The sequence below is a fragment of the Anolis carolinensis genome, chromosome 4, assembly GCF_035594765.1.
Source record: "Anolis carolinensis isolate JA03-04 chromosome 4, rAnoCar3.1.pri, whole genome shotgun sequence".
Lineage (NCBI taxonomy): Eukaryota > Metazoa > Chordata > Lepidosauria > Squamata > Dactyloidae > Anolis > Anolis carolinensis.
The window spans coordinates 205139513-205211601 of NC_085844.1; the positions used below are offsets into that span (position 1 = coordinate 205139513).

A 72089-nucleotide genomic window follows, 5' to 3' on the forward strand; every position below is an offset into this window, starting at 1 on the left:
CTCTCTCTCAGCCTTAAAGAAGGGCAACTGCAAACCTCATCTAAATAAATTCTGCCAAGAAACCCTCTGACAAGCTGGAGTCTATTTGACAGTAAATAATAAATAGACTGAGGCCTCACATCAAATCTACACTGAAAACCATACAGTCCAATTTGCTGGTAATCGGTGTAAGACCCTTATCTACAAAAAGGTACCTTTTGCATAGGGGTTCTGTAGGCGGCTTTTCAAGATTTAAATAGCCAGTCTAAAGCAGGTTAAACAAGAGTGAATAATAGAACATATAATTTTTCCCCAAGTTAAGGAAGATGGAAAAACACAAACTCCTAAACTGCATACACACGCCCAGCCCCCCAACTTAAATGATGATCATCCAAGTTCTCCTTAAAATGCTTCCTGTGAAATATAGCCCACTACTGCCCACAAGGTGTTGTCACTTAAACACCTCTTTCCAGTGTATACCTTGATGCAGAGGAATTTACACCAGTGTCAACATGTCCTGCATTTAGATAACAAGGCAATATTAATATGTTAGTTTTACCCTATGAATGCACTAAATGCTTTAAAAATATGCTTGGTGAGATGCTAAGGAGTCTTATTTTTTTATTAAGATGCGAAAACTGAGTGATAAAATGGTGCTACAAGGTAACCAGAGCCAAAGAACAGGATTTTAATGCCTTCAAAATGGGAAAAACAGTTGCAATGTTAGTCATGGAAAATCTAGCATAATCTTGCAAAAACCTAGGTCAGAAAGCATCCACAAATATTAACAGGACGGAGTTGCTTTCCCACCAGGTCACTCTGTGCTCCAACAAGTATATGTATGTTTAAAATCACCCTAACCACTAATCATTAGTTCTTGCTAACACTTTGCCTGGGAATGCCAATGACCCTTGCAACGTATCTAAAATGTGACATTTTAGGATGGGCTGCACAGAGGTGCAACAACTTCAGATAATCTGAAGCATCACAACTCTGTGAAGTGATAATACGCAAAAGTTGTCCTTGTGAAAGGATTCAAAGCAGGCATAACTAAGACAAGACACTGTCAAATAAAACCAACCATTTCAAAATTAGAAGAGATTTATTTAAAAACAAAAACAAAACAGAAACTGCCTCGCTCTCATTTGTATGTAGTCATCACTTATTTCATATATTACAAAGGTCCTGGAGTAGTGCTTGCTTCAAACTAGCAAGGACAATTTTTTTCTTCCTTTCTTCAGAAGATCACAGACAGGGGGAAAACCCCTCCTTCAATAGGTCTCCTGATAAAATCCCATTATAAAACCACAACATGTCACCATCAGCATGCACACAATATACCTAATACTCCTTCATGGATCCTGGGAGTGAATACAGTGAACAAAAAATGGAAATACATACAATAACAAACTAGACTACAAGTCCAGAAAACTGCTGTGGACACTACCAATACTTTGGATTTTACACAGCAATTACACCAATCTACAAACACCTAAGTTTCAAATTCCCTATGTCCTTGAAGGTCTAATGGCCACATATTTAGGAAAATGGCTTCTTAATCAGTCATCTCTGCTGTAACCCTGATGGTGATGGTGCACAAAACTTACACTTAGCTTCTGCAAGCAGGCCTGTAGGATTTGAAAACCACTGAGCTGTTCAACTCATTCTCCTCAAATTTTGTATGTTTTTATTTGAATGCATTCTTCAATCTAAATGGAGAGATCAAAGTGAGGCTTTAAAATAGATTAACTCTTTGTTTACCCCATTTCCAAGCCAGTGAGCCTTATTTCCAAAATCTGCAAAGTCCCCTTCAGAATTGGTGGGAAAATTAAGGGCCATCTTAAAAACAAACAAAAAAAACAGTTGCAGCTTCTCACTTTCTTCGGACAGGAACAACCTGTCATCCACATGCTATACTCGTAAGTCAGCAAAATGAAGCACATTTGTGCATCCAGACTTGTAAAAGGGTGAAGAGTACAACACAGCTTCACAAAATGACCTCACCTGAACTAGGATGATAAGAATCAAAACATAATGCATACATGGGTTGTACTAGAATACAATTTGAAGGGAGGAGCTAATTCTTTGTATCCTCGCAGAACCCATTTTGAAGGGAGGAGTTACTTCTTTGTATCAGAGTACTAGGATACAAGGAATTAGCATGCCCCCCCCACAAAAAAAAATGAATTTGCACCCATCTTTCTCCTGAAACAGCAGGTCTCCAAACATCACAAATTCCTTTTACATTGCTAAAGTCCTAGGGAGTTGAAGAAGATGTAATGTTCAAGAAACACAATTCCAAGGGCACACATAAAATTAGCTGAGCAATTATCTGGTATATCACCAGTAGGTTCTAGCTTTCCATGATGGAAACACTGAAGAAGAAAAAAGCAGCATTACAGGAGATGAGTGTCTTCTGTTGCATACTAGGCATTTCCCTGATAATATATAAAAATCAAACCTACAGTACCACACCTAAGCCCCATGTATTTGACAAGGACTAATGTGTCAAGACTTTTCCTTCTTGTAGATCACAATTATTTGCACCACAAAGACTGCATTTGTAAGGCAGGACAGTTTAGACTAAATAAATATCCTAAACAGGGATGGAAAAGGTGAGTCTCATGAACCTCCAGGGATAAAAGAAAATTCTTTAAACAAAAAAAAATGTCCAAAATTCCAATCTTCTTAGCAATGTTCATTTACTCTTTTGGCTAAATTACTTATGTCTCTTAAGTCATTAATGTAATTCTGGTTGGAAAAAAATTGCAGAAATTACTGTAAGCTCTTCTTCTACTTTATCTTTTTAACATTCTCCTCTATAACTTTGGAGTTTCTAGAAAGTGTAACACATCTAAAACTAAAATAAAGGATATTCTCTTCCAATTCACATTATTGTTAAATCCTGTTAACCGGGGAATCTAACTGGCTGAAAGTGGTTCCTCTAACATGAAATTGCTACTGGACCCTTGTTCACAGCAAAGGCCACATCCAACCTCAGGACTCAAGAACAAACGGATGCTATGCAGGGAGAAGAATTCAAAACAGAACATATAAAGTTATGCAGTTATGTTGTTGTTTTTGCCAGAATGGTGGTTATTCTGTGTTGGAACAGTGTGATGTAGAACTTGATGGTCCCATCCGACTGTTGTCAGTGAGCTTTTGTTCAATGGTGACCATGATAGGCCTTTCACAAAGTCTCGGTGGGAGCGGTTTCTAAAGCTGGAAAGATAAGGACACCGTCTTAACCAGTGATGTGGTTACTTGCAGATTATTAAAAACAAAAGGAGTCAATGCATAATTACATTAGAATAGTATTCTCAAACTTAGTATGCTTGAGTTGTTCTGGACTATAGTTGCTATCATGTCCATGCAGCATTGCAATGATTGATAACCCACAGTGGTGCGACACAAAAATACAATTATGACTGATGTGCAGAAAATGAATATGCTTTAAAGCAGTGGTTCTCAGCCTGGGGTCCCCTGATATTTTTGGCTTTCAGCTCCCAGAAATCCTAACAGCTGGTAAACTGGCTGGGATTTCTGGGAGTTGTAGGCCAAAAACATCTGGGAACCCCAGGTTGAGAAACACTGCGTTAGCAGTTCTGGCTCCATCTTACAGTATCTTGGGAAACGCAGTTTATTGAGATACTAAGAAAGCTCAATAGCAATCAACTCAAAACTTCTCCAAAATACAAATTTCAGGTCATTAAATTTCTGTAATTTTTTAGTATAGATACCACATCAATTATTAAATCAAATGAAAGATAATGAGATTCAGAACAGAAAAAGTACTTCACACACAATGCAAACATACAGTGGGCCCTTGATATCCACTGGGTTTCCATTCTAGGACTATCCCATGGATACCAAATTCTGTTATACACAGCAATGTAGTAAACTACATTTGAAATGGCAAAATCAAACTTTGCTTTTTGGGATTTTTTAAATTAACTGTGGATTGTTGAATTTGTGGGTAAATAAACTGTGGATATGGAGGGCCAACTGTACCACGTCATTCAGTACCACAACCTGAAACAACAGCTCACAATTCCATCAGCTTTAAAACAGGATGAGAGAAATTTGGGAAAGAGGCTACAATAAACAAGAATGGCTCAAAATACTAACCCATCCCTAAATATGTCCAGGATAATGTATGTCCAACAATAATGGCAAACACCCTTAACACTGTCCAGGAAACAACTGAGAACTCAGCATAGGAATTGAATAAAATGTTTTGTACTCACATTTCTGAAAAGCTAGAGTCAAGGACAACTACTGAGCAGTCTTCACTGATGGAAGCCAAAAGAGGTGAACTAAAGGGGAAAGAAAAATATAATTTAACTCATATTGATTTGTTTAGCTTCTATAGTCCATGAAACCACACCAATACAACCATACAAGAAACTTTGACATTTCTCCTGACTCTCGTGTTTCTTTCTTTTATTATCTAGTGCTTTAAGGGGAAGTTTAAGCCAAAAAGGGGATGGCAAATTGTAGCGAGGCTTAGAATTCAAATTTTGGAACTAGGGAAAACAAGCAAGGATAAATGTACGCAGCAGCAAGGACTAAGCGATTAGAATGAGAAAATTCCTCTTAGTTTCTTCCCTTCCTCTTCTCTCGCTCCTTTCCCACCTTGAAACTGTTACATCTCTGCCTTCCTTTGAGGTCCCCTTAGGATTGAACATGTTTTTACAGCAGCTGGGAAAGCAGCATGAATCATTCTCCTTGTCCTCCTCCTCTCCATCTCTGCCCTGTTGCAAATATAACTTGCACTTAGGAGGAGTTTACAGACTGATGGAAGTTCAGCAGAAATGGCCTCAGAGTGAGGCAGAGGTATTGTGGCACCAAGATGGAACAGCCAGAGCTGTGAGTGAAATGGAATATTTAATGTACATGTTTGTGGGCAAAGTTTAAGATAAGCAAGAAGATGACCTACTGGCATGGGATGGGCTGCACCTCACAGGAGTAGGAAAAAATGTTTTTGTTCAGAGACTGGCAATCCTGAACAAACTTTAAACTAGGTCATGTGGGGGAGGATGACATTATCCTTGGAAGCAGTAGTTGATCAAGGCCCAGAATGAACAGACAATAGGCTAAAGAGAGAGTTGGACAAACACAGCAAATATCAAGCAAATATCAAGCAATAATTTCAAATAAACAGCTAAGGGGAATGTCCCATGGGCTTAGATGTCTTTACACTAATGCCCAGAACATGGAAAATAAACAAGATGAACTGGAACTTCTAGCACAACAAAACAGTTACGATGTAATAGGCATAACAGAAACCAAGTGGGACGGGTCCTATAACTGGAATGTAACAACGGAGGGGTATACAGGGTTCCCTCACTTATCGCGGGGGTTACGTTCCAGGACCACCCGCAATAAGTGAAAATCCGCAAAGTAGGGACACTATATTTATTCTATGTGTGAAGGAGAGCAAACCACAGACCACTTACTACAATGCAGTCTATACTTTATTTTAGCAGTTACAATATACAGTACACCGGCAGAGAAGAATGGAAGCTAAATAACCCTTTTTTATTTCCAACCCTTCCCTATCCCCCCCTTTCCCTTTATTTCTCCCTTTCCCTCCCTTCCAAAACCCTTTGCACACCACAAAAAAACCATGAAACAGCGAAAATACCATGATAAATGTGTACATTAATCTCAATTGAAAATCTGCGAAATAGCGAGGGAGCGAAAAGTGAACTGCGAAGTAGCGAGGGAACACAGTAACCTATTTCAGAGAAATAGACCAAACAGGAGAAGGGGGGGGGGGGGGAGAGCAGCATTAAATGCCAAAAATATTTACATCTGTGAAAAGATGGAAGACTTCAACCCTGGAAACCAGGTTGAAAGCCAGGTAAATGACCTTGGAGGGCCACATCTGGCCCCCGGGACTTAGTTTGGGGACCCCTGGCCTAGGGGATTAAAGCCTCGTGACTTGAAGGTTGGGTTGCTGACCTGAAGGCTGCCAGGTTCGAATCCCACCCAGGGAGAGCACGGATAAGCTCCCTCTGTCAGCTCCAGCTCCATGCGGGGACATGAGAGAAGCCTCCCACAGGATGGTAAAAACATCAGAACATCCGGGCGTCCCCTGGGCAACGTCCTTGCAGACGGCCAATTCTCTCACTCCAGAAGCAACTCAAGTTGTTCCTGACACGAAAAAAAAACTACTTAGATATACTGCCAAAAATACAAAGTCCATTAAATTTCTCACTTGCCTTGCAGACAATTTTACTGAAAAGGCAGAGCTGCTCAACACCTTTGTTTCAATCTTCTCTGAGCAACTTGCTCTGTAGCGGACGAGGTAATAGGGGAAATGCAACTCGAAATAAGTAAAGAAGTAGTCCAGGAATACCTGGCTATTCCAAATGAATTTAATATCCAGGGCCAGATGAACTACATTCAAGAGTATTGAAGGAACTAGCAGAACCACTGGCAATAATCTTTGAGAATTCTTGGAGAACAGGAGAAGTTCCAGCAGACTGACGGAGGGAAAAGATTGTCCTATCTTCAAGTAGGGGAAAAAGGAAGACCCAAACAATTACCATCCAGTCAGCCTGGCATCAATACCAGGAAAGATTATGAAGCAGATTGTTAACGAGGCAGTCCAAAATCACTTTGAAAGGAATGCTCTGATTAAGTCAACATGGATTTCTCAAAAGCAAGCCAGACCAGACTAATTTTATCTCTTTTTTTGATAGAGTTACACACTTGGTAGATGCAGGGAATGCTGTGAATGCAGCATATCTTGATTTCAGTAAGGCCTTCGACAAAGTCCCCCATGACCTTCTTGCAAGCAAACTAATCAAATGTGGGCTAGGCAATGTTACTATTAAGTAGATCTGTAACTGGTTAAGTGACTGAACCCAAAGGGTGCTCACCAATGTTTCCTCTTCACTGTGGAAAGAAGTCATTAGTGGAGTGCTGCAGGGATTGGTTCTGGACCCAGTACTGTCAACATCTTTATTAATGACTTGGATGAAGGTTTAGAGGGCATACTTATCACGTTTGCAGATGACATCAAATTAGGAGGGATAACTAATACTCCAGAGGACAGGATCAGAATTCAAAATGACCTTAACAGATTAGAGAGCTGGGCCAAAACCAACAAATGAATTTCAAAAAGGACAAGTGTAAGATACTACACTTAGGCAGAAAAAATGAAATGCAAAGATACAGAATGGGTGGTGCCTGGCTCGACAACAGTCCATATGAGAAAGATCTTGGGAGTCTTCGTGGACAACAACTTGAACATGAGCCAACGGTGTGATGCAGCAGCTAAAAAACAATGGGATTTTGGAATGCATCAAAATGAGCATAGTGTCTAGATTGAGGGAGGTCATGGCGCCTTTGTATTCTGCTTTGGTTAGACCTCACTTGGAATAGTGTCCAATTCTGGTCACCACAATTCAAAAGAGATATTGACAAGCTGGAATGTGTCCAGAGGCAGGCGACTAAAATGATCAAAGGTCTCATCTTAAAGAGCTGGGTATGTTTAGCCTGCAGAAGAGAAGGTTGAGAGAAGACATGATAGCCATGTATAAATATGTGAAAGGGTGTCATAAGGAAGAAGGAGCAAACTTGTGTCTGCTGCCCTTGAAACTAGAACTAGCAGCAATGGGTTCAAATTACAGGAAAGGAGATTCCACCTGAACATTAGGAAGAACTTCTTGATCCTACAAGCTGTTCAACAGTGGAACTCTCTGCCTTGGAGTGTGGTGGAAGCCTTAAACAGAGGCTGCGTGGCCATCTGTCAGGGATACTTTAATTGTGCTTTCCCGGCATGGCAGGGAGTTGGACTAGATGGCCCATGTGGTCTCTTCCAACTCTATTATTCTATGATTCTATTTTATGATTGTGATAAGCTTTTCCACTTTTGAAGGGATCCCAGGCTACTATTCCTGGGAAAATTGGTTTATTTTATTTATACCTTTCTCCCTGTGGGGATGCAAGGCAGCTAACAATCCCACCCTTTGGCACCAATTTAAAACAGTGTGGGCCGCCTCAACAACAATGCATAACAGTGCATACAAAACATAGACAGGCCAACTCATAATGATGCTATCAAGCATACCTATGTGCAGAAAAAGCAAATGCCGTGACACCTCGAGAGTGCACAGGTGAGCTAAGGACAGGATCCGCATTTTTCGTATCCACAAGAGCAACTGTTCCACTTTCATCACCTTCAAAATAACAAGGGGAAACAGTGTTATTGGAAGAACAGAAGCATTTCTTTACAATGTTTAGACAACAAGAATTAAGATAACCCTTACCCAATACAAATGAGTCACTTCGATGTGGATGCCACATCAGTGAGGTAGGGAGGTTGCTAAAGGCACTGCAGGCTGTCAAGGGAGAAATAAAAACATTAGTCAGGATCAAATGTCTGTTTTATTTCCCAGGCAGAAAATTGCAACTGACTGTCAGCTAATATTTAAAAGAAAAACTCGTATACAAACAGTCTTAAAAGCTACAGCTCAAAACATTAGCCATCAAAATATTTACAAATAGAAGAGCTCTGAATCCTGTGTTTAATACAAGTTCCTTTTGGTTATGCCTGCTCATAAGGAAGCAACCAAGAGGGAAAGAAGGCCGATGTATTGGATCTATATTCAGATCTTTTCTGACTTGTTAAAGCTTCAGTTTGATATCAAAAGTATCGCCCTAGTTCTTATGCCAGGTTTGGGTTTTTACACAAAATAACCTTTTTGTTATCACAGAATGCTTCATTTCAAGAGTAAGCAAAGTGTGGCTCAACTGCACCCTGTAAAGCTTCTATCTGGTAAAAGAATCCATAGATCATTTACTTCTCATCCACATCCATGAGGCAAACTGTAATTTCAGCTGGAAACAAATTCCTTTTTCCTTCCAAATCCTATTCTACTTAAGACACAGAAAATATGAAAAAATAATCTGGGGTTAAAAAATGTACCTATCCGGGTTGCTGGTTTTGGCAGTCTTGTATCCCAGAGTAAAATCTTGCCATCCTAAAAGAAATTTCAAAGTGTTAATGAAAAGTTAACAACGATTTTAAACATCAGTACAGTATGACTCCCATACTGGTACCATGGTTTAACCCAGGGGTCCCCAAACTAAGGCCCGGGGGCCACATGCGACCCATCAAAGCCATTTATGACATCGAAGCCCCACGGCAGCAGCTCCCTCCTCCTCCAACGAGGAAAGCACTTGTGGCGTGAAGGAGGAGAGAAAGGAGCATGCCTTTGTCACTTCCTCCCTCGCCTGGTATGCGCCTTCCAAAGCTTTGCTTCTTTATAATGGTATTTTAATTATTATTTAATTAATTATTAATTATTAAGGGGTGCTTTGCTAGTGCTTTAGGTGCACAAAGGCAGAAGGGGGTTGGACTAAATGGCCCAAGGGGTCTCTTCCAATCCTCCTTATTATTTTTATGATGATGATTATTATTATCATTATTATTAACATTGAGGCCAGGTGGCCATCTGTCAGGGGTGCTTTGCTTGTGCTTTTGGTGCACAAAGGTAGAAGGGGGTTGGACTAAATGGCCCAAGGGGTCTCTTCCCTTTTTATTATGCTTATGATTATTATTAACATTGTGGCTGTGTTTGTTCCCATTTTTTTTTACTTCAAAATAAGATATGTGCAGTGTGCATGGGAATTTGTTCATAGTTCATTTGTTCATATAGTCCGGCCCTCCAACGGTCTGAGGGACCGTGAACTTGCCCCCTGTTTAAAAAGTTTGAAGACCCCTGGTTTAACCTATGTCTTCTTTAGAGCAGGGCTTCTTAAACTTTTCCACTTGCGACCCCCTTCAACCAGAGAAATGTTTACATGACCCCAGGTATATAAAACAGGATAAACATCAAACATTTACAAAAACTAAATAAGCATTTGCAAAGCTTCCTAAACAGGCTGATTTTCCGTTTTGTGGAGTTCAGCTGAAGCATTTTCTGTAGGGTCCATGATAAACACTCCATGTTGCTGATAATAAATTTGTGTAAATAGGTGTCATTTAGAAATCTTTTGCTGTTGCCAAACTTTTTACTACTCCAACATTGCACTAAGGGGATCCCATTTGGAGTCAGGACCCACAGTTTAAAATAAAAAGCAGTGCTTTAGAGTATGCTTCTGCCAGATGTTATCAGAAAGTTGCACTGGATACCTCTCTAGGAATTTCCTAGATTCTTCAAGGTGACTACATGGTCATTGCCAGAGAATGTCAATAATTCATTTCAACATGGTTTGTTATTATCCACCATTTTCTGTTTCTACGGTAAATTCAAAAACATATTTCCCATGGATACAGAAGACATACTGCATCACCATAAAAATTGGTAACTACACACAATGAAACCAACTGTGAAATTTCACATCTTATGTCATATTTTTCATTTCTTTGATATCATGATAATATAACAATATTACACTTGCGCTTATAATGACAAACATAGTTACCCAAATGGCCCTGTTTTCAAAATGCAAAAACTATAAATGGCCCTGTTTTCAAAATGCAAAAATTATAAATCTGAACCCATAAGAATCTGGTTTTACCTCAGCGCAGGATAGAAAGACTGTATCCTTCCCAGCACAGGAGGCCACACATGTCACCTGACCAGTATGGGCTACATAAAATTAAATAAAAAGCACAAAAATTCTGTTAATACAATTTGCTTAGAAGGTGAATGCAAAACATGGGGGTTTTTTTCCTGGGCAGAACATCACTGTATGGATACAGGAGTCCTTTAATGCATAGACAGCATTTTCAAATTAACATCTTTCCTTTTTTAAAAAAAAATGGAAGTGGGGATATCAGGAGCAGCAATTAGGGTCTCTTGTGGTATTTGATCATTATGAATTCAGATACAAATGGATCTGATCCACATTTCATAGACCTACAGGAAACAACAACAATGAATTTTCCTAGATTACCACTGGTAAGTGACTCTTTCTCTTCATGATCACTTCCTTTTATAAGATTCATATGAGGATAAGATCAGAGGAGGAAAGGTCATATAGAAACTATACCACACCAACCTACCTGAGAACAACATAATAAGGCAATTTTAAGCAAGAAATAAAGTAAGCTTTGCACTCACCTCTGTAGGTGTTGAGCACTGTTTGCTGTGGGATGTCCCAGATCTTCACACTAGACATAAAATCCAGATTAAATTTAAGAATAACGGACAATTTTAAATTAAAGTAGGAAAACAGGACAAAAGCGTTCACCTGAAGTCTTTGCTTCCGCTGATGGCTTGTGTGTTGTTGGGGAGGACACTCACTGTCGTCACGATGTTGTCATGTTCGTACTTACAAAATTTGTTCACTATCAAGGTCTCATTTTCATCAAGCTCCCAAAGTTCCAAAGCGCCTGGATGAGATGACAAAACAAATAGGACTCTTAGCCATCTATTCCATTATTTCAGGTTTTTGTATACTGTACATTAAGAGCTGTTCTCTGAGTCTTGAACAAGATCACATACAGATCCCAATTTCAGTGTCCTTAAAAATATATCAGTTTGTACTGAATGGGATTGGATCCAGAAGAGGATTTTGCTCATGAAAGGAGTGGTGGGGAGAGTGAATGTTGATCTCTCCTCTTTTCACATGTTACACAGTGCTGGCCATGAATATGTATGCATGCATGTAAACATTTACGAAACAAACGGACTGCCTGGTATGAATCCCTGCAGATGAACAGAAAAGACAAAGATTTCTATAAATATGACTGAACTATTTTCTTGACAGGTTTTCCACACCTCCTTGCACCCTCATCGTTAAATGTCACAACTGGAAACAGAAAATTCCCAAACCATTCCCATCTCCAGCCTGCTTATTTGCAATATATTGCCTAGATATGTCCCAAAAATCCACTGAAATTCAGGGAGAGGTAGGTAATGATGAAAGGATGTGACGTCAAATAGCTAGAATGGGACAAAACATACATATGAACATTTTAAAAAGTGTGACCTTATCAATGGTGTCTCCTTGGCTGCTGAACTACCTCCCTAATTCGGGATTAGAATTTGGGTCCTTCCCTCTTGTCATTTCGCAAACAAGTGAAAACCTGGCTTTGGGGGCAAGCATTTGGCTCAGCATAATTACCTGTGCAAAATAGTTGGAATGGCCTTTGGACTGATTGATATGATTATCTGGCTTTGGATCTATGCACAATAGTCATATAATGTTTATATAAGTTGTTTTAAATTGTTGATTAATTGCTTTTAATTGCTGTTGTTGTTTGGGCATGAAATAACGCCACCCATGTAAGCCGCCTGAGACCCCTTTGGGGTGAGAAGGACGGGATATAAATGTTGTAAGTAAATAAATAAATATTATTGACAGTTTGACAGAATCACACAAGAACAGACAACAAATGTAAGACAAAACAAAAGTACTTTTCAATTTCAAATTAAGTAGTTTATTTGGAGTTGGAAGCAGAAGAAAGGAAAGGTACAGAAGTATATATATGCTAGGTCCCTTTCCACACTGATGTATAAAATCCCACATTCTCTGCTTTCAACTGGGTTATATGGCAGTGTGGACACAGATAACCCAGTTCAAAGCAGATATTGAGGATTATCTGCCTTGATATTCTGTATTATATAGCTGTGTGGAAAGCCGTATCTTCCCCTATAAACTGGTGTGGGCTCTCAGATCTGTTGGGGAGGCCTTCCCCGAGCTCCCTCTTGGTGGTGGCACCGCCGGCTCTGAAACTCCCTCCCCAGGGAGATTAGGCTAGCCCACACTCTGTCCACCTTCTACCAGGACTTGAAAACCAGCGGCTCATTTGAATGACGTTTCAGTCCCTGATCATGATTGCCCAGCCCTAATTTACTGATAAGGTTTATTCAGCACTTTGCTCCTAGCCCCGGCCCTATATTCAACGTTATGGACAAGTCCCTGCCCTCTCTAATGTGATCACACCCACTATATTCCTGGTTACTGATTGTTGAGTTGGTTTGATAAATTTTGATGTTGTTTTAATATTCTGCTGGTTTTAACTGTTTTAATTGGATTGTTTACGTTATGTGTTATTACTGTATATACTCGAGTATAAGTCTAGTTTTTCAGTCCTCTTTTTAAGATTGAAAAAGCCCCCCTTGGCTTATACTCGGGTCAGGGTCCTGGTTGGCTTATATTTGGGTCAGCTTATACTTGAGAATATACAGTAAATTTATTATTTTTCTCTATTATTATTGGTGTTATTACATTTATTATTTTTCTCTATTATTGTTGCTACTATTACATTTATTTTACTCTATTTTTATTATTATTAATACATTTATTATTTCACTCTGATCTTATTATTATTATTGCATTTATTATTTTACTCTATTTATTATTACATGTATTATTTTCCTGTATTTATTATTATTATTATTATTACATGTATTATTTTCCTGTATTTATTATTATTATTACATGTATTATTTTACTCTATTATTATTTAAATGATACGTAAGCACATTTACATTGAAAAAGATGAGAATGATTTGATCAGAGTTGGACAGTCTTATCTTAAATCTGAGCTTTACGTAAATATTCAAAAACATTTCACCTACTGATGCCTCAATTAATGTAATTTTATTGGTATCTAATTTTATGTCTGAAATTTACCACCCTTGGCTTATACTGGAATCAATGTTTTCCCAGGGGTTTTTTTGTTGCTAAAATTAGGTGCCTCGGCTTAAATTTGGGTCGGCTTATACTCAAGTATATACGGTATGTTTTAATTGTATATTAGCATCGAAATTTGGTTTATGCTGGACTTGGTCCCCATGTGAGCTGCCCCAAGCCCCTTCGGGGAGATGGTGGCGGGATATTAAATATATATATTATTATTTAAGATCCACAGGATCCGGGACATTAGCAACAAACCATAAAACGTTTAACATCTGAAGATTCCCGAATACTCACCTGAGTCTGAAGCTACCAAGATGCCTTTATCCGCAACCCATTTCAGATCTGCGATTCCGGCTTCCGTCTGGACTCCGGCCGAGCAAAAGCCTTCGTTGGGAGCTTTGGAGGAGTCCTTGAAGACCCAAATTGAGCCCACCCAACAGCGCCCACTCAAGCTGGAGGCTCCCAGGAGCAGAGAACCATCTGCGAAGGAGAATGGCAAAGAGTGAAGGGCACATTTCGTTGTCAGGGGGCTTCTGTATCTACACCAAGCCATGGGTAAACTTGGGCCTCCCCTCCAGGTGTTTTGGACTTCAACTCCCGCCATTCCTCACAGCCTCAGGTCCCTTCCTTTTGCCCCTCAGCCGCTTAAGCGGCTGAGGGGCAAAAGGAAAGGGCCTGAGGCCGTGAGGAATGGTGGGAGTTGAAGTCCAAAACACCTGGAGGGGAGGCCCACGTTTGCCCATGGCTCAGAGTAGATGCCCGCTCTTCCCTCCCTGCCAGGGATGCATACCTACCTGCCCGGTAGTGGGCCCCATCCAGGTGGCGCTCCATGCAGGCGGGCGCGTGCGGCGGGATGCTCCAATCGGAGCCGGGCTCTCCTTCGCCGCGCGCCTCGGGCGCTTCCTGCTTCAGCTGCACGCGCTGCCCCTCGCTCTCCTGCTTCTCCTCCTCCTCCGGAGAAAGCGCCTTCGGGTCTTCCATGCCTCCAGCGGCGCGAGGCAGCAGAGGATCCAGCACGGAGCGCGCGCGAGGCCCACGTGCTTCCCTCCCCGGGCAGCCCTCTCGCGGCTCCGCCCGCCCCGCCGCCACTTCTCGCGAGAGGGGCCCCAAAGCTTCACTCATTGATTTCCCAAGGTCGAAGTCTTGCTTGCCAGGCGGTTTCGGACTTCAGTTCCCAGAATTCCTAATCATTGACCATAGCAAGCTAAGCCTTCTGGGACCTGAAGTCCTAAAAAAAAAGGACTAAAGTATGGAAATAACTGCACTGGGAGTAATTCAAGCCGGGTGCCGCCTTTTCTCGCGATACTTTTTTTCCCGACAGAGTTGGGTTTTGTCAGGCTGTAGACATTCAGCTACTTGTGGTTTATTGGTGCTGTTCTGAGTTCAAATTTTTTGTTTTATATGTGTTGTCGAAGGCATTCATGGCCGGAATCACTGGGTTGTGCATTTTCCGGGCTGTATGGCCATGTTCTCGAAGCATTCCCTCCTGACGTTTTGCCCACTTCTATGGCAGGCATCCTAAGAGGTGGGCGAAACGTCAGGAGAGAATGCTTTTGGAACATGACTGTACAGCCTGGAAAATGCACAACAACCCACTGTTGTTTTATATACTAGTGGTTTCATTTTGTATTGTAGGTAAAGGTAAAGGTTTCCCCTGACGTTAAGTCCAGTCGTGTCCGACTCTGGGGGGTTGGTGCTCATCTCCATTTCTAAGCCGAAGAGCCGGCGTTGTCCGTAGACTCCTCCAAGGTCATGTGGCCGGCATGACTGCATGGAACGCCGTCACCTTCCTGCCGGAGTGGTACTTATTGATCTACTCACATTGGCATGTTTTCGAACTGCTAGGTTGGCAGGAGCTGGAGCTAACAGCGGGCGCTCACTCCGCTCCCCGGATTTGAACCTGGGACCTTTCGGTCTGCAAGTTCAGCAGCTCAGTGCTTTAACATACTGAGCCAGCGGAGGCTCCTCCTTGTATTGTACTGTGTGTTTATTTGGTGCAATTATTTAGGCACCTTGTGCCATATGTTTTTTATTATTATTATTATTATTATTATTATTATTATTATTATTATTATTATTATTATTATTGTGTTGTCGAAGGCTTCCATTGCCAGAATCACTCGGTTCCTGTGTGTTTTCCGCGCTGCATGGCCATGTTCCAGAAGCTTTCTCTCTTGACGTTTGGCCTGCATCTGTGGCAGGCATCCTCAGAGGTTGTGAGGTCTGTTAGAAACTTAGCAACTTGGGTTTATATATCTGTGGAAAGTCCAGGTTCGGATAAATAACTCTTGTGAGAATGCTGCAATTGATCACCTTGATTAAAACTAAATGGCCTTGCAGATTCAAAGGGTGGCTGCTTCCTGCCTGGGGGAATCCTTTGCTGGAAGGTGTTAGCTGGCCCTGATAGTTTCATGTCTGGAATTCCTCTGTTTTTTGAGTTTTGTTCTTTATTTACTGTCCTGATTTTAGAGGGTTTTTTTTTAAATACTGGTAGCCAGATTTGGTTCATTTTCATGGTTTCCTCCATTCAGTTTAAATTCTCCACATGCTTGTGGATTACAATGCTTTCTCTGTGTAGTCTGACGTGGTAGTTGTTAGAGTGGTCCAGCATTTCTGCGTTCTCAAATAATATGCTGTGTCCAGGTTGGTTCATCAAGTATCATGAAAATGAACAAAATCGGGCAGTATTTTTAAAAAAAACCTCTAAAATCAGAGCTGTAAATAAACAACACTCAGAAAACTGAGGAATTCCAGACATGAATCAATCAGGGCCAGTTAACACCTCCCAACAAAGGATTTCCCCCAGGCAGGAAGCAGCCAGGCTTTGAAGGTGCAAGGTCATTCAATGCTAATTAGGGCGATCATGGCCATATAGCCCGGAAAACTTACAGCAACCCTGTAGATAAAGACATTCAGCTGCTTCTTCAAAAATTCTACTTGTCGTAACTCTGTATTCCCACCGCCTCCCTCTCGCGCCCTCCGATTGGCCTCCGAGGTCATGAAGTGACGCGCGAGGAAGTTCGCGGTCTCGCGAGACTTTTTTTCGTGGAGGCGGCCATCTTAGCGCTTCTGCCGGGGGTCACTGGGACGGAGGAGAGGGCAGTCCGTGCAGCTGGAGACGCGATGCTGTCCCGTTTGGCCCTCCGCAGCCTCGGTAAGCGGCGGTTGTCAGGCCAAAAGGTGGTCAGGTAAATGAATATGTCGGGGTTTTTTTTGGCCTTGCTTTGACTCGGATGTCTTGCTTCCTTCCTGCAGCCCCGGCCGGCCTGAAGAGCTTGGCGCCCTCCTTATCCGCGGGGTGAGTACAAGTGGGAAAGAAAGCCTGGGCCCTCCTGTGAAGCAAAGCAGCCAAGACTATATTCTGCTCAGACGTGTGCTGCTGGTTCCTCTCTCTTCGTTGCTGCAATCATGCCATAGAATCATAGGATTCTGCAGTTAGAATGGGCCCCAAGGGTCACCCAGTCCAGCCCCCCGGTCAGGCAGGAAAACCACAATCAAAGCACCCCTGACAGATGGCCATCCACCCTCTGTTTAAAAGCTGAGGAGACTCTACTACGTGCCGAGCCACCATGTGTCATGACTGGGTAGCTCTTATTGTCAGAAGGTGCTTCTTAATGTTCAGGTGGTTTCTGGGCTAAGCTTATTGTTGCACAATATAATAAGAAGTCAACCTGGTGACCCTCTCTGTTCTTCCATCTCTCATGGAGCAGCATTTGGATGTAGAAAGCCCCAGGAGCCAAAATAAATGTCCTATTCACCCCCAAAGCCCAGCAAGAGCCCTTCCACACAACACAATTATGGCAAAATAATTACACTTTAACTTCTATGGCAACCTACTATAGCATTCTGAGATATGCAGTTTAGGGAGATGTCTTTCTGATTCTTAGCCAGAGAGCTCTACTGTATCGCTAATCTACAAAGCCTTGGATTCCAATTGGAAGGTGTCCTGATAGTTAAAGTGCAATGAGAGCACTATAACCGTAATATAAAATGACCTCAAGAAACTAGGGAATGTGGCTTCTCTGACCAAAAGTTACCAAAACAAATGGGGGACATTTTATATGTGCTAAACATATGGAAAAGATTTTTTTAAGGTTTGGATTTAAACAATACTTTAATAAGGTGATTTTGAGTTAAATTAGACCAGTGTTTTTTAAAGGGGGGGGGGGGGGACTGATGGATGAACACAGATTGTAGAGTTGTAAGACCTCATGTACCATGCAGTCCAACTCCCCCCCCCCACCATACAGGAAAAGCACAATCAAAGCACCCCCAACAGATGGCCATCCAGACTGCTTAACAGCCTCCAAAGAAGAAGCCTCCACCACACTTTGAGGGAGAGAGTTCCATTGCTGAACAGCTCTTACAGTCAGCTCTTCCTAATGTTCAGGCGGAATCTCCTTTCCTGTAATTTGAATCCATTGCTCCAAGTCCTAGTCTCCAGGGCAGCCTCTGCCTTATGACACCCTTTCACATATTTATCATGTCTCCCTTTGACCTTCTCTTCTGCAGGCTAAACATCCCCAGTTCTTTAAGATGCTCCTCATAGGAATTCATTGTCTCCAAACTTTTGATCATTTCAGTCATTCTCTGGACACCTTCCAGCTTATCAGTATCTTTCCTGAAATGGGGTGCCCACAACTGGACACTGTTATTCCAGGTGAGGTCTGACCAAAGCAGAATAGTGGGGCACCATTGCTTCCCTCAATCTAGACATCTTCTGATGCAGCCCAAATGTGTAATATCTATGTTGCCATTTTGCTCCTATTGATGCAGCTAGAATTGCATTTTAGAATACTTGCATTTGCATATACAGTGATACCTTGGCTTAAGAGTTTAATTCATTCCATGACTGAGCTCTTAACTCAAAATACTCTTATTCCAAAGTGAATTTTTCAATTGAAATGGTATTAATCTGTTCCGGCCCCCAACCCCCCCCCCCCTTTTGTTACATGTATTTGAATAAAAATATACTTTATAAATAACAAATAATATATAAATGCACATTCACATGGAACAATAAAGGAAGAAAGATCAACTTTAAAATAGTAGAAACACAAAGCGAAAAGGCAGAAGTAACGTTTTCTTCATACTGTGCTCATTCCAACCTCCCTCCATCTCATGCTCTCCCTCCCTCTTTCTCTTCATGAAGCCAAACATTCCAGGAATAAAAAAAATACACAAAATAAAGTAACACAAAGTTCTTCAAAATGAACAAGAGCAAAGGGGGCAGCAATCTCCCAAAGCAGACCTGAGCACAAGGCACGGAGGCTGCTCCCTTAAAGCCCTAAAGCCCTGTATTCTGGCATTAGCACTCCCTCTGGCGCGAACGCTCAACTCAAAAAACCGTTCTTACGTCAAAGCAAAACCTGGGTCGAGCAACAGCTCTTAATTCAAAATACTCTTGAGTTGGAATGCTCTTAAGTAGAAGTTCCGCGGCATGTACTTAATAACAATATCTTGGAGATGGGATCCAAGTCTCTAAACGCAATTTTTCAAGTGCACCTTATATACACATAGCTTCAGGATATTTATATAGAATCATTTTGTGGATGGAGCCCCTGGTGGCACAGTGGGTTAAACTCTTGTGCTGGCAAGACTGCTGACCAACAGGTTGGAAGTTCGAATATGGGAAGAGTGGATGAGCTCCCTCTATCGGCTTCCCGTGCAGGGACATGAGAGAAGGCTCCCACAAGGATGGTAAAACATCAAACATCTGGGCATCCCCTGGGCTACGTCCTTGCAGACAGCCAATTCTCTCACACCAGAAACAACTTGCAGTTTCTCAAATTGCTCATGTCACAAAAAAATGTGGGTGAAACATTTGTAAACACTGAACCATCAGAAAGCAAAGACATCACTGTATCAGCCACCCATGTGGACACTTTTGGAATCTGGAATATTTCAGACTTCAGAATATTAAATAAGAGGATGCTCTACTTATATTTCATCTGGAGGGTAGAATGTGCGTGTTGTGTTTTTCATTGTCCTTTCAAAAACTGGAGTGTTAGCTCTGTACTAATAAAAAGGAATTGGTATTAAGTCTTTGAAGCCTAAATCCAGAAGGCACCAGATATGGTTTTGGAAGCTAACAGGATTAAGTCTTGTACATACTTGGATGGGAGACTTTCAAAGAATACCAAGAGCTGCAGGTTAGAATCAGAGGAAGTTACAGGCTAACTCCTCTTGAGTACCTCTTCCCTAAGAAAACTCTGTGTTATTCATAGTCGCCATAAGTCAACAGATGACATGAAGGCACATATATGTAGCTATTCTTTGTGGAAGGATGTATGTTTATAATGCAAAGTAGGTTGAAGGAAGAGATCTGATTAATCTGTTTTATCTCAGCAGCTGCTTATCTGAGCAATGACTAATCTCTTTAGGGTTGAAAGCATGCCTTCCCTCTGCAAAGATCACCTTGCAGTTTTGGAAGCCCTTTAGGCTTATATGCCAAAGAGGTCTCATGTCTCATTGAACTATAACTCCCAGGATTCCATTGCATTGATCCATGATAGTTAAAGTGGTGTCAAGTTGCATTAATTCTACAATGTACATGCACCCCTGCTTTTTATGGGGAAAAAGCTTGAAATCTGGTCCTGATGTGTGGCTTGCTAGGATATAAGTCAGACCTGGAATATTACAGTTCTATTCTTGAGTTCCCCGGTGGCACAGTGTGTTAAAGCGCTGAGCTGCTGAACTTGCAGACCGAAAGGTCACAGGTTCAAATCCGGGGAGCGGAGTGAGCGCCCGCTGTTAGCTCCAGCTTCTGCCAGCCTAGCAGTTTGAAAACATGCAAATGTGAGTAGATCAATAGATACCACTTCAGCGGGAAGGTAACGGCGCTCCATGCAGTCACGCCGGCCACATGACCTTGGAGGCGTCTACAGACAACGCTGGTTCTTCGGCTTAGAAATGGAGATGAGCACCAACCCCCCAGAGTTGGACACGAATGGACTTAACGTCAGGAGAAGCCTTTACCTATTCTTGAGTGCTTCAATGCTGACTCTTGCAAAGGAAAGGGGGGGGGGTATACTCTCCTCTAAAGTAGGGGAAGGGCATCTCTTTCTTGCAGTTTTTTTGTTGTTAAAAGCAATGATGAGGCCATAGACTAAAAATACTCTTTTCACTTATGTGTAAGTCTAGAAATTTTACTCAAAAATCAACCGCAGGAACCTGGATTGACTTATCCCTAAGGCTTTATGAGCATTGTACCATAACACTTATGAAAAAAGAAACCACCCTTTCTCTGAGAAGAGTGGCAAAAGGCAAGAGGTTACACAGTCCAGGGAAAACCAAAAAGAAGCACTGGCCCTCTACTTTCTCCACTTTGGCTCTATTTTTGGACCTTTTGAATGTCTGGGTGGAGAAATTGTAGTGGCAGCCATGGGAGGATGGCCCCCTAAGTCGTCATTCGTGTTTCCGCTCTCCGGGGACTGACTCTTGACTTATCCACGGGTCGAATCAAATTAAAATCCATAATTGTGTTCCTACATTCTTCCCATAACACATATTACATCAACTTATTTATCTATATATATATAAAAGAGTGATGGCATCGGGGCAGCGGACAAAACAACAAAACTACAGGCCCCCCAACCTCGAAATTTGACAACACAACCCATAATTCATGGCTTTAGGTTGATACAACAAAAAGAAAAGAAAAATAAAGTCCTAATTACAGGGAGAGGAATAATAGTTTTTATCCAATTGCTGCCATTTAGAAGGCTAAGCTCCGCCCACTTGGTCTTCTAGCAACCTACTCAGCCCAGGGGAAAGGCACAGTTAGGCCTCACTTAGGCCTCTTCCACAGATTATCAGATTTTAACTGGATTATATGGCAGTGTAGACTCAAGGCCCTTCCACACAGCTATATAACCCATTTAGAATCTTATATTATCTGCTTTGAACTGGATTATCTTGACTCCACACTGCCATATAATCCACTTCAGTGTGCATACTAAACATAAGAACTACCATACAACAGACATTCAATACCACCACTACCTCAACAATTTCTCACCAACGCCACCAGACAACGCCACAGCAACGCGTAGCTGGGCACAGCTAGTTAACATATATAATACTCTTCCCTGGGTGATAATGGTGGAAATGTAAAGGTGTTTACCAAAAGTCAAAAGAATTTTCAGGAGTTTACAGTGTTGTTGTCATGCTGTTTCATAAATTACTTTTCACCTCTGAAAAGCTTTGAATCAAATTACCTTTAAAAAATCCTTGTCTACAGAGAAGCATTTGACTTGATACCAATGCTGTTCCATGTTAAAAATCATTTCAATGTGAGACCATGTTAGTTTTTATAATTATGTTTATTTTCTCCTTTGTGCTATGAATGCTTTTCCAGAAGTTATATTTTCCTTGAAAAAGAGCAAATATGAGACCTGCTTTCTATTATCTGTCAACAAAGATATGTTGGGCTGTAGGTTTCTAAAAATCATGTAACTTTTACAGACTAATTTACAGATCTGCAGATCGATACCTTTACAGATCTGTGACTATAGCCATAATATTCTCTGAAGAGGGCTATATGCCCGTCAGTGCCAATAGTAAATCTAGCTCCGTAAGTAAGACTTCGTTGAAACTGAAATGAATTTTTTTTCCTTTATTGTCGCTATTCTGATAGTTTACATCTTTTTGCTATTTCGTTTCAGTCGCCATAGTAGCAGTAAAGCAGCAAAGAATACATGTTGATAAAATGGAGAACAAATGCATTGAATGCTCTCATGATATTAATTTCAACTTGCACTTATTTTGAATTACTTAGGATTTAGCATCACTAAACCACTTTTCTTGATTTCAGAGTTCTACAGGTATCGAGACCACTTCACACAAGCCAGCCACACTTGGCTCCTGTGCCTCCTCTTCCAGAAACAGGAGGAAAAGTCCGTCATGGAATAGTCCCTGAAGAATTTTTCCAGTTCCTATATCCTAAAACAGGAGTCACGGGTTAGTAATGTGTTCTTTGTAAAAGCTAATAAAAGTAAATTTGTACTTTTTTGGTTTCTGAGGTATAAATCCCCAAAATATTTGATATGATTGAGGATTTCATAATGGGAATCTTTTAAAGCTGGAGGACCAATAGAATCTGTTGAGCAAAGACAAGAAGTGCCAAATGAAACGTGTATGACAAAAAGTGTTCTATTTTTAAGTTCTTACTATCAGTGAGTGAATCTTAGGAGAGACATTTCAACCTTTTACCATGTGAGAAAAACTACACAGGAGCTAAGAAACAACTAGATGATGATGTCCTGTGCATGGGAATGTGGAACCTCAGGCAAACTGGTTCCGAGAGCAGGCCTATAATTTTCTGCTACATTGTATGCTGTGTTGAATTATGATTTGGGAAGATACATATCTTTACAGATTATTACTACATTTTATATTTCATCTAAACAGCCTATGACATGTGATTAGTATTGGCTATTTGTGTTTACTGGTATTTTGAGGAATGAACATAGTCTCTGGTTAAAATTCATTCTTACAAAGAATGTGAGTGCAATTTGAGAAGACTGCAGTACATACACAACTCCCCCCCCCCCCCCCCCGTGCCTTTCTCCAATAGTTCAAAAGCAAACAAGGTTTTTGATAAAAAATAGTGTTTATGCAGTAGGGTATTTTTTTCCAACCAAGTCTCATTATGCTGAATATTTCTGTTTTTAACTGTATTCTCATTTTCTTACTTTTAGGTCCCTATATGTTTGGAACTGGGCTTCTGCTCTATCTCCTCTCTAAGGAGATTTACATAATTAACCATGAAACAATAGCTGGTATTTGTATTGTGGGAATTATCATTTATGTGGTTAAGAAGTATGGTGCTGATGTTGCAGCGTTTGCTGACAAACTCAATGAGGTGAGACAGTACCTTTGTTGCAATTTGCTACCAAAATACTTCCTTGGGTGTTAATATAAAGATTGTATAGTATGAGAGATTGTTCCAAAGGGTGTTCTAAGGATGATATACCAGCTTAACATGCCACTTAGGTTCTATTTACCATTTAATGCAGTTTCACATCAGTATTGAAAGTGGTTTTGCTGTGTACATGATTCTATAGGAAATCCTGGAACCAGTTTGAGACCCAGAAGGCGATTAAACGAACTACAGAACACTGATGTACATTTAGGGCTTGTTTTTGCGTGCTTTTGCAGGAATTTGTTGTCTGACTGCCACATTTTGAACCTAGCTTTGAACTACATTAAAAGGTCAGTGTAGATGTGGCCCTAATATACCTCACACCTCTTATCAGACTATGTCATGTATGTTGTTCTTGGAAGTAATAGGATCTACTAATGACAAACTCCAATTTTAGCATAATCATCTCTTGCAGGTAGGCAGGTTAGTTAATGGTTACTAGTAAATACAATCCTTGGCATGTTCATATAGAAGTGTCGTTGACTTCATTGGAGGTTTGGTACACTTCAGCAATCTTCCCTTATCCTATAACTGCAGTTGATGTGCTGAGTCAAGGAGGAAGATGGTGATGTGTTTCATCATTATCACAGAATTTCCTAAGTACTCAAGAAGTAGTTTTTTTATACTTTTATTTAGAATTTCTGTCCTAATAATAATTTTGCATTTCAAACTTGGAGCTTGAAATACAGAATTAACCAAATTACAGTGGTGATAAGTATTTAAAAACCTTACTCAATGTACTATTTCTCTATCCAGATAGACAAGAAGGTATAATATAGTTGAAATTATTTGCCTTGTAGACAACACACATTGATTTCTAACATGAAGTTAGATAAGAACCTGTAGATTTGACTCTGAAACTGGATTTTTCTCTGAATGGGTCTATTTTCCTCTGATTTCAGGAAAAAATTGCTTTGGCAACTGCTGTGAAGAATGATTCGATTGCCAGCCTTCAGAAGGCAATTGAAGATGAAAAGAAAGAACAGTGGAGGATTGAAGGTCGTCACTATCTCTTTGATGCCAAGCGGGTAGAGTATTGAAATAGGCACTGTCATTGCAGAATGAATTACTCCAGAGTAATCTCTTGTGTTGTATGCTTTGTACCTATTTGTTGCAGTGAAAGGGAGGAGTGACACCTAGAGGTGCAGTAAATATACCCTCCACATACATTTCCAATTCCAAGTGCATGTTGGGGCAATGGGTAGATTTTGAATCTTGTTGACATAAGCATTCCCTCAACCTGCTTATGGTGGTTTCTTCTCTTTGACCTCTAACAATACTGGAGCACCAAAGGACATGAAAAATGTTATGGGGACTTGAAATCATTTTGTCTAAGGCCTGAACAGGAGAGCTTTGAAACATACTTTAATCTGTGACACTTTTGGTTCCCTGGCCCAGTGACCTCACCTTGAGACTTTTGGCTGAAGTTCAGTCCTAGGAATGACTCAAAGTCTACTTCCAGTTTTATAGCTGATTGTGGCTGATTTGGGTTTCTGAGAAGTGAATAATGCCACTAGGGAGTGTTTGGTGGCACTTTTTAGCCTGATTTTTTTTAAAGGGGGGTTGGACATTCATGGGGGGAAAACTGAAAGGCACTGTTCCTGCAGGTTGCAATTTTCCCACTCGTGATAGACATCTTGACAGATCTTTTAGACATCATAGGCTCACAGTGTTAGTAAATCATGGTGGGCTTACTCTTTTTTATAATAGTGAATATGATTACAGTAAAACCTTGGTAAACTGAGCCCTGGTGAACCGAGTCCCTGGATTATCCGAGAGGCTGCCACCCCCTCTTCTCCCCCTCCCAAAGGAGCCCTCACCCCTTGGAAGGAGCCCACGAGCGCCGCTGCCTAGCAGCGCTTGTGGGCTGCTTCCCAAGGGGCGACGGCTCAGCCCAGGGAAGTAGGCCACAAGCGCTACTACAGCAGCAATCGCAGGCCGCTTCCTCCGGCCTCTCCCTTCTCGCAAGAAGGAGCTCCTTCGCACAAGAGGAGGAAGAGGTGGGGCGCTTCCCTCTCCTCTCGTGAGAAGGAGCTCCTTGCGAGAGGAGAGGCAGGAAGCAGCCTGCAATCATGGCCTGCTTCCCTGGGCCCAAGCGCTGAGCAGAGGGAGGAAACTACTCCTTCCGCTCGGCGCTTGGGCCTTTAGAGAAGCACGAGGCATGTTGCTAAGCAGTGGCATGTCTCACGCTTCCTGGGTCCAAGCGCCTGACGGAGGGAGAAGTTTCCTCCCTCCGCTAGGCGCCTGGGCCTACAATGGGTTTATCCGATTAATCCAGGTAACCTGAGTTGCGGGCCGCCCGTGTAAATTGGATAAATGGGATTCTACTGTATAATAATACTAGCTGTGCCCGGCCATGCGTTGCTGTGGCAAAGTGTGGTGGTATGGGAAATAAGGTATTGAGGAATTGGTGGTAGTTTATTATATGTTATTTCCTAAAGCTTGTGAATATACAATATTTCTGGTTGTTCATTTTCTTGTCTGTTGGAGGCAAATATGAATGTCGCAATTAGCCGGAATGATTAGCATGTAGTGGCCTTTCAGCTTCAAAGCCTGGCTGCTTCCTCCCTGGGGGAATCTTTTGTTGGGGAGTGTTAGCTGGCCCTGATTGTTTCATGTCTGGAATCCCCCTGTTTTCAGAGTGTTGTTATTTATTTATTGTTCTGATTTTAGAGTTTTTTAATACTTGGAACCAGATTGTGTTCATTTTCATGGTTCACAGCAACACAATATTAATAATAATAATAATAATAATAATAATAATGACTCTGATAATACACACTACTTTTCTCCCTCCTCAGCTTTCTCCCTGGGAGAATTCTTTGTTGGGAGGTGGTAGCTGGCTCTGATTGTTTCCTGTATGGAATTCCCCTGTTTTCAGAGTGTTGTTCTTTATTTACTGTCCTGATTTTAGAGATTATATTATTCTGTATTATTATACCACAATATTTTAATATATAATATTTATAATCTTATATTATTTGCTTTGAACTGGATTATATCAGTCCCCTTTTACACAACTGTATAAAATCCACACTGAACTGGATTATATGGCAGTGTGGGCTCAAAATAATCCAGTTCAAAGCAAATACTGTGGATTATCTGCCATGGTATTTTGGGTTATACAGCTGTGTGGAAGGGCCATATAATCCAGTTCAAATCAGATAATCTGTATTTTATAGGCAGTGTGGAGGAGGCCTGTGAACTCTCAGTCATCGTGGCTGAGAAAGTTGCTAGGACAAGAAGTGAGCGAGGCCTAAAAGGGGCGTGGCCTACCCTCCTGACTGGCAGCCAGGGGGAGAACAACTCTTCCTCATCCTCTTTAATTTGGACTTAATTTTTCTAGGTTTTTTTGATTGAGAGACATAGATTGGATGACTATGTCTTTTGTGGCCAAATTTGGTGTGATCTGGTTCAGTGGTTTTGTTGTTTACTCCATGGGGAAAATGCACATTACATTTATATATTTATAGATTTATTTCTTGCCCGCCTCTCCTCACAGCTCAACGTGTGTTACAACTTTGCTAAAACACACATTAATCCAAAAACATTCTTTAAATGCACATATTAAAACATATTTTCACAAAATACATATTAAAATATACAAAACAAAGATTAAAAATAAGATGTAAGTTTAAAATTTGTCATTAAAACTGGGTAGGCCTGCTGGAAAAAATAGGTCTTCACTTGTGATATTGCGTCGTTCTTTCATATATTTTTTGCACTACAAGTAAGATCTGTGCAGTGTACATATGAATTCATCCCCCCCCCCCAAAAAAAATTATAGTCTGGCCCCCCAACAGTCTGAGGAACTGTAAACTGACCCTCTGATTAAAATGTTTGAGGGCCCCTGCTTTAATCAAATAATGATGGAAAGTAGTTTCTGTTTTCTTGTTCTAGAACAATGTTGCTATGTTGTTGGAAACTAACTACAGAGAGAGGCTGATGACTGTATACAATGATGTGAAGAAGCGGCTGGACTATCAAGTGGCGTTGCAGCATCTCAAGAGGCGAATGGAACAAGATCATATGATCAACTGGGTGGAGCAAAATGTTAGACAGAGTATCACACCTCAGCAGGTACTTAGAAATTGCAATTTTATGGATGCTTGTGGATGAGAGCTTACTGTAAGGAAAGTCCATTGGATTTACCACTTCATTATGGAAATCAATAGCACCAAACATGATGGAATGTAATGAGGGAACCTTCGTCTTCAATTTAAGACAAAGGCTGAATGTTAATAGAATATTTTATGATCTACAACATAGTTTTAGGGCAGTATGACTTCAAACTATTTTTTGTTTTGTTTTTCTTTGTGTTTGTGTGTGTTATCTGACAACTAATAATGACCCATTAATTTCATAGGGTTTTCTTAGGTGAGGAACAGTCAGGTGATTTTGCCAGTTGTTTTATTGACAATCTTTTATCCAAGTACTAACCACAGCTGACCTCGCTTAAGCTTCAAAGATCAGATAGGATCTGGTGCCTTAGGATATTTAGGCCCCCTGATTTCTAACAACTGAAACAAAATAAAAGTTTTCAGTAGACCTAGGAGTGGAAGAATAGTGTAGTCCTCCATTAGCCTTTCCCCCCTCAGTTTTTTCATTCCTATATTGTTACTCAGTATGTGTTTATATTTTAGGAGAAGGAGAGCATTGCCAAGTGCATTTTGGACCTGAAGATGCTATCAAAGTCTACCAGAGCAGCTGTCTAAATGCAACACTTACTTACGACCTCTTAAATCATATATTTGTTCTTCTTAATTAAAACATCAGTACCCTTTTTGTGTATCTCTATTTGTCTCTTTGGCTGATGAAGAGAAAGCGTTGTTTCATGGGTTCCACTGATGACATGTTTGACTCTGTAGTAACCATTATCTTCCTTGAGTGACAAAAGGTGAGAATCTGTCCCAGGAAAACCTAAAGGAAGAACCAACCCCTTTTATTTTTTTGCTATGACAGGGAAGCTCCAAAGAAGTGGCTCAATTTTCTCACTTTGGCATGCCATAAGGCCAGAAGCAACATTGCAGTAGATAGAGCACAGTGGGTCTATACTTCCTTTAGGTTCTTGACTTACCCATGTATTATATTCAAATCTATAATCAGCCCTCAAATCAGCCCTCAACTTATACATGAGGACTGTGAATAAATATTTCTAGCAATTTACTTTTACATGTTATTTTTTGAAATATAATATTACAGTTTATAGTATAATTTTCTAGGCACACCTAACATAGCAAGTCTGTCAATTGACACAGCACCTACATTTTTCAGAAGGTATTCTTGGCAAGTTCATGATAGCTTTTTGGTTGTCTCTTAGTAAGCACTTCTAGATTGCTAAGATCTAAGACATAATCCCAGTTGTCCATATGAACCACACATTCTAATTAATCTTATAAATGGTGTACACATGGATGCAGTTAGGACAAAAACCTTAACATTTGTAAATTTGAAAAGTAAATGCAATTGAATAGCACATTTTATTTATGCTTAAAGAGCAAGATGTGTGATTAAGTGATCTAAATGTGTGACCCAACTAAAGAGCTTGGGGTGCTTTTTTACACAGTACAGATATTCAGTATGATATCCACAATGCCGATTTTTTAATTCTAACGAAGCATAAAATGATTAATATAATTTCAGTGAGAATGGTTTTATTCTCCCAAAATAGTTGTAGGTAAAAGCTTGCTAAATAAATACACTCATTGATGAGGCCGTTGGAAATTTTGTATGTGTCTAGACATACAAAAAACCCACTATACAAAAAGTTCAATTTCCTGACTGTTAAAGATCAAGCTGCTCTAAAAATTGCAGAAAGCAGCCCCCACCACAGTACTGCAATCTTATCAGATGCTAAAGCAAAGAGTGTTGCTTGTGGTTTTAAGGCATCAAAATATAACTCACCACAAGGCAGCAACCACCTTATCTCGATTATATGGCCTGAAAGATCAAAACAGCTTCAGGCTAGCAGATTAGGATGTGTGTGACAGCAGTAAACATAACTGTTGGCATGCACTCTATTTCTTCCATCTGGCCCCATTCTCATGTGCATCTCCATTTTCCACATATCTGCCCAACCTTCAGACTGCCCATAGAGAGAATTTACTTTATCCAATTAACAGTTTTCTGATTACTATTTTTTCATGCTATACTATATGGTGACTGGAGAAAACATGAGAACATCAGCGATACTGGCTGGAAATCTTACTATTCTGCAACGGTGACAGTGGAAGGAAAAAGATTATCAGTATAACCACTGTGAAATAAGGCTTTGGAGAAAAGCTTCACTGTCATTCCTATGCACAAGTACAACCACTAACATAAGCCACCAACAAGACTCCAGCATTAAACCCCAGTGAATGGATCTGATACCAGCTGTTACTGCACCTTTTTGAGCTAGCCATCTCATAATTTTATCTTTTGTTATTAGCATTATCCCTCCGCTTTGAAAGCACGATATAAAATGACAGATTTTTCTCTGTTATACAAAATCCCAGAATACTTGTAAAGTATCTACACAAACACAAGATGGTCTATGTACAAAGAAAAGATGTCCAAATAGCATATGCTATTTGGACATACTTTCTTTGTACATAGACCCAGCTTGTGTTTGTGTAGATTCCTCTGTGCCTAGAATTTTCATGCTCACTGTCAACAACAAAGAAGTGAGAGAAAGCAAAGTTCTTAGGTTAATAAAGATCATTGCAATTAAAATGTGTTTTTCTTAAAATGTGCAATGCAGGTCCTGGTTATCAGTACTTATTTATTTATTTATTTATTACATCACTTCTACTCCGCCCTTCTCACCCATCAGGGGACTCAGGGCAGCTTACAATATAAACATACACATCAAAAACAGTTTTCATCAAATTTAAAAATCCATCAAGATTAAAAATTACAATAAAATTAAGAATATACATTAAAAAGATTATTAAATGTATAATAATTATACATTTAAGGCACTTTCCATGTCCAGGTGGGGTCTGTCAGGTCATATATTCATATCTCATTTTTGCTGCTACTCATGCTCAAATGCCTGGTCCCATAACCACGTTTTTGTTCTCTTTCGGAAAGACAGGAGGGAGGGAGCCTGCCTGACTTCAATGGGAAGGGCTTTCCATAGGCGGGGAGCCACTACTGAAAAGGCCCTGTCTCTCGTCCCCGCCAGCCGCACCTGTGAGGCTGACGGGACCGCAAGCAGGGCCTCTGATCTTAAGCTTCGAGGTGGGTCATAGCGGGAGACACGCTCGGACAGATAAGCTGGGCCGGAACCGTTTATAGCTTTATAGGCTAAAGCCAGCACCTTGAATTGTGCTCGAAAGCTAATCGGCAGCCAGTGGAGCTGGCGTAACAGAGGAGTGGTACGCTCCCTGTACGCTGCTCCAGTTATTAACCTGGCAGCCTCCCGTTGGACTAATTGAAGCTTCCGAACAGTCTTCAAAGGCAGCCCCACGTAGAGTGCGTTGCAGTAGTCTAAACGGGATGTAACAAGAGCGTGGACCACCGTGGCCAAGTCCGGCTTCCCAAGGTACAGTCGCAGCTGGCGCACAAGTTTTAATTGTGCGAAGGCTCCCCTTACCACCGCTGAGACCTGGGGCTCCAGGCTCAACGATGAGTCTAGGATTACCCCCAGACAGCGCACCTGTGCCTTCAGGGGGAATGTGACCCCATCCAGCACAGGCTGTAACCCTATACACTGTTCGGCCTTCCAACTGACCAGGAGGACCTCTGTCTTGTCTGGATTCAATTTCAATTTGTTGGCCCTCTTCCAGTCCGACACAGCGGCCAAGCACCGGTTCAAGACCTGGACAGCCTCCTTAGTGACAGGTGGGAAGGAGTGACAGAGCTGGACATCAGACACCGGACCCCGAATCTCCTGATGATCTCTCCCAGCAGCTTCATGTAGATGTTAAACAACATGGGAGACAACACAGAGCCCTGCGGGACCCCACAAGTCAACGGTTGTGGGGCCGAGCATGTGTCCCCCAATGACACCATCTGGGACCGACCCTCCAGGAATGAGTGGAGCCACTGCAGAACAGTACCTCCAAGTCCCATTCCCGCAAGGCATCCCAGAAGGATACCGTGATCGACGGTATCGAAGGCTGCTGAGAGGTCCAGCAGAACCAGCAGGGACACACTCCCCCTGTCCAGTTCCTGGCGAAGATGTGGTGTTAACTCAGGGCAGGATTGAAAATCAGTTCTAGGCATCTCCAGTTGAATATAGATTTGCATTAAGCAGGTTTGAGGCCTTTTGTGAGCCCTTGGTTAGCAACTTGTCAGCATAGAATATATTTGATCGATCAATCAATGGTTGATTTGGTATAAGGCACCTACAATGGGTCAGATGAAGTATGTCCATCAGATGCATCCTGTTCTGTGTCCACTTTCAGAAAATAGGTTCTAAAAATCTGGATGCAAGTTTTTCGGAACTTCTTTATCCTGAAAGCATAGATAATGGGGTTCATGACAGAATTGGAGTGCGAGAGTACGATAGCACAGTAAACCACATAATCTGGGAGCCAGAGACTGGGGCAGAAAAGTGTGAAACAGTTCAGAATACACATTGGCAACCAACAGATGGCAAAGAAAAAGAGGACCAGAGACAAAGATTTGGCTGTCTTAAATTCATGTTTGTAAAATACACTTTGTCCTCTTCCACTGCATGAACATAGTTTCAGCTTTGATCGGATAATACAGAAAAGTCTTGCGTAAAGGACACACATGACAACCAGCGGGACAAGAGTGCCAGTGAAGAAGCTGAGGTACACCAGGTATTCCATTTTCATAACATTGGTGAACAGACATTGCACGTTGCTTGTGTTTCTTGGTATTTCTTTTCCCCAGCCAAACATGGGAGTAAATCCTACTAGCATTGACAAGAGCCAAGTTGTTCCCAAAGCCACACGAATTCTTCTCTCAGTGGTTATCAATTTATACCTGGTTTAGTGGGAAAAAATAAAATGTAATATCAAATGAAACAATTTGCTTTTGTGTTTCTTGATCCCTCCAAACTTCAGGGATCATCCACTTTTTGTTAGAAAAAATTAAGAAATCGCCTTTCCTAGAAGACTTTGCGAGTGGCAATTCACCTTTTAAATACATTGCAGGCCCCCTCTCCAATACTGTTTGATATTTTAAAAACTAGTTTGAAATAAAAAAACACTTCAAAAGCAGATGTGAGCTTCCAACCACTTCCAGATGTTTTTCTTGTTGGCAATCTTTTCAGCGGTAGAAAACACCAGTTGACATCACTATTGTAAGAAAGCTATGTGAAATGCTTCCCACCGTAATCTGCTTCTGTTGTAAATGATACACCAGGATTATTCACAATAAATTTTATCTTTTGGTAGAAACTGATTTTGCTGCTCTACTCACACCTCATTTAAATAGTATTTGTAAACATGGCTTATTTGAACCCTCACACCAGTGTAAGTTATCAACAAAAGCTCCAAACCATTAATCTAATTCAATAAAACAATCTCTGTCTCTATCTTTTCAAACAAGGCTGGTAGTCTTGGCACAACAGTCAGAGATTTGTAGTTCAATTTCAGCTATAGAATTTTAGAAACTTATAGAAATTTAGCCCAAATCGTTTAAGTTGACAATGCACTTGTGTAAACCCAACAAATCAGATTCAAAATCTGCACCCTAAGAAGTCTCCTGTATCTGACCCAAGCACTTAAAACCTGGTACCCAAATCAAGTGAAAAAAATCAGCAGCTAACAAGAATGACTTACCTGATGAGTAGTCTTACTCTGAGATATCTGTCAATTGCTATGGCAAGCAAAGACATGATGGAGGCTTGAGTGAAAGTCACAGGCAGGCAGCACATGAATAGACAGGCTTTGTATGGCATCTGCAGTCTTAAAGACACTACGATGGTCGCTGGCATGACAAGCCCAACAGCAATATCAGCTACTGCTAGCGAGATGATGAAGTAGAAGATGGTCTTCTGAAACCCCTGGTTTATTTTCAGCACCCAGATGACCAGGACGTTGCCCAAGATAGCAAGCACTGCAATCATGACCTCAAAGGCAATGTAAACATTTCTCAAATTTTCCGACATTTTGGGAAACCGGGGCTTTGTTTTTTCTCAAGTGTGAAGAGGCCACTGATGTGAATAACTTGAGGTAGGAGCCTGTTTCTAGAGCAAAGCACGTTTTGCTAAGTATCTTGGCTAATTTGGTATAATAAAGCAGCAGGAACAATGAACCTTATGACACAATGTCACAGCTTCTTCAGAACCTATTACCACACTAATCCACAGATAAGCACTTTTAGATTCTAAGAAACGAAGCAATGAAGAGGAAGTCTTTGTTTTCATTATTACTCGTTCTGGAAATGTTATCACAGCTAAAATGTGGCAATAACACGTTTCCTCTTTTTACTAAATAGACATGGTAAAAAATATAAAGTAAATATTAAAGACCAACACACATAAGACTGAATTAGAAAAGTAGAAAAGACCCATATTTCTTTTTTTTTTAACCATTTTATTTGTAGTTATTACTGTACATAAAAAGGGATAGAAAGGAGGCAAGTCAAATCCAAAAAAGAAACAACAACAAAAAAGACAAAAAAAACAACAACACATATATATGAAATACACCACTGAAACCCCAGTTTCCCATACCCCTCCCTCCTTTCTGTATTGTCTTCCAGCTCCACTGCTCTGCCATTTATTTCTTATCTTTCCTATTTTTTCCCGAGCTTGTTTTCCTAAGACCTGAGAGTATCTATTCTTACAGTAGTTCCTTCTATATTTCCAGGTTCCTTTTTTCCCTTAAATATTTACTTAAATTGCTCCAGTCCGTTTTTGTCCTTGTTTGAAATTTTGGTGAGATTAGCTGCGTTAGCATGTCCATGTTTTGTATATCCATCAATTTCAATGTCCATTGTTCTAGTGACAGTATTTCCGGTGTCTTCCATTGCTTCACAATTACAATTCTTGCTGCGCTTATCATATAAATAAAAAGTTTTTCATTATTTAAGTCCATAGAAAAGTCCGTTAGACCTAATAGTAAGTATTCCGGTTTAAACATGAATTTTTTTGTATTATTATCTCCATCTCCTTGTGAATTATTCTCCAGAATCCTTTGATCTTCTTACACCCCCACCACATGTGGAAAAAATCCCCTTTTTCTTTCCTGCATTTCCAGCACTCTTCCCCCTTCTTCCTCTTATCAAATTTTGCCAGTTTTGCCGGGGTGATATACCACCTAAAGAAGATTTTATACCAACCAAAGACCCATATTTCTGACTAAGGACAGTGATTGTTCCAGTAGATAAAAGAAGCCCACATTGGTCACATTATTTATTGAGAAATTCTAACATTGAAATTCATTCCAGACCAATCATTTTGGCTCTATCCAATTACTCTGACACTTGATATAACCCTTTAAATTTAGGAAGGCTCCAGTTCTTCTCTTTGTGCGTAAGCTGGGGCAAAAGCCAACTTCTGCAATCTCTCCTGGCTTATGTGTTCTTTCTTGTTTCCCATCTTGGGTGCACTCTGGTTTTGTTTGATCATAGGTGTTCCAGTTTTCATCTGTACTTCACGTAAATAAGATTTTAAAATATGTGTTTTAATGGCTGTTTAAGGAGAACAAGACATATTTTAATAGTGCAAAATGATACGGCTGAAAATAAATTAAATGCCCCCAAAACACCAGATCCATGCGACCTTGGAAAGTGGAGTCAACCTTGTTCATTATGTGGATAGTAGAACATCGAGGAATACCAGATGCTATAGATTTCAGAGGAAGGAACTGACCAAACCACCTCTGAGTTTTCCTTGCTTAAGAAAACACTGTGAAATTTATGAGGTGACCATAAGTTAATAGATGACACTATAATATATCCTGTTTCTTTCTTTTAAAAAATGTTTACTCCCTGAATCTGTGTAATATCAAGATGGGAGGCATGAAGTCCTCCAAATGTTGTTAGACTACAACTTCCGGGATAAATTTGCAAGTTTAGCCAACAACAAAGAATGATGGGAGATGCGGTCTACTAATATTTGGAGCCTGCTTTATATCTCTTTATAAGTATTGCTGTGCATTCTGCATTTCCTTGAGTTGTGAGCCATTTCAAACACAGTCCAACCAGGTTGGAAGCTCCCTTAATACTTCTATCCCAAAGTAAAGCTTAAACAATGAGGCAATTTTCTTTTGCTTTGGCTGCATTTTTGGGAATGCTCATCTGTGAGAAATTTCAATGAGGCAATGATAATGCACATGAGAGTATTGATTTTTAACTGTCGTTCCTCTGAGTATGTGGATGTGTCTTTAAGTTGCTTGTTGACTTTTATATAGTTTTCTTAGGGTGCATCCAGACAGTACCTAAAGTGCGCGCCTTCCTGTGTTTTGCCCTGGGGCATCCAGACGATGCTTCAGGGAAAAGCAAATGCTTTCGGCACAAGGCAGGAAAATTCTGCTTTGTGCCAAGGTAATTTGTCTGCTGGAAAGACCTGGGTCTTTCCCGGTGCAGGGGCTGTGTCGATAGGACCGGGGATTGTACTGCATGACTTCCAGTGCCCATCTACACATCTGTCTTGGGTTTCTTGGCCTCCTGGAGCCCAATAAACCAGAGACAGCCCCCTCCCAAAATCATTTAAAAAGCCTTAAAACAAGGAAAATAATTTACCCGGCCGCCATTCCCTTCTCTGGCGTTCTCCTGTCATGTACCAATGATGCACCAGGAAAAGGAGGGGAAGAGGAAAATCGCTCCTGGTCCCCCTTTTCCTGGCACGTCATTGGTACATGCCAAGAGAACTTCAGAGAAGTGGGAATGGCAGCCGGGTGAGTTATTTTCCATGTTATAAGGCTTTTAAAAAGGGTTTTCTTTTGTGTCTTGGTGCTTTGCTGGGGGGTGGATTAGAACCCAGGAACAATCATGTTTTTAAAATGCAATTGCTCCCGGGTTAAAGGGCTATGTGGAACGGCCCTTAGGCAAGTAATATTCAGCGATGGCTTTATCATTTGGCTTCCTTTGAAATATATCCACTGTTACTCAACATATCACTGAGAAACAAACTTGAAGAGAAATTTCCACCAGATGGCAGAAAACTCCTACAAGTAACCATGATTTTGCACATCAGTTGTTGAATTCCCATGTTTTAAAAGTCTTAGTCTTTCTGGTGTCATTACACTCTTTATTGTTTGTTTTCTTGAAAGGGGGTACCATACACTTAATTCTACTAGAAGCAGTTGCTAATCTCTTATGACTGGTGGCAAGTATATTGCCTGACCAACTTCCTCCCATGCTCAATTTCTGATGATTTTGCATACCTTGCAATAAACACAATGATTTCTCTGTTTTTGTTTGTTTGCTGCTTGTTGATAACTATTTCCACAGGAAGTCACAATTTCTTTGAATCTAGTACAAGTGCCACAGCAGATTCATGATTTTCTTATATTGGTGCATTTTAACTCTGCATAGAAATATAATTAAGGGCCCTTCTACACATTGACCCTAAAGTCAATGATGAGTAATTGGTTTACCTGAGACGTCCAAACAACGCCTCAGGTAAACCCAAGTTAATCTGGAGAAACTTCTCTCCTCCCCTTTGGTAGGTAGTCGGGCTACATACTAAAGCAAAGCATGAAGAAAAATCATTGAGATTGCTATTGCTCTTCCATAGCAATATCAAAAAAAGAAGGCCAGATCAGGACACATTATTTGGCATCTCACTCCAAGTGGAGTAAGACTACTGGCTGCCATGGATATGGCAACCGTGACACAAACTACCCATCTTTGTTACAGATATTTCTTCCATTGAGCAACACCTGTTTTCTGCCCAAAGCTAAACAATCAGTTTAACAGACTGTGGATTATTCTTCAACATCTTGTACATTTCAGAGGATTTTCACCCCCAAAGTGTCCTGTGTCTAGTCCCCTTACTAGTTCTCTGTGTATTTTGAAACTTTGCATTACTGAAAGTCAGCCTGCTGCATGAGAATGCTTTCCATCCTGCAAGCACCATACTTCCTGTTTTAGTGGGCACCCATCTCTCTGGTTTTATCAACCACATTTAAAATATTGCATGCTTGCAAAAAGTGATTTTAAAAAACCTTTCCTGCAATGAAGTTAGTGCTGGCCATTTTCTTCCCTGATTGTCTGCTACTACAAAACTTTGCTCCCTTAAGATTTATTTAATAATTGGAGTTCATTAAATCCGTCAGACAACTAGAAAATATTTCTCCCTCTGCTACTTGCTTTCAATTAATTTGAACTTAATCTAGGAGCTTTTTAACAATCAATGTATTATTTTCAGTTGTGTTTTTAAGCTTTTTCATGACCCACCCGAAGTCCCCTCAGGGAGATGGTGGCGGGGTACAAATAAAGATATTATTATTATTATTATTAGAAACACAATAAGATGAGTCCACAGCAGACACTCTGCTGGCTGTTGTATTGGATCACACATCGGACACTTCCCAAGTGTCTAGGACTGTGTGATGTATTGGCGAATAATGCGTGCAGATCCCAGTAAGGTGGCCTTCTGCAGCTGGCAGGTGGTGATTTTGTCAGCACCAATTGTGTTTAAGTGCAGGCCAAGGTCTTTAGGCACTGCACCCAGTGTGCCGATCACCACTGGGACCACCTTGACTGGCTTGTGCCAGTCTTTGTATTCAATCTTTAAATCATCATATCGTGCTAGCTTTTCCAGTTGTTTCTCCTCAATCCTGCTGTCACCTGGGATTGCAACATTGACAATCCATACTTTTTTTTTTAACATAATTGTGAGGTCAGGAGTATTGTGCTCCAAAACTCTGTCTGTCTGAATTCGAAAGTCCCAGAGTAGCATGATTGTTCATTCTCTGTAACTTTTTCCGGCTTGTGATCCCACCAGTTCCTTGTCACAGGCAGATGGTATTTGTGGCACAAGTTCCAATGAATCATCTGAGCAAAGGTGTTATGTCTCTGCTTGTAGTGTGATGATGATGATGATGATGGCGGTCTTCCTTGCTTTGTAAATTTAAGCCCAGCAAAAAGATTTTGAACTTTGCAGACAATTCCTGCCCACACACGATTTCCCCATTTTATTTCACTTTACCCAGCTTTGTTATCCCTGATCGCACCCTCAGACTTAACCTCATGATGCTTTCACAGGTCACATGAAACTCCTGCTTATCCATTGAATCAGTTGATATTCCTTTGACTCAGTTATTAAAATTACTTCATTTCCACTATATTATTTTGAAATAAGAAATATCCCAGAAGACAATGAACAATGTTCTTTCTCTCCCTTCCTCTTCCTAGATTTCACCTTTCTATCAATTTTTTTAAAATGGCAAGATGAATTTCTATCATAAAGACAATTCAGAAGCTGCAGCTGAGGCAAAATGCAACAGTTAGACTGTTGTTTGGAACAACTTATAGAAACTAGGGTCATGCGATTTGTCAAAAGCCCATCCCGTTTTCATTCCCGTTTTTGCCCCCCTCCCCTCTATTCCATTTACCGGGAATTTCCTGAAATTTGAAATTCCTTCTCTCTTTCCCAACAGTGGAAGCAATATATAATATGAAAGAGAGCCTTCTCTGCTGTGGCATCTCAGTTGCAGGATTCCTTAGTTGATGTTGACACTCAACTCATTCAAACACCAAACGGAAAGCTTTTTATGAAAGCTTTTGGGGCCTAGAGATGTGCATTTTTATGTAAATTTGTCTTGCTGTTTACTAATGTATTTATTGTTCTGTGTCCTCAAGCCATTTTGTACTTAAAAACAACCCTAAGGTGATCACGAGGTTTTCTTGGAGAGATTTATTCAGAGGGGATTTTCCCTTGCCATCTTCTGAGGCTTAGAGTGTATGACTTTCCTAAGGTCACCCTGTAGGTTTCCATGGCTGAGCAGGGATTTGAACTTTCCTCTACAAGCTTAGGGCAGTGGGAGGAAGGCTTGGCAAGCAGCACCACAATAGCCACAATAGGGGTGTGATTATTGCTCCAACTTGGCGTACTTGCTCACAGTGGGTCCAGGGCGGGCCTTGGTCCCCAAATTGTTGGACAAACAATGAAGAAAAAGTGGACTACATTTTGAATATATGGGTATAATTTAGAACAGTTGAACAAGCAAACAGGTCATTAAAAAGTAAGGACACTTGTTTAATAATAGACATCACACCTGGAAATGTAAACGCATACAAGCAATCCACTAATATGACCAATTGTGGTGGCTAATGGCCTCAAAGGAGCTTTCCAAATTGTTGAATCTATTTAGGGAATATGTTGCAGTACCTGAGTAACATACTACTGATATGGAAGCCAGTCTATTTCTGCTCTAGAAAGTGAGTCCAGGTAGTTATTTGATCTCACACTGTTCTCTTTATCCCTATTGCTAATGTTCTGCCTCCTTTAAAAGAGAATATAAAACTTCCAGACTTTTTTCTTCCTGCCACTTCCTTTATCAGTTCATGTTTTAGCCTAAGAATGATTCCTCCCTAGTTCTCAACTGAGAAGTCTTTAACATCTTAGATATCAAAAGTCTTTGGCAGTACTGCAAGCTGTTACCTGTAGAGGATCAGATTGGACGGCGGATCACGCATTTCCTTCCGTCTTCTTGTACAACATCTTGCTAACTGATAAAGGAAGAGAAAAACTTTTCAGTTTTTAGTCTGGCAAGAACACAGGGCCCTTTAATTACTTTCAGACATCATTTATGCATATATTTTAGGAACTCCAATTCAGCCCCCTGACTCTAGTCATCATTGATACTTACAGACATCCATTATGATTTAAGGATTACTGATTTTTCCTTTTTTCATTTTTTAAAGGACCTATTCATGCTGAGGAAAACGTAATCTGAAAGAGATTATTCTGAATAGAAAAGGACACTTTGCCCAAACATGATTCTCTGGAAAGACAGCAGCGTCAATTTAAAAACAGTTACGGCATTAATTACAATTATCTTTAGATTCGTCTATTTCAATAGGATTTAAACATAACAGTTTTCTTCTGGATTTGAGAAAGTTACTCTGTTTTCAGGAGATGTTTATATGGAGGGAAATGAAGTACAACTTGTTTCCCCAGTCCCTCAATCCTCCTATTTTTTTCTCAGACCTGAGGATCAGGTAAACATGTCGGCAGCATGTGCCAGCAGTCCAGTTTGTGAAACAAGGGAAAGCAAGGGAATTGGGGGAAAAAACCCAGTGTGCTTGATTCCACTCCTTTATTTCAGCATTTACGTTTTCTGTATTCAGAGCCGGCCCTAGGTATTTTTCAAGTGTAGGCGAACAGAATTTTGGCGCCCCCCCAAACCAATCACTGAAAAATAAAAGCGTTGGATAAGCGAAAATGTTGGATAATAAGGAAGTATAAAGGAAAAGCCTATAAAACATCAAATTACATTATGATTTTAAAAATTAAGCACCAAAACATCATGTTTTACAACAAATCAATAGAAAAAGCAGTTTAATACATGGTAATGTTATGTAGGAATTACTATATTTGCAAATTTAGCACTAAACATTGAACAGGGATATAGGGCAGTGTGGACTTAGATAACCCAGATAGCCCTCAGTATTAAAAAAAAACCTCTAAAATCAGGACAATAAATAAAGAACAACACTCTGAAAACAGAAGAAATCCAGACAGTAAACAATCAGGGACAGCTAACTCCTCCCAAAAAAAGATTCTCCCAGGCAAGAAGAAGCCAGGCCTTGAAGCCACAGGGCCATTAAATTCTAATCAAGGTGATTAATTACAACATTCACACCTGCTTCAAAGAAAAGTTCTTTCTCCCACCTTCTACAGATATATAAACCCCACATACCTAGCTTCCAAGTTCCTACAGACCTCACAATCTCTGAAGGCCCCAAAGGTGGGCTTGCGTGGTGCAAAGGTGGGTCTGCGCTGGCCGGAAGTCCCAGCGCGGCCGCTGGAAGGCCCGAAAGAGAAGGAGGTGGAGAGTGGTGCCCTCCTCCCAGGACGATGGTGCCCCCGGGACGATGGCGCCACAGGCAAATGCCTATTTCGCCTTATGGTTGGACCGCCTCTGTCTGTATTATATATATGTTGGAAAATATTAAAAAGCGTTGGTGCTCCAACAGTTGTCCAAAGATACTTATTATGTTTACTGGCTATATTTATTTGGTTGGTTGGAAGTTTTTTCGTTTTATATACAAGTCCAAATCCAGCTAAATTTAATCATAACTGAATCCCATTAAAAGTAATGGGACTTAAAATAGTCATGACTCATTTGTTCCATTGGCTTGAATCAAAGACTATGGACCTCATCAGACGCAGGGTCCCCCCTGTTTCTACACACTTTAAAATAGTTTAAAGGTGGAGTTTCACAGAGCACATCATATGACGCAAAACTACTTCTGCCAGTTGCCCGTGGGACTCGGTCTTAAAAATGTATTTAAGGTGTGCAGAAACTGAGCGTTTTGGAGTCAAGGAACAGTTGTCTTCAGAGCTCCCAATTTGCACAGAAACGGTTAAAAGCACTTATTTTAATGTGGGATGGGAACTGTCAGATTCCCCCATGTTAGATCAAGAGTGGACATTCCTGTGGGAGATCTCGAAATGTGCCTCAATGCTCCTTTTCTCGTCAGTAATCTTCTTGCATGAAACATTTACAGTAATTTAAAAAAATAATTTATTCTTCAGGAATTATGCAATTTTGATATATTGTCAGTTTGCTGTACTGGTAGCTATATTTTCTCCTTTTTTTAGACCTGGGATTTCCCAAATTTGACATTGCATGTTAATTTTGAGGGTTTTTTTCTTTTATATTATCAATAATTAGATTGGAAATGCCAGGGATGGTCTTCCTCAAAGCCCTGGAAAATTTTACAAGTATGTAATTGGGCTTTAATTTTTTAATTGGTTACATATATCAAATATTTGACAAATGTAAGTATAATAATAATGATAATATAATGACTTCCACAATTGTTTGGCCTTCAGCTCCCAGAAATCCTAACAGTTGGTAAACTGGCTCTGATTTCTGGGAGTTGTAGGCCAAAACACCTAATCAGAGAAAACAAATTATTATTTTAGATGTTGTTAGAATAGCATAGGAATCCAAGAAAGAAAAATGTATGATTGACCACCATTAATGATATGGGTACAAGCCAAATGGAATTGGAGACATGCATGCAAATACATTTTAGTTACGTAACAATACTAAGAAGCAAGAATATATTGCTTATTTGAAAGGCCACCTTAAAATTCTTTTGAGATTAGGAAAGTCTTTTTGCATCTCCTCAGAAAGCATACACAGATTGTATGTTCCTTATAAAACTAAATTTATAGAGAATTCTCTATAAATCTTGCACACCTTGAAGTTTGGATAGGGTAGAAGCCTCATTGTCGCCACTTTGAATCTCCTTGTGGACAGAAAAAGCGGGGTAAACATAATAATAATAATAACAATAATAATAATAACAATAACAACAACAACAATAGAACTTTGCTGGTTTTGTTGACTTAGTCCAGGACTTCATTTTCATGGGTTCTGGGGCAAGATTGGCTTAAGTAGACCCTTGACAAAGCAATCCTAGTTTCTGCTTTTTTCTTCATGCTGCCCTTTTACTTGGATGATAGAAGTAAACAAGCAAAAAACAACAAAGAAAAGGGGTCCTGTAGTGTAGGTCAAAGCAAGTGCCCAACAGTGCTGACTCCTAATGTAGTCCCCACTAACATCCCTGGTAAATTGCTTCTTAATGGAGATGGAGAAAAAGCTAGACACCACAATCCCATCTTGGATTGTGGTGTCTGGTTTGTGGTGTCTAGCCAGAATATTTCATGCTAATGATCATCTGGCCATCACAAGAGATGCTTATTTGATATCATGTTGTGACGAGCATAAATATCATTGTGAAATGAGTGCAACATGCATGTTTGTACAAACAATACAGCTATTCAGATATTTGATTGAAAATTGGGAGGGTAATAAAAACATAGGATTGGTATCACACACCCTGTTTTCATTTCCTAGATCTCATGCCTGCCTCTCTTTTCAACAACAACAACAATAATAATAATAATAATAATAATAATAATAATAATAATAATAATAATAATAACTTTATTTTTATACCCCGCCCCATCTCCTCGAAGGGACTCGGGTGGCTTACATGGGGCCAGGCCCGATAAAACAAACAAATAACAGTAACAAAGCAATAAAACAATTATCCCAGTAAAAAACATCAACATCAATAAAAACAATCATTAAAATCAACAAGCAGGATACAGTGTTAAAAACAGGAGACTAATTCGTAGATCCCAGGCGAGATGCAGAGTGTTACGAAATGGGAAAAGGAAATTTCAAGTTGAATGGACAATAAAGTGTGGTATAAAATGGCAAGACAACAACAATGGGACTATTATGGAATGGACAGATAGATCAATCCAGCAACAACTAAACATTGAAGGCCTTTTGGAAGAGCCAGGTTTTTAAGCTCTTCTGGAAGGAGAGGAGGGTAGGGGCCTGCCTGATCTCTCTAGGTAGAGAGTTCCAAAGCCGGGGGGCCACGATGGAGAAGGCCCTCTCTCTCATCCCCACCAACCGCGACTGTGAGGGTGGTGGGAGCGAGAGAAGGGCCTCCCCCATGAGCGAAGAGAACGTGTGGGTTCATAGAGGGAGATGCGGTCTCTAAGGTAGGTGGGTCCCAAACCGTTTAGGGCTTTGTAGGTGATAACCTGCACCTTGAATTGGGCCTGGAAAGTAAATGGCAGCCAGTGAAGCTCCTTAAACAGAGGCGTTGAACGCGCCCTGTAATTTGCTCCGGTTAGAAGCCTGGCTGCCGAACGCTGTACTAGTTGTAATTTCCAGGCCGTCTTCAAAGGCAGCCCCACGTAGAGCGCATTGCAATAGTCCAGTCTAGAGGTAACTAAGGCATGGACCACCATGGTCAGATCAGACTTCTCGAGGTACGGTCACAGCTGGCGCACAAGTTTTAGTTGTGCAAAGGCCCTCCCGGCCACGGTCGACACCTGAGCCTCAAGTGTCAGCCCCGAATCCAGGAGGACCCCCAAGCTGCGGACCTGTGCCTTCAGGGGGAGTGCGACCCCGTCAAGCACAGGTTGCCACCCAATACCCCGATCAGACGTACGACTGACCTGGAGGACCTCTGTCTTGTCGGGATTAAGTCTCAGTTTGTTCACCCTCATCCAGGCCAACACAGCGGCCAGACACTGGTCCAGAATCCGAGGGGCTTCCTTGGATTTAGGTGGAAAAGAGTAGTAGAGTTGGGTGTCATCCGCGTAGAGATGGCACCGTACTCCAAAACTCTGGATGATCTCTCCCAGCGGTTTCATGTAGATGTTAAAAAGCATGGGGGACAAAATAGAACCTTGCGGGACCCCACAGGTCAATGGCCAGGGGTCCGAGCAGGTGTCCCCCAGCTTCACCAACTGGGAACGACCCTCCAGAAAGGACTGGAGCCACTGCAGTGCAGTACCCCCAAGGCCCGTCCCAGAGAGCCGCCCCAGAAGGATACCATGGTCGATGGTATCGAAAGCCGCTGAGATGTCCAAGAGAACCAGCAGGGTCACACTCCCCCGTCCAGCTCATTGCGGAGGTCATCCACCAAGGCGACCAAAGCCGTCTCGGTACTGAACCCAGGCCTGAAACCAGACTGTGATTGGTCCAGAAAATCCGTATCTTCCAAGAATCCCTGGAGCTCAGAGGCAACCACCCGCTCCAAGACCTTGCCCAAGAATGGTAGGTTAGAGATTGGCCTGTAGTTACAAGGATTGGTCAGATCTAATGAGGCCTTCTTCAAAATAGGCCTTACCACGGCTTATTTTAGGATGGATGGAAATTTGCCCTGCCCCAAAGAGGCATTGATTATTGCCACAAACCAATCAACTAACCCACCACTGGCCTGTTTTAAAAGCCAAGATGGGCAGGGATCTAGGGCACAGGTAGTCGCCCTCACCGCTCCAAGAATCTTGTCCACATCATCAGGTTGCACAAACTGAAACGAATCCCACAAGATCAAACAGACAGATGCCTCGGTTACCTCGCCTGGCAATGCTTCAAGACTGGCGTCCAAGTCGGAACAAATCTGAGTGACTTTGTCTGCAAAATGGTGAGCGAACTCGCTACACCGAGTTGCCGAGGAGTCAGGTGCCCCCTCACCCTGAGAAGGGTGGAGGAGCTCCCCAACAACTCGGAACAACTCAGAAGATCTATTTGTTGCAGACGCGATGCGGGCAGTCGTGAAAACCTTCCCGGAGTCAGGTGCCCCCTCACCCTGAGAAGGGTGGAGGAGCTCCCCAACAACTCAGAACAACTCAGAAGATCTATTTGTTGCAGACGCGATGCGGGCAGTCGTGAAAACCTTCCCGGATGCCCGCAACGCCGCGGAATAAGCCCTAATAGCGGCTTTAGACCGTGCTCGGTCAGAAACGTCGCGAGTTCTCCGCCAGCTCCACTCTAGTCTCCTTCTCTCACGTTTCATCTCCGCCAGCTCCCCGGTGAACCAGGGAGCTGGGGCAACTCCACGCAGCGAGAGGGGACGTTCGGGAGCGATCATGTCAATAGCCCTGGACAACTCGGTATTGTAACGAGCGACCAAGGCATCGACAGGATCGTCAGCCTCCATAGCAGACAGAACTCCAAGAGATGTCAGGAGTCCCTCAGGATCCATAAGTCTCCTGGGGCGGACCATCTTAATGGGCCCACCACCCCTGCGGAGGTTTGAGGACACGGTGAGTCTTAAACTGATCAGATAATGGTCAGACCATGACAATGGAAGAATAGTTTGCTCTTCCACTCTGACCAAACTGTCGCCCACAACAAAGACCAGGTCGAGTGTATGACCAGCTTGATGGGTGGGACCCGATATTACTTGGGACAGCCCCATGGTCGTCATGGCAGCCATGAATTCCTGAGCCGCACCTGTCAAGGTGGCCTCAGCGTGGATATTGAAGTCACCCAATACCAAAAGGCGCTGGGAGCCCAACACCACGCTAGAGACCACCTCAGCTAGCTCAGGTAGGGAGACTGCTGTGTCGCGGGGTGGACGGTACACCAGCAGAATCCCCAAACTGTCCTGGGTACCCACCTTCAAGTGGAGACACTCAAACCCAGCAGATTGCGGAACGGCGCATCTGACCAGGGCGATGGACTGCCAAAAGACCACCGCAACCCCACCTCCCCGCCCTCCAGGCCTGGCCTGCTGATGCACCCCGAAACCCGGAGGACAAAGCTGGGTAAGGTTTACCCCACCCAGTTCATCCAATCAGGTCTCGGTGATGCAAGCCAGATCCGCCTGCTCATCCAGGATTAAGTCCTGGATAATTGCAGATTTCCCACTGACGGATCTGGCATTAAGCAGCAGTACCTTCAACCCGGAGGGGCTGCCATGGAGGCTACCACACCTAACCTTCTCCAGGGTCGCAAGACACCTGTTGCGCTTGTCCCTGGGAAACTGTTGACCGCACCCCCTCCTCCCCCACACGACCTCGATGGAACCCTCCCCCCCCCCGGACCCCACCCCCCAGAGATCCTGGCTCTACTGAAATGTTATTAAGAGGGCCTAGTCAGCTCCCTGAATTAAAAGGGCTGCAAGGATCTCCATCTTGTGTAGTGTCTAGAGAAGGGGACAGATAGAACCTATCAAAGGGGGGAGATCTCTCGAAGCAGCTTGACAAAGTGTTAGAAAGCAGGGCTTGTGGGCAGGGTATGGAGAGGGGTTGAGCAGATTTAACTGAAAGCGAATTTACCGGGGAAGAGGACCTGCACAAAGAGTTAAACATCCTGTTTGACTTAGCCGGGGCTCGGGTATGTGAGGGCAGGTTGGGCATAAGAGGGCGAGTCGAAGGGTCTACAATTACCCTTCTGATGGTGATACCCCAAGAGTTCAGCCGGGACCTGAGAGCCCATAGTTCTTCTATTAACCGCTTGTCCTCAAAGGTGGTAATGAGGCGAGTCGAGTGATCATAGGATTGGAAGTCCTTGTAAAGTCAAGAGATGGTCTTGATCCTGATTTCTTTCAGGCCCCTAGAAAGAATTTGGGCGAAGGACCTCCGAATCCCTCTTTTTGAGGTCCATCTGCCTCTATTCAGTTGAAAGTCTTTGATATCAAATGCAGGGCCGGTCCAACAATGGAGGCCGTTTAAGCGGCCGCTTCGGGCGCACGTCAAGGGGGGCGCTGTTGAGGCTCCCTCTCGCACTCCTCGGCCCACTCACGCCTCTCTCACACTCGGCCCACTCACGCATCTCTCTCACTCGGCCCACTCGCGCCCCTCTCGCACTCGGCCCACTCACGCATCTCTCTCACTCGGCCCACTCACGCCCCTCTCGCACTTGGCCCACTCACACCTCTCTCGCACTCGGCCCACTCGCACCTCTCTCTCACTCGGCCCACTCGCGCCTCTCTCTCACTCGGCCCACTCACGCATCTCTCTCACTCGGCCCACTCACGCCCCTCTCGCACTCGGCCCACTCACGCCTCTCTCGCACTCGGCCCACTCACGCCCCTCTCGCACTCGGCCCACTCACGCATCTCTGTCACTCGGCCCACTCACGCCCCTCTCGCACTCGGCCCACTCGCGCCTCTCTCTCACTCGGCCCACTCGCGCCTCTCTCTCACTCGGCCCACTCACACCCCTCTTGCACTCGGCCCACTCACGCACCTCTCTCACTCGGCCCACTCACGCCTCTCTCGCACTCGGCCCACTCGCGCCTCTCTCTCACTCGGCCCACTTGCGCCTCTCTCTCACTCGGCCCACTCGCGCCTCTCTCTCACTCGGCCCACTCACACCCCTCTTGCACTCGGCCCACTCACGCCTCTCTCTCACTCGTCCCACTCATGCCCCTCTCGCACTCGGCCCACTCACGCCTCTCTCGCACTCGGCCCACTCGCACCTCTCTCTCACTCGGCCCACTCACTCCCCTCTCGCACTCGGCCCACTCACGCATCTCTCTCACTCGGCCCACTCACGCCCCTCTCGCACTCGGCCCACTCACGCCTCTCTCGCACTCGGCCCACTCACGCCCCTCTCGCACTCGGCCCACTCACGCATCTCTCTCACTCGGCCCACTCACGCCCCTCTCGCACTCGGCCCACTCGCGCCTCTCTCTCACTCGGCCCACTCACGCATCTCTCTCACTCGGCCCACTCACGCCCCTTTCGCACTCGGCCCACTCACGCCTCTCTCGCACTCGGCCCACTCGCACCTCTCTCTCACTCGGCCCACTCGCGCCTCTCTCTCACTCGGCCCACTCACGCATCTCTCTCACTCGGCCCACTCACGCCCCTCTCGCACTCGGCCCACTCACGCCTCTCCCGCACTCGGCCCACTCGCGCCTCTCTCTCACTCGGCCCACTCACGCATCTCTCTCACTCGGCCCACTCACACCCCTCTTGCACTCGGCCCACTCACGCATCTCTCTCACTCGGCCCACTCACGCCCCTCTCGCACTCGGCCCACTCACGCCTCTCTCGCACTCGGCCCACTCACGCCCCTCTCGCACTCTGCCCACTCACGCCTCTCTCGCACTCGGCCCTCTCGCCCTTGCAGCCCTCTTGCCCCTGAACAAGACCTGAGGCCAGGCCTCTGGGCCTGCTGCTCCACCTGCACCCTTCCTGGATTCCTCCCGCAACGCCCGGCAGCCCTCCGAGGCTGGAAGGAACTCTGGCAGGTCGAGCAGGCCTGTGCCCCTGCCATGCACCTCCTTGGGGACCCTCTCAGCCATGAAGACGGGGCAGGTAGGAACCCGTCCCTGTTCCTAGCATTTCGCCAGGCATGTCTCCAGGGCAGGCCTGGGCCAACTTGGCCACTGAGGGGGGAAATGGAGGGGCCTGAGGCTGGGTTGCTGCAGGTTTTTCAGCTGCCTGGCCATGTTCCAGAAGCTGGAACATGTGGGCCTACTCCTAGGATTTATAGTTTCCTAAGGCCCCTTCTTCACAGCCATAGAAGACAGATTATCAAGGCAGATAATCCACATTTTCTGCTTTGAACCAGATTATATGCATCCACACAGCCATATAATCCAGTTCAGAGCAGATAGTCTGGATTTTATATGGCAGGGTATGGGTTCTTCTACATAACCATATAATTGAGATTATGAAGGCAGATAATCCAGGTCATATGCACTGAACCGGATTACATGCATCCATACAGCCATATAATCCAGTTCAGAGCAGATAGTCTGGATTTTATATGGCAGGGTATGGGTTCTTCTACATAACCATATAATTGAGATTATGAAGGCAGATAATCCAGGTCATATGTACTGAACCGGATTATATGCATCTACACAGCCATATAATCCAGTTCAGAGCAGATAGTCTGGATCTTATATGGCAGGGTATGGGTTCTTCTACATAACCATATAATTCAGATTATCAACGCAGATAATCCACATTATCTGCCTTGAACTGGGTTATCTGAGTCTACACTCCCATATAATCCAGTTCAAAGCAGATAACCTGCATTTTATATGGCAATACAGAAAGGGCCAAAGGGTATATTGTAGTGTATATTGTAGTGGTGTACTTCAGAGGGATGCATATATCTCACCAAAGGGCAGCTGCACTTTGGAATTAATGCAGTTTGACTCCAATTTCATTGCCATGGCTCAATGCTATGAAACCCTGGGAATTGTAGTTTTATAAGGTCTTTAAACCTTCTCTGCCAAATAGTTTAGATGCCTCACCGAACTATAACTCCCAGGATTCCATAGCATTGAGCCGTGGCAGTGAAAGTGGAGTCAAACTATGTTAATTCCACGGTGCCTCACTTCTTCCAATGGAGAAATAAAGATACAAGTGCCAGTTAAGTCCAGTGGATTTCTTTATTCATACCAGGGGTCCCCAAACTTTTTAAACAGGGGGCCAGTTCACGATCCTTCGGACCGTTGGAGGGCCAGACTATAGTTGGCCACCGAGCAATAATAAATAAATATCTAAATAAATAAATAAATAATAACAATAACAATAAAAAAGAGGGTTGGAAGACACCCTTTGGGCCATTGAGTCCAATCCCCTTCTGCTTTGTGCATCGAAAGCACAAACAAAGCACCCCTGACAGATGACCACCCAGCGTCAATGTGAAGAAGAAGAAGAAGAAGAAGAAGAAGAAGAAGAAGAAGAAGAAGAAGAAGAAGAAAGAGGTTTGGAAGAGACCCCTTGGGCCATTTAGTCCAACCCCCTTCTGCCTGTGTGCACCAAAAGCACAAGCAAAGCATCCCTGATAGATGGCCACCCAGCCTCAATAATAATAATAATAATAATAATAATAATAATAATAATAATAATAATAATAGGATTGGAAGAGACCCCTTGGGCCATTTAGTTCAACCCCCTTCTGCCTGTGTGCACCAAAAGCACAAGCAAAGCATCCCTGATAGATGGCCACCCAGCCTTAATAATAATAATAATAATAATAATAATAATAATAATAATAATAATAATAATAGGATTGGAAGAGACCCCTTGGGCCATTTAGTCCAACTATCTTCTGTCTCTGTGCACCAAAAGCACAAGCAAAGCATCCCTGATAGATGGCCACCCAGCCTCAATATTAATAATAATAATAATAATAATAATAATAATAATAATAATAATAATGGTTGTAAGAGAAGAAGAGACCCCTTGGGTTACTTAGCCCAACCCCCTTCTGCCCTTGTGCCGTGGGGCTGGATAAATGGCTTCGATGGGCCGCATCCGGCCCCCGGGCCTTAGTTTGGGGACCCCTGATTCATACCATATGGAGAGGGGCAGATTTCTCGCCCTTTTCATGATATTGTTTAAACTTCCACTCTATGTCTAATTTTTGTTTGGTGTAAGGTAAAGGTAAAGGTTTCCCCTGACGTTAAGTCCAGTCATGTCTGACTCTGGGGGTTGGTGCTCATCTCCATTTCTAAGCCAAAGAGCCAGTGTTGTCCGTAGACACCTCCAAGGTCATGTGGCCAGCATGACTGCATGGAGCACCGTTACCTTCCTGCCGGAAGTGGTACCTATTGATCTACTCACATTGGCATGTTTTCGAACTACTAGGTTGGCAAAAGCTGGAGCTAACAGCGGGCGCTCATTTCGCTCCCAGGATTTGAACCTGGGACCTTTCAGTCTGCAAGTTCAGCAGCTCAGTGCTTTAACACACTTCGCTACCGGGGCTCCTTTTTGTTTTGTGTATTTTATGGAAATATGTTTCCATATGTATATTTTACGGAGTGTTTTTAAATTATTATGTGTTCTAGCAATGTTGTCAACTGTCTTGAGCGGGTAAGAAATAAAATTATCATTATCATTATTGAGTTGCTGTGCATTTTCTGGGCTGTCTGGCCATGCTCCAGAAGCATTCTCTCCTGACATTTCACCCACATCTATGGCAGGCATCCTCAGAGGTTGTGAGGTTGAGGCAAGTGTGAATGTTGCAGTTGGCCACCTTGATTAGCATTGAATGTCCCTCACATATTCATAGCTGGCTGCTTCCTGCCTGAGGGAATCTTTGTTGGGTGGTGTTAGCTGGCCCTGATTGTTTCATGTCTGGAATTCCCCTGTTTTTGAGTGTTCTTTTTTTACTGTCCTGGTTTTATTTATTTATTTATTTATTTCCCATACTTGTGTCCCGCCCTTCTCACCCTGAAGAGGACTCAGGGTAGCCTCACAACTGCCAACAATTCGATATCCGATTGTTTTGGGGAGGGGCGCCAAAATTCTGTTCGCTTACACTTGAAAATTACCTTGGGCCGGCCCTGATCAAATGCCAGTTGTTCCACTTGAAACGGATGGTCATAATGGCATCCTGCAGACCAGAGGGGAAAGTCCATCCCCAACGAAGTGTTCATTATCTGCTTTGGTGCTCCCGTTTCAAAATCCATACTCTCATCTTTTCCCTGTCCATGTTGTTCACCAGACAGATCTCCTCCTCCCTCAGCTTCCCCATTGTCTAGTATTTCATCCTTGATACCCTTATGTTGTCCAATCTCTCCCTCTCCGATCATATCTGAGGGCCAACTGATCTCCATTGAGTTATGTCCAATGATATTAATTTCCTCCCCAGGGGTATTATGCTGAGGAAAGTTATTTGCCATCAACGAGAAACCTTTAAGAAGAAGATCTATTTTCTCGTTCAAGGTTACTAGCTGAGAAAGGATTAGGCTAAAAGACCTTCTCATCAGCTGGCACAATTGGGACATTTCATGGTTTCCATAAATGTCGGTCATTTCTAGGGAATTGCGTGATAACCTAGTCCTAGTAAACCTATAAAATATCAATAACACTAATCAACTGAAAGCGAATTTACCGGGGAAGAGGACCTGCACAAAGGGTTAAACATCCTGTTTGACTTAGCCGGGGCTCGGGTATGTGAGGGCAGGTTGGGCATAAGAGGGCCTAGAATCAATTAAAAACAGTATAATTACTAAAAACAACATAAATTTAACAGGGGAGGAAGACAACAGAAAAGGGGAGAAAAATAACCACGTCAAATGGTCTAGTATGGGTACACCATTCAAATAGACCAATAAGTAAGACAGACTCTCGGTTCAGTAGCCAATGCTGAGGGAAAGCGAGGAGGGCAGTAGGCCTGCAACAGGAGACAGAATGATTTTAATGTTTGCTGCAGGCTGCCTTTGACCTCAGCTCCTGGTGAATGGCTCCTTGCAGACTCTGGCCCTGACTGCCTGGCTGAAGAAAGGCCCAGCCGAAACACCTGCTGCCTCCTGAGGCTGGGGCATAAAAGGAGGATGCTGGTGGGGGCCCAGTGCATCCAAGAGAGTCAAAGAAGACATTAAGACCATGAAGGGGGAGGGGGAAGGTGTACTCAGATGCTGTTTTTATATTTCTATGTTTTAGTATCTTAATGTTAATGGTTTTAAATTATATTTATATTTTATTTGTTTCTATTGATTTTTTGTTATGTTTTATTTGCATTGTATAATGTGGCATTGCATTTTTGTCTAAATATATGTTGTACTCTGAGTCCCCTGCGGGGTGAGAAGAGCGGGATAGAAGTGAAGTAAATAAATAAATAATAATGTCAGTTCCTTTGCCTTCTTCTTCCTCCTTCTCTTCATGTTGAACATATGTGTGAAGTATTTTATAATGATTTATAAAGGCTCCCAATTACACGGTTCTTCTGTTTGTGACTAACCAAATATGAATATAGAATCCCTTCACTTTTAAATATTCAATATGACAAGGTAAGAAGGAGAGAGTCCCTCTTTCCACTTATAGTTCCCACCCACACAAGTTCAGATAGAGACGTAAGCATGGCTTGTATTAATGTGAACCATGACTCTCCTAGTAGTGAATTTCATTTCATAGAATGTAATTTCTTTCTTACTCACTTTGCTGGTGGTACAAACATCATCAGAAGAAGATATTAAGCATTTTATATGGCATCATGAAAAAGATAGAAATTAATCTTGATCAAATAATCTGTCTTTGGGACACTGGGAGATAATAGTGCTTGCCTCTGTTTCTGTTCTTTTGCTTTCAATATTAAGCTTCTAGGTCCTTATAGGAGAATTTTCTGCTGGGTGCTATTTCCCAATCCCACCTATAAGTGGGAAATACCCACTTCCTTCGATTCTAAGACATGTTTTCAGCATATAAACATCTCTAAAAACAGAGTGTATCTTAGAATTTAGGGTGTGTGTGTGTGTGTGTGTCTATCTATCTGTCATCTATATATCTGTCTATCTATGTATCTATCATCTATCTCTGTACTGAAAATAGTGTGCATCTTACAAGCAATGGTATCCTAGATTTGAAGACATACAGTATAATTGTTTTGCTTTACTCACAAAGTTGAAATATTTGATGGGGTTCTCAACAGATGAGTGGACCTCGTTGGTACTGTATATACTTGTGCAAAAGATGACCTCATGTATAAGTTGAGAGAAGGTTTTGAGGTTTTGAGGGATTTTGGTGTGGCTCATGGATAAGTCCAGGGTCATTTAGGGGTGAGGAAAGTGCTAGCACCCCCTCAGAGGGACAACCACCCCATGACACTGTTGCTGTCATTTTCCTGCCCAGGCATTCAAAAAAAGCCAGAAGTTGTGCTATAGTGAAAACATTATAGATGTTGGTGCTTCTTTTAATTTATCCCAGTTTGGACTAAGCTCTCACCTTTTGCCATTCCATGCAGGAAAAGGTGGATTTTTAATAGAGTTAATATACAATATTTACCTTGTCTTGTGGATAAATCAAGATGGTTTTTTTGGGCTGACTTTTTTTGCATGATTATATGCAGTAAATAAATTTAAGGATGTTACGAGAATTCAGACTTCATGAATTCCTACATAAACTGACTTAATCTATACCTCTTGGGTGAATGTGGATGAGGGAATTTGCCATCCAATACATTTTGCACTTTTCCAAATATTGTGATGCAATTTTGGTTAAACACATCCAAATATTCATTTAAACCCCCATTTTAGATAAAATATAATGAATATGTAATTATTTCAAATCCCATCATAAATTTCCACATTGGAATGAGATGGAATTACAGTAGAGTCTCACTTATCCAATTTAAACGGGCCGGCAGAACCTTGGATAAGCGAATATCTTGGATAATAAGGAAGGATTAAGGAAAACCCCATTAAGCATCAAATTAGGTTATGATTTTACAAATTAAGCACCAAAACATCATGTTATACAGCAAATTTGATAGAAAAAGTAGTTCGATACGCAGTAATGTTATGTTGTAATTACTGTATTTATGAATTTAGCACCAAAATATCATGATATATTGAAAACATTGACTACAAAAATGCCTTGGATAATCCAGAATCTTGGATAAGTGAGTCTTGGATAAGTGAGACTCTACTGTATTTTGTATATTTGCAATCTGCCCCTTTTCTGTTAATTCTAAAATTGTTTGGCTACAATTTAAGCAGAGCTCCTGAACCGCTGAGTCATAGTTTGGATTGTTTGGAGACCTGCCCCATTATTTAATGCAGGATAATGGCAAACATCATGAAAAAATTGTACTAGCAGACAGAAGATAACTCTGAAGGTGTATGACTCAGATCACAGGTGGAAAAAATCTATTGATATTATAAACGGTATTGTGATCATTTATGAGTTACACCACTACAGGAAGCTTTAAGCAGGGTTAGTGAAAGCTGAATCAGATAAAAGGCCATAATCTGACAGCCACTTATTCACGAGTAGTCCCAATTAAATTAGTGATTTTAATTCTGGAGTGTGTGGTTTGAGGTCTGTAGCAAAAGAGAGTGCAATTGTTTGCCATTTGGCACTGACATCTAAAAATAAAATGGTAAGAAGAGCAAATTAATTAAGCCAACAGTAACATTCACAAAATACAGTAATGAGAGAAGCTGAGATTAAACACCAGGTGGCTCTGAATATCAGGAGGTGAAAACCTGACTACATTTTGGTTCTCGGTCCAAGCTAGAATATCAAGCTGCACTTACAGGATGGAAGATAAGATGTGCTGGCTGGGAAAATCAAAGCGGGCTCCAAAACTCTGTTCAACTTTAGATAGATAGCCAATGCTACAGCCGGTATAAACATGATTATTATTTCACTGATTTCAGTTACTGAATTGCTATCAGTATTGACTTCCTCTGACTGGCATGAAATTTACATCTGCTCAATAATTGCCTCTCTTTTTCCTTTAAAGTGGACAGAACACAACACTTTTGAATGCTGGAGTCACATTAACATAGAGCCAGAATTGGAATAAAGACTAATCAAAGACTAATAAAGACTAATATGAGAGGATAAAAATAATAGAATAATATGCGCATATATTTGTGATCATATTTGATATTTCCTTCTTGTTAATGGGTAATTAAATGTGAAAAATATCCTTTTCATAAAAATATATGGTAACATGAAGTTATGATAGGTACTGGTGTATGCTGGACTTCTTTTCTGAAAGGCTTTAATTTTTTCAGGTGCAGGCTGAGAGAGATTTATATCAGATGAAAAGAAATCTGAGATTAATGGTCCTATTGTTGAAAAGAATATTTCACTGCAGGCAGCTTATTTGATTCCCTGTCACCCAATAAGCATTAGGGGAATTGTAAAAGGAGCTCAGATTTTGGACCTTTATTAACTGGTGCCATTGTCTTACTTTGCATCTTATTCTTTTAGAGAAGATATTTTCTCCATTCACCTGTTAGGACCTTATCAGATGCAGCCCCCCCCCCCCATTTCTACACACTTCAAAAACTCTATAGAGACAGAGTCCCATAGAGCCCATCGTATGACACAATACTATTTCCGGCCGTTCCCCATGGGAACAAATGTGGGACCAAATGTGTTTAAAGTGTTTTAGAAGTTGGGTAGCAATCATCTTCAGAACTCCCGATTCATGAAGAAATGGGTAAAGGCGCTTATTTACATATGGGAGGGGAATGGTCAGATTCCCCCATGTTAGATCATTTTAGTGATGTTAAAGAGTAGGCATTTCTGTGGGTGGTCTTGAAATGAGCCTTGATACTCCTTTTCTTGCCAGTAATTCTCTTGCATGAAACGTTTACAATGATTTTTAAAAATAATTTATTCTTCGGGAACTGAGCAATCTGGATATACTGTATTACCATTTCACTGTGGCTATACTTGCCCCCCTTTCAGACCCAGATTTCAGACTTCTTCAACTGCAAAGAAGAAGATTCTCCATGCTTTCACCCCCCACCCCCACCCCATGTGATAACGTCTTTAGTTAAATACTGTGGCGACGTAAAAATTAGAGTGTAATCTAGACAGCTCTCTGCATTGGCAGGTTTAATTTCTACAGATTTGATTGATCACTGATTTGATTAACATGTTCTCTAAGGAATCTCCAAGTCCTCCAGAATTACTCTAATGAGTCACCCTGGAGTACTGGAAATTCCTGGAGAAAGCACCTCTGTAGGAATGTCTAGGGCCTTTTTCACATAGCTGAATAAAATCCCACATTATCAGCTTTGAACTGAAATATATGGCAGTGTGGACTCAGATAACCCAGTTCAAAGCAGATATTATAGGATTTTCTGCCTTGATATTCTGGAATATAGGACTGTGTGGAAGGGCCCTTAGAGCATGCCCTTTCCCTTTTTTAAAAAATACAACAGTCTGCAGACTGTTGGAAAGATTGAACATTGCAAACAATAGAAGAACCTTCTACATTGCACTCTGAGGATTTTGCAGGCTGCCTGCCCTGGGAGAGATTAATAGCATGACAACTTGACAGTTTTGAAAAACATGGCCCTAACCTTTTGCTTCATAGATGTATAGCAGGCCTGCAGTGTGGGCAGAAAGGAAATGAGCTGAGCAAAAGTTTTATGCAAGTACTTTTGGGCAGAGAGCCTATGTGAGATGGCCTGCCAGTTCTAAGCTGCTGCCTTCACTGCTATAGTGAGTAAAAGTCCTTGTATGTCCAAGGGATTTACATAGTAATGCCTGCTTCCATGTAGGGAGATGGTATTCTTTCAAAGGAAAGAACTATCATGCCCCCATCGGTTAACTGTTAGAAATCATCTTGGAGAACATGAACAGGCAGTCCTCTTTTCCCTTTGACAAGAGATGAAAACGTAGACCTGTGCAGTTCTGATGCCCTCTGTAAGTCAGTATCTATCTATCTATCATCATCATCATCATCATCATCATCATCATCATCATATTTATTTATACCCCCTTTATCTTCCCAAAGGACACCCAAAGTAGTTTGATATAAAATCATTAGTACATAATTTAAAATATACTAATATACAAAATTTAAAACAAAATTAAACACAAACAGCAGTAAAATTCAGTTAAAATCCATCAAAACATATTGCCTGTCTGAATAAAAAGTACAGCAGGGAGGGGCCATTCTGGCTTCCCTGGGCAGAAAAGTTCAGAGTCAAGGAGCGGCCTGTGAGAAGGAAATCCCGCTCTCTCGTTCCCACCAACCGAGCTTGAAATGAAGCTGGGACTGAGAGAAGGGCCTCTCCTGAAGATCTCGGGTCTTGGACACATTCATACAAAGGAATGCAGTTGGCCAAGTAGCCTGGGCCTGAACCGTCTAGGACTTTAAAGGTCATAACCAGCACTTTGATTTGTGATTGGAAACAAACTGGCAGCCAGTGGAGCTGGTTCAACAGGGGGTTGTCCGCTCCCTGTAGTCAGCCCCAATAAGCAACCTGGCTGCAGTTCTTTGGACCAGCTGAGGTTTCTGAGCACTCTTCAGAGGCAGCCCCAAGTAGAACACATTACAGTAATCCAGACAGGATGTAACTAAGGCATGTACCACTGTGGCCAGATCTGGCTTCTCAAGGAACGGGCACAGTTGGCGCACAAGTTTTAATTATGCAAAGGCCCTTCTGGATACCACAGATACCTGAGCCTCCAGGTTCAGTACTGAGTCCAGGATGACCCCCAAACTGTGGACCTGTGTTTTCAGGGGCAGTGTAACTCCATCCAGTACAGGCTGGATCCCTATTTCCTGGTCTGCCTTCCGACTGACCAGGAGTACCTCTGTCTTGTCTGGGTTAAGTTTCAATTTCCTAGGGTAAGCAGCAGTGCAGTAAAGTATTTAAAGCAAATATCAAAAGCATTCATTTTAAAAATGCTTGTAGATTTACCCAGCAAAGCTCATGATGGAAATTATGATTGTATGTGGCAGTGTTAAATTCCAGACCATCTAAATCGCAAACAGATTCTACAGCCTCATAGAGGTCATGATCCCTTAAAACTGAAGCTTCTATACCACCACATTATCTCTTGGTTCCTCAGCTTGAACTATTTTCCTCTGCATACAGCAACATTTTACATCAGCATCCCTTTCATCATAGTTTTCTCTTATACAGTGCAACATCCATATTTGTGAGACTGGTATCTGGATCTGACAAAAAAAATTTAATCTCTTGAAATTGTCTAGATTCTCCAGGTGATTCTGTGTTGTGCTTCTACTGGAAGTTACCATAATGGTTTTATTGGAGGACCTAACAAATTTCTAGACAGGATTTTACTCTAGCAATTTTCTAGATCCTCTAGAGTGACTCTACAGTAACTTCTGGGGGACATTTTTCATTTTGAAGGGTTCACTATTATCCACAGTCTTGTTTCCATGATAAATTCAGGAATATTTATCCCTCAGATATGGAGGTAGTACTGTACACAGAATGTGGGCAAAATTTCCCAGCGGTACCAATTATTGTTTCAATCCTCTCAGTTTGATAGCTATTTTTCTTATGTTCAGAGGTTTCTAAACTGGGATCCATCCATATCACAGGTTTGTATAAAAATGTATGTAATTAAATGTTCCATCAATCTAGGAATCCTAAAATTTACATTCAGAAATATCCAGTGGACTTTAATCAAACTAGGGTAAGAGGAGGAAGGCCCCTCAAGCTTTTTACAGAAACTTAACAGGAAAATGGGTATGGGAGGAAAAACAAAACCTAGAGCTGTCGATCATGAATGTATACCTCCTTCTTTTTTCTAGTTGGCTAACATTTTCTATTTATGGAGAATTTTAGAGAGCCTTAAAAAGACTTCAAACTTATATAAAATGGTAAAAACAGCAACATATGGGGAAAATTTGAAGTTTCGGGGCTAGTCTGTGTCACTGTGAGCTGCCTTGGATCTGAGTCACTTCTGATTTTGAGGTGATCCAGATATCTCTAAAGTGGAGACATTAATCTCAGATGAGTCTGAAGCCATTACTTCCCTAGTCATCACAACTAGAAGAAAGAGAAGGAGTTCATGTTGGAAGAATTTCCTGCAGAGTCTTTCAGAGGCATTGGAAGGAGGGGCACAGTGTTATGTCACTTCAAAAGGACAGATTCCTTGGCAAATAATCACGACACAGCTTTCAACCATTTAACTTTGAATGCAATCATACTTGTGTATTACTGTAGATTACCTACCTACCTACCTAAATGAATCAGTTCCCTCCCTTTTTCTTTTTTGAATGGATTCCTTTGCAAATATCAAAAAGGGTTGGTCAATGGTCATTGCATGAAAAAATTGGCAAAGGGGGCTAGGTGGGCAGTAGGGAGAGAGGATTACAGAGTAACAGGTGAACTTAACCTGAATTTTGGTAAATGTATATATAAATTGAAATTGTTGTTGTTTCAGTTTTTTTCTGAACTAATCTGAGATCAACATGGGAAGGGAGCATACGAGAAATGTAGTTTTCTTATCACAGGAAATTAATGTCATTATCCTAAATTATCATCCATCATTATCATCTGTATTATTTGTTTAGTAATTCTAAAAATCTAGGTTCCAAAATGATTGACAAAACATCTGAATGGAATTTCTGTAGACAGAATTTTGGTAGCTCAATTTAAAGAATTGACCCTACTTGAAACACAGTCAGATTATTCAGCAATATCTCACTAATTCCTAGATCATTGGATAGAATCTGAGTCAGTGGTGATCCCCAAATCCAGCAGGTAACATCTGGTAAACTAGGAAACTCAGGATGTGCTATTAATGCTTCTACCAGTATTCTTATTTGCTCTTATTTCAGTTGGACCATGACCGAACTGTAAAAGTAATGCTATGTCATGTTTCATCATATAGCCATTACAAGCTTTGAATATTATTGACCTATATCACTGTAGGTTTAAAACACCCTTTCCAGCACTGCAGGACACATTTTTCCTTTTCCATTAGTATCGGCTGATGTTTCACATTGCGACACACCACAGAAAGGTGAATTGGTTCTTGTCTTATTGCATTATGTCACACCAAAGAAATCAAGTGGAAAGCATCATGCTTCCTTAGGTTTATGCTGAGCTCCTCTGTTCCATACCTGTTGAAGATCAAGTGCCACTGGAGCTCTCAGATACTCCACAGAAAATACACACACAAACACATATTCAATTCAAAACTTTTCTATCCTTGTTAGAAGACTGTGGTGCTTTTTATGTTACACACACACATACACACACACACACACAGAGTTTATTGCAATTTATTTCATATGAGGTCCACTGTCTCTTATTACATAACATTTTCCCATTTTATTTTTAAAATCTATTTAACAGAACATACATTATTCTTATTTTAATCTACCTGCTGCAGCTTTCTACAATTCATTGCTTTAATTCTTGTAAGGCTAAGCAAAGCCATGGGTTTTTCTAAAATATGTACCAAAGAGGACTAGGTGTTTTTATACCATACATTATTTTTGTTACTTGGGGCTTTCTGGCTGTATCAACATCTATTTTCCCCACCAGTACAGCAGTGGCTATGGTAGCTGGGAAGATGGCCATTGCACTTAAAAATAGCTCTGGGGAATATCAGGTTTGGGAAGGCCACATTATATGTGCTTTTTGACCACTGTTGTTCTCCAGGATTAAAGCAGGAATGGATCACATTGGCCCTTCAGGTGTTCTTTGATTTACAACACCCACCAGATCAGGCAGCATAGAAAATGGTGAGGGATTGTGAAAAACGCTGTCAAAAAAATCAGTAGATCACAGTTGCCCATCTGTATATTAAATAACTATACCAGGAAGTCTATTGTCCAGAGAAAAGTAAGTTATGCTTCCAGTTCAACAGGGAACAAGTGATGAAACAGCTGCTACCTGATCCTATAAAGCTGATGTATCAGTTCAAGCTTAGATACACCAGTAGTTTGTTATGATGTTGAGTTAGCTGCTTATTTATCCTCTTGGTTGCCTATAGCTATCTGCCTACAAGTTATTAGCCATAATAATAATAATAATAATAATAATAATAATAATAATAATAATAATAATAATAATGATAATTTTATTCTTATACCCCGCCCATCTCCCCGAAGGGACTCGGGGTGGCTTACATGTAAGTAGAATCTCACGTAACACATAACATGAACTCAGGTAACTGGAACTCTCAAGCAACTGGCAAAAAAACCCCCCAAAAATAATATTTTAAATAAAAATTAAAATAGAATCAGGTTTTAGTGAAAATGTTACAGTAAGTTTGTATTTTTAAATTTGTCTTCCTTTGGCTTTTATCAAGGCAATACAGAATGTATGGCACTGCATGGGGTATAGTATTTTTAATAGTACTTCTCCAGCAACTAGAAACTGTTTTTATCTGGTATCTACCAGTCCCCATGGCTGCTAGTTAATTAGCATTTACTGTAGTTCCCTTTCCTGGCTTCATCCTTTTTCATCTACTTTCTCTTTTATTAGATTTGTCTTTGCTGGAACATGTATTCAGTCTCCAAATATATATATTATTTGATATATATTATTTGATCAGGGTTTTTATCATAGTTTGCACTCACCTGATGTGATTTGATTGCATTCTGTCTAAAGAAGGCATACACACCAACTATAGAACAGTGTGCGTCTCTCCCCCCCCAAATCTTGCATACAACTTTTTAATTGCTATTAATGTGTTACAATATTTGAGAGACAATAACATCTATGTGATGAGAGCATTATCAGTTCATTAACTGTCTTTCAACAACTATTATTCTGTTTTGACTATTACAGTATGCTTTAATCAGTGGATTAATTGCATAAATTGTTTTAGACTATTTATGTCCTGTGTGATTACAATAGAGGAGGAGAGATTAAATATGACCTCTCTTTAAAACAATCAGTGTTAGATATCTTAATTAATTTGAAAGTTAATAATACTTCCCTTAGTTTTTAGCAATATGCAAATTTAATTGTGCAATTATAAATATCTGTGAAGGAATAGTATCAACTAACTATCTTTAATGTATCAATAGCCATCATATCAACAGATGTGGTAGACAATTAAAATTACAAGTAAATCATGTGTATATTAAATCATCATCAGCTAATCCAGAGTAAAACATCTCAAGGAACCTCATACAGTAGAGTCTCACTTATCCAACATAAACGGGCCGGCAGAATGTTGGATAAGCGAATATGTTGGATAATAAGGAGGCATTAAGGAAAAGCCTATTAAACATCAAATTAGGTTATGATTTTACAAATTAAGCACCAAAACATCATGTTATGCAACAGATTTGACAGAAAAAGTAGTTCACTACGGAGTAATGCTATGTAGTAATTACTGTATTTGCGAATTTAGCACCAAAATATCATGATATATTGAAAATATTCACTACAAAAATGCGTTGGATAATCCAGAACGTTGGATAAGCGAGTGTTGGATAAGTGAGACTCTACTGTATATGTGCATTTCTGCCAAACACATTTTGTGGTTATGTGGCTTCAGGTTGACATCTAGGTTGACCTTATCATGGAGTTTTCCAGGCAATATTATTCAAAAGAGGTTTGTCATTGTCTTCCTTTAGGTTGGGTGTGACTTGCCCAAGGTCACCAAGCAAGTTTCCATGCCTGAACAAGGATTTGAACCATGGTCTCCTGGAGTCCCAGTCCTACCCTCCAGTTTTCTTCTGAAGCTGAGAGAGTCTGACTTGCCCGGTGGGTTTCACAGCCAAGTGCGGATTCACATCAGACTTGTAGTCCAATGCTCAAGCCACAACATCACACTGGTTCCTTGAATTTCTAATCTGAATTTCTTCTTTTTCTTCAGCAAAACTCAGATAACAAAAAAGAGAGTTTAAAATAGCTAAAATAACCAGAGGTGATGAAACCACAATTTTCATCTACTTACAGTATTTCCATTCTGCTTCATCAAGCATCCCCTTCCCTTTCCAATCTTTCCGTCATCCCAGTGAACTATTAGGATGCAAAACCTCCTTCTCTAATTGATGAGAAAAAGAAGGTAACTCTTTTTGTGATGACTGTAATGAAAAGGGAAATTGGTCTGCAATTACATGGGCGATTGTAGCACCCTGCTTCCTTCCACTTCCTCTCCTTTCCCATTTCCCTGCCCATTCCTCCCAGTTGGGGTAGGGGGAACTTCCCTTTTCTCCAGAAGCCCCTCCCCAGGCCTCCTTCCTTTGGGACACTCCCCCCCACCATTGGGGGTCCCATCATCCCCTCTCCTTGCCTCCTTCCACCACAAAACTCCCTCTCTTCACGACTAAGAACAGAGGGCAGGGGAGAAAAAGCGACCAGGGTCTCTTGTTCATAGAATCATAGAATAGTAGAGTTGGAAGAGACCTCATGGGCCATCCAGTCCAACCCCCTGCTAAGAAGCAGGAAATCGCATTCAAAGCACCCCCGACAGATGGCCATCCAGCCTCTGTTTAAAAGCCTCCAAAGAAGGAGCCTCCACCACAGTCCGGGGGAGAGAGTTCCACTGCCGAACGGCTCTCACAGTGAGGAAGTTCTTCCTGATGTTCAGGTGGAATCTCCTTTCCTGTAGTTTGAAGCCATTGTTCCGCGTCCTAGTCTGCAGGATAGCAGAAAACAAGCTTGCTCCCTCCTCCCTATGACTTCCCCTCACATATTTGTACATGGCTATCATGTCTCCTCTTAGCCTTCTCTTCTGCAGGCTAAACATGCCCAGTTCTTTAAGCCGCTCCTCATAGGGCTTGTTCTCCAGACCTTTGATCATTTTAGTTGCTCTCCTCTGGACACATTCCAGCTTGTCAACATCTCCCTTCAACCGCGGTGCCCAGAATTGGACACAGTATTCCAGGTGTGATCTGACCAAAGCAGAATAGAGGGGTAGCATGACTTCCCTGGATCTAGACACTATAGTCCTATTGATGCAGGCCAAAATCCTGTTGGCTTTATCATCTTCTGTCCCACCAAAGGAGAAGGGAGGATGAGCTCAGCTTCCTTGTCCAAGGAAGCCCGAATGTGCCCCCTCCCTGTTGTCCTTCCGGCGGCAGGCTAAAACCTTTTTATTCAGGCAGGCTTTTAAAGATCTTTTTTAAGATCTAGTCAGCGGGTGCTGTGGTTTTTAACCTAGATTACATTTTATTGAATTGTAACTGTGAATTTTAAATACCGTTTATATTTAATTCTATTTTAATGTTGCACATTTGTATATTTTAAGTTGTATGCAAATGCTTTTATGAGTCTCCTTCGGGAGAGATAAAGTTTGGTATAAATAGATATAATCATCATCATCATCATCATCATCATCATCATCATCATCATCACCATACATCTTTTCAAAAGTGGCAAAAAAACCTCCCTCAGAAACAGTTTCTTTTTTATTGACTCGTTTCTCATGTTCATTTCAGATCACGTTGTTTCTGGCAGGAATTCTCTTGGTTGCTGTTTAGCTGTGGTCAAAAAAATGCAGTTGGGGATACCAGCCATGAACAATTTTGTACAAAAGAACCTGCCTTGGACAAGTCACTCCCTCAGCAATGAAAAAATCCCCTCTGAACAAATCTTGCCAAGAGAATCCCATGATAGGTTCACCTTAGAAATTCTGTAAGCTGAAGATGACTTGATAGCACACAAAAGCACAGTAGGTAACTTGACTGAGATTGGGGAAGTAGCAGATTTAGTTATTATGCCTCAGACAGGAAAATGGTTTGTGTCTAGCTGCTAAAGGCTGCTAAAACCCTTTTATTGGATTGGTGCATGTTTTTACTGATGTATTTTAAAATTTCTAATTCAAAAGTATTAATATTCTAATTTGATTAACTATATGTCTTTAACTTTTCATTGTTTTTATCTCTATTTGTTATTTTCTATTGTTATCTGTACATGCTTTAATCTTACTGCCTTGAGTCCCAGGATATAAGTCAAATAAGTGAAATAAAATAGGTCAGTCCTGCAGCAGTTAGGAACTCAACAGAAGCTTCTAGGATTTTACACCAAGTTACAAATCACTGGGAAATTCTTGTTTCTTGCATAGTGGGGCTCCAGATAATGGCTTTCTTATGATTATTCATTGCTGTAGTAAAGCATTTTGAGAAGTAAATAGCAGAACTGATTCAGTTTGGGATGCTGAGGAAAGAAACAATGAAAACAACTAGTCACAGTGAACCTGAAGCAATAATGAGCTTCCTGTACTAAAGAAGCCAAATTAATCCACCCCCTTTAATGTTGCTCCTTTGCTGCATCGAAAGTTGAGTTAAGGGTGAAAGATATGAAAATAACCTCCTTCCTGCTATATACTGGCAGCCTTCTTCTCTTAGGCTTGATTAAAACAGTTCTTCAGACATCACTACCTATAAATATATTCTCGAAAGACAGTACTTAGAATAGCCCTGGTATTATTGCAATTACCATTTTGCAATTGTGGGGCTGAGGCAGGGTGCTGGCTGTGAACCATCTGATTGCCATCCTATGCATATCTAACAGACCTATCTGAGAACTTGACTAATACTCCTAATACTCATAGAAGCTGGAAAATGCCACAAAGGCAATGTAGTCTAACCGTCTGCCCCAAAGGAATACCCAGTTAAAGCACTCCTGAAAAATGCTCATCTGGCCTCATCCACAAAAGTGAGTCCACCACCCTCTGTTGAACAGTTCTCACAGTTCTTCCTAATATTTAGATGGAATCTCTTTTCTTGAAATCGAAATCAATTGGTTCATATTCTAATCTTTAAGGCAGCAGAAAATAAGCTTATCCCATCTTCTTCATTTTCTGAGCAAATGTGTATAAATTTTTTTATTTGAGACTTGTAACAAAGATTTCTAATTCCAGCATTGCATTCTGTCTTTTCAGTTTCCATTTGGTCCATTCAACAGAAGATGGTGCACATGGGACCAATGTGGGTCATGTGGTGTATGCAACAGGATTTTTAAGGGCCTGAAAAATCAAGGTGCTGTACAGTAATGAGTTTTCCCCACTAGCATCAAAGCAATAACATACAGTAGCCTAAGGCAAGACAGCTGTTTCAGAATTCCTGTGTTGTTGTACAACAACAACAAGGAATATTATAACAAGGGACATGTCACATATAATAAAGAATATGTTTCCCATATGAGAGCTAGTATGCTGTTGGACATTTTGTATTATTAACATGGTTGGTATGCCAAGATTATGTCATAGGCAGAAAAGACACAAAAGGTGGATATGATATTAATTACCTCAAGCACATCACCTTTCTCTTTTAAAAAAAGAAAATTTCAAGACCTTAAGACAAAAAAGAGAATGAGCAATCAGTTACTAAATTCTTAGAAGCTCACATAGAGAAGGAAATGACCATTATTTCAATGGTCAGAAATGACTATTATATGACCTCATCCTATGGCAGTGGTTCTCGGCCTGTAGATCTCCAGATGTTTTGGCCTTCAACTCTCAGAAATCCTAACAGCTGGTAAACTGACTTGGATTTCTGGAAGTTGTAGGGCAGAACACCTGGGGACCCACAGGTAGAGAACCACTGTCATACAGCATAATTTAGGCAGCATACTCTGGTTCCTCACTATTTGCGCCACGGAGCCCACTGGCTCACATCCCACGATGTAGAGCTACTACCAGTGGGGCTATTTCCAGTGGCAGCAACACAGGAAGCCTCTCGTGTTGCATAGGGTGGCAGACGCTTCCCCCCATAGGTTCAGGTAAGGAGGAAACTAGGTGATGCAGGGTGTGAGGCAACAGGTTCCCCATGCCCTCCGCCAGATTCACCATGATGTAGGTGATTCTGACAGCTCATGTGATAAGGACATTTGTGTAATTTTTGATCCTCCCCATGATTTCTGGAAGTGAAATAAATTATTGAATTAATTTGTATAATTTATGCAGGCTGGAAAAAGGCTTATTCTTTGTCCTTTCATATAATGTCTGGTCTGTGGTGGAAGAATTGCTTTCTCCTGTGAAGAAAGAGGACATGCTATTAGCAGCTGTGCGCTGCTAGCATCTCCCATGTCAGGTTTTTGTTGGGAAGATAGACTTAATGAGCCAAACAGCTACTAGGCAGCAGCAATAGTTTAGGATGACACTGGCAGAGGATCTCTCAGAGACAATGGCAGTGACCCCGTAGCTTACACTTGTTAGCACTGCACAGGAGGTAAACCTTTTTCAAACTTATGAGAAACTTATGAAGAGACAATCCAAAAACGAAACAAGAGATGGTGCTAGAAGATTAAACTCCCAGGCTGGATGGCACTCAATGATCTACTGGAGTACACCAGAGGACAACTATGAGTAACACTGTAGCCAATAAAGCAACTGGATTCAAGCTGAAAGGACATTCAACTGTTGACATGCTTAGGAGTGAAAAGAAAGTTTAGAACTGGACAACACATGGGAATGCATACTATAAAAACAATGAATCAGGAAGCTAGATACATAAAATAAGAAATGGAACATATAAATATTTCAGTATTTGGTGTCAGCGAGCTAAAGTAGAGAGAAATGGGAAATAATGAGCCAGATAATTACTGTGTTTTACTTAGGAAATCTAAGAAGAAATGGCATCTATCGTGAGAGAAAATGTAGCAAAAGCAGTCAGTATATCAGGCAAAGTCTGACTGAATCATATCAATAAGACTTTATGGAAAACCCATCAATATAACCATCATCCAAGTTTAAGATCCAACTACAGGAGTAGAAGAAGAATAAATTAAAATATTCTATGCTTGAGTCCAAGAAGTAATTGATCACACACCAAAACAGGACTTCTTGTTAATCATAGGCAATTGAAATGCAAAGGTAGGAAAGAATAAGATCAAAAAATGGTAGAAAAAATTGGCTGAGTATCAAAAAATGGAATAGGAGACTAAGAGACTGAATTTTGAAAGGCCAACAGTCTGTTCATTGCAAACATTGCAGACGTACAGTGGATAATTGAACACATCAAAGAATTTCAAAAGAAAATTACCCCATGCTTTATAGAATACAGCAAACCCTTTGATTTTGTAGATCACGAAATACTGGATCAATCCTAAAGAAACTGACTGAAGTGTTGTTTGGTGCAGAATCTTTCATTCCAAATTATTTTTTGCAAAATACTACTTATATACCGCTCATTAATGACTCTATTTAAAACCCCTTTAGCTTCTAGACAAGTCCAATATTAGGTAAATCCATAATTGCCTTTTAATCTCAAAAATGTCTTCAGTCCCCAAACCAGGCTAGTTTATCCTGCCTGTTTTTGCTAGGATGGTGCATAGTAGCTTCCTTGGCTCATAGTTCAGAAATTTATTTCGAGGGATTTCAAATATTAAACTCCTGGGTGTTCTAGTCCAAAAAAAAAGTCCTTTCATCAATATTTTCTGGTGCCCATGTTTGCCTCTGGTTTTCACAGCATCATTACCTCCTAAAGGGTTGCACTGCCGTTCTTCGTGCGATTGCTAGGATCTCAGAGGCACCAGAGGAGTCGGCCACAGGAATCTCTTTGAGCCCCAGCTGGGTCAGTGCTCTGAGCTTTGTTACCATCTGCTCATCCCAGCAAGACACTGGTTCTCAACAGAATATTTATTCCAAAGCAGAGCAAAATGAATAGAGCTTATTACTTGCCAAGTTATAATGACATGATTCCAGTGTGGTGCTAATGTGGAAAAACCCTTGATTGGCTGTTTTATACTGTTTGATGGCTCTATGGAGCCCCATAAAAAGAATGCAACAGGATGAAATATTCTTCAGGAAGTGATGATGGGATGACTAAGAAGGCTTTGCTCATTGGGACATATTGTATGTGCTAAATCCGTTGTGGCTCAATTTTATTTAGTAATCCTGACTCCTGTGATAGGGAAGGGGGAAGAGAAATATTTACCCTTTATTTCAATAGCATACACTCTTTTATTAATCTCATGCCCATTCCATCTGTCCTTCAATAAACTGAAAAGTGCTTTAATCTCCTATTTCCCATTAAGAATGTACACCAACTATTCAACTTCCTGTTTTTAACTGCATAAAAATCCATAAAATGATTTCACTGCAAAGTTCTAAATGGATTATAAGGCAGAGTTTCCTTTTGCAGGAGCCAGTGGGATTGTGAATATATTTCTCATCTTATGTCATACATTTTGCTGAATAAGCAACAGCTCTTTACTGAACCATGTGAGGAGGTAGATGAGATTACTTGGCAATGTAAGGCTGCTTTGTGCTAACTGGCCAGTGGGAAGATGTATAGGTGATGGTGGGGAATTGGTACAAATAATGGGGCCCAAACCTACAGCGGTCAGGTCTGGCCTATGTCACATATGTTTAGCCTTACTCAGTAGTATCACAATATGTATGTTGTTTTTGGTATCCATTGTAAAATCAGTAAATTTCAAACTAAATAATGGCTGGCCTCCCATTTAGTAGTCACGATCTCATAATTCTACAAATGCGTTATGATGGTCATGAATGGTCAGAAACCTTTATTTTTAGCCAGGCAGCACCTCAACCAAAATATTTTTGTGAAACTGTAGATTGGGACACTGAGAAATGATGTCTGGGGTCCTCTCCTGGTCATGGAATGTATTGAGAGAAGCAGTGGCAGCAGTACCCTAAGGGATCTCTCCAACTCAGGGAATAAAGGAAGAGTTTCCTGCCCCCCATCTGTTGCAGCAAATGACCACCTTACTCTTCCTCCTGCTCTAGCTGTCTTCCTTACTGCTAGAAATGCAGCCCACAAGAAAACCTCCCTAGGCATCAGGCCCCACAAGGTCAGTTCCCTTCCCTTCTTGAAGGCAGGAGTCTCTTACCCCTTATCCAAAGTCACTAGTCCAGCCCAGAGGCACTTACCTTCTCCACCCAGCTGCATTCACATACCACTAGCTCCCAACCATAGTACAAATCTGCTGTTGACAAACATGTTGGTGGCCAGGGCACCCTAGGGCCCAGATCTTCTCTCAGCAGCCCCTGGGAGATGTTCTGTCTAGAAAAATGTTCTCCATCCTGATGCTAAGGCCATGCTGTCTTGTAATAACATAATGAGAGCACCAAGTTGGGGAAGGCTGCATTTAAAGGTGTATTTAGGAGAGTTTTCCATGACCCTTCTTTTGTCTTTTGATAAGTGTGGCATGTGACAGCAGCTGATCTAGTTTGTAGAGAGGAACCTGCACAACTGGGCCATGTAATCTGCCTTGGGCAGTGTCTCATCCAACAGATGTGGCTTTCTGTGGCCTATCATATTAAGCTGCTCAGGGCTCTGATTCTGGGGTTAGTTATCCTTTGGTCGGATACATTAAAGAGCAAGGGAGATAAATTAGGATGTAATTTTAGAACTTGGTTGCTAGGCTGGGTGGATCTCATGTCTTCACCTGGCATCACATATTCACTACTGCTTTTAAGAGCAGGGATGGGCAATGTCCCAAGGGGGCACACTGGATATCTGCTCCATAATTCACCATGAGGCTATACCCCAGGTCAGACAGCTTCTGAATTCCTTGCTTCTATGGGAGTGACATAATCACTGTATTATATGTGGGTGATGTGTTTTCAATGAAAATCAAAATTCCAGGAAGCTTTGGGCTGTTCCAAGCTACTGCAAAGTGAGAATTCTTGCAACAGGGAGTGCCACTTATTAACAGTTTGTATCTCTTGATGATGTTTTTCCATCTGCTTGATGCCTGCAGTCCTTGCAGCAAGCAGAAAGTGGGACAGGATGAAGGAGACTACATGCCATGATTGTGAATCTGGTCAACTTTCATCAAGATCCCATGACACTGTAAGCAGTTCTAGCGAATCATCATTCTGATCTCATCAGCATCTTTACTTAATATTAGCCCTGGATGCTGTAGACCCATATGCATAGGTCTTCTTTGTTAAAGGAACAGTGTTCTAAAAATCTTTAAAGCTGTTAGAGACCATCTAGGCTTCCCCCTCCCACCCATCTAGTGAGGAGGAGAACGGATAGGCAAGAAACATGTTATGAATCAGAAGTATTGAACCATAGAAGGTTTTTTATGTGTGATACCGTTTTTCAAAAAAAAACTTTCTATGGGAGTAAAGTGTTTTT

At 41.5% G+C, this 72089-nt stretch overlaps 3 protein-coding genes across 3 annotated transcripts; 1 reads left to right on the top strand and 2 right to left on the bottom strand.

The window, feature by feature from the left end:
* Positions 1–1062: 1062 nt before the first annotated feature.
* wdr77 (WD repeat domain 77) lies at positions 1063–14727 on the bottom strand. The gene is made up of 10 exons (XM_062978654.1): positions 14385–14727; positions 13885–14070; positions 11194–11335; positions 11064–11113; positions 10519–10589; positions 8921–8975; positions 8262–8333; positions 8063–8171; positions 4227–4295; positions 1063–3201 (listed from the first exon to the last, which is right to left on the bottom strand). Exons 1-10 carry the CDS (start codon positions 14710–14712, stop codon positions 3039–3041), a joined length of 1245 nt encoding a protein of 414 aa, XP_062834724.1. The 5' UTR covers positions 14713–14727; the 3' UTR covers positions 1063–3038.
* Positions 14728–16587: 1860 nt separating this feature from the next.
* atp5pb (ATP synthase peripheral stalk-membrane subunit b) lies at positions 16588–28298 on the top strand. The gene is made up of 7 exons (XM_003220435.4): positions 16588–16744; positions 16846–16888; positions 22406–22551; positions 23292–23455; positions 24418–24543; positions 27416–27595; positions 28159–28298. Exons 1-7 carry the CDS (start codon positions 16714–16716, stop codon positions 28228–28230), a joined length of 762 nt encoding a protein of 253 aa, XP_003220483.1. The 5' UTR covers positions 16588–16713; the 3' UTR covers positions 28231–28298.
* A 1976-nt stretch (positions 28299–30274) lies between these two features.
* Positions 30275–35072, bottom strand: LOC100559260 (adenosine receptor A3). The gene is made up of 2 exons (XM_003220452.4): positions 33256–35072; positions 30275–32455 (listed from the first exon to the last, which is right to left on the bottom strand). Exons 1-2 carry the CDS (start codon positions 33582–33584, stop codon positions 31849–31851), a joined length of 936 nt encoding a protein of 311 aa, XP_003220500.2. The 5' UTR covers positions 33585–35072; the 3' UTR covers positions 30275–31848.
* Between the last annotated feature and the right edge of the window lie 37017 nt (positions 35073–72089).

Coding starts and splice junctions, on each gene's coding strand:
- atp5pb (XM_003220435.4), top strand. CDS start 16,714: ATGCTGTCCCGTTTGGCCCTCCGCAGCCTCG. Junction 16,889..22,405: donor GCGCCCTCCTTATCCGCGGG/GTGAGTACAAGT, acceptor TCTTGATTTCAG/AGTTCTACAGGTATCGAGAC. Junction 24,544..27,415: donor ATCTCTTTGATGCCAAGCGG/GTAGAGTATTGA, acceptor TTCTTGTTCTAG/AACAATGTTGCTATGTTGTT.
- LOC100559260 (XM_003220452.4), bottom strand. CDS start 33,584: ATGTCGGAAAATTTGAGAAATGTTTACATTGCCTTTGAGGTCATGATT. Junction 32,456..33,255: donor AGAGTAAGACTACTCATCAG/GTAAGTCATTCT, acceptor CCACTAAACCAG/GTATAAATTGATAACCACTG.
- wdr77 (XM_062978654.1), bottom strand. CDS start 14,712: ATGAGTGAAGCTTTGGGGCCCCTCTCGCGAGAAGTGGCGGCGGGGCGG. Junction 11,336..13,884: donor CTTGGTAGCTTCAGACTCAG/GTGAGTATTCGG, acceptor CATCTCATCCAG/GCGCTTTGGAACTTTGGGAG. Junction 8,976..10,518: donor TCTTTCTATCCTGCGCTGAG/GTAAAACCAGAT, acceptor AATTTCTTTTAG/GATGGCAAGATTTTACTCTG.